This window comes from Siphateles boraxobius, unplaced genomic scaffold (genome assembly GCF_051911475.1).
Source record: "Siphateles boraxobius isolate OS27281-9 unplaced genomic scaffold, OSU_SipBor_1 87, whole genome shotgun sequence".
Taxonomy (NCBI): Eukaryota; Metazoa; Chordata; class Actinopteri; order Cypriniformes; family Leuciscidae; genus Siphateles; species Siphateles boraxobius.
In genome coordinates this window covers 78,883-150,971 of record NW_027509216.1, presented here as the reverse complement: position 1 = coordinate 150,971, position 72,089 = coordinate 78,883, and the positions used below count along the sequence as shown (strand labels likewise).

At 41.5% G+C, this 72,089-nt stretch overlaps 3 long non-coding RNA genes across 3 annotated transcripts; all 3 read left to right on the top strand.

Annotated features, from left to right (window-relative positions):
- Nucleotides 1-26,244: 26,244 nt before the first annotated feature.
- Nucleotides 26,245-50,132, top strand: LOC143731503 (uncharacterized). The gene is made up of 3 exons (XR_013200780.1): nucleotides 26,245-26,264; nucleotides 41,479-41,610; nucleotides 50,010-50,132. It is a non-coding gene; the product is annotated as an uncharacterized LOC143731503 (long non-coding RNA).
- LOC143731506 (uncharacterized) lies at nucleotides 34,200-36,423 on the top strand. The gene is made up of 3 exons (XR_013200782.1): nucleotides 34,200-34,503; nucleotides 35,203-35,277; nucleotides 35,355-36,423. It is a non-coding gene; the product is annotated as an uncharacterized LOC143731506 (long non-coding RNA).
- A 3,360-nt stretch (nucleotides 50,133-53,492) lies between the features above and the next one.
- On the top strand, nucleotides 53,493-54,206 carry LOC143731508 (uncharacterized). The gene is made up of 3 exons (XR_013200783.1): nucleotides 53,493-53,603; nucleotides 53,713-53,748; nucleotides 54,149-54,206. It is a non-coding gene; the product is annotated as an uncharacterized LOC143731508 (long non-coding RNA).
- Nucleotides 54,207-72,089: the final 17,883 nt, after the last annotated feature.

Sequence of the window (72,089 nt, the reverse complement as noted above, 5' to 3'; positions counted from 1 at the left end):
AACATTTTTAAGTTCTATAAAAGTAAAGATAACATCATCTTTGATCAATTCCTCAACCAAAATTCCCAAACCAATTGTCATTAAAAAGACAATCCTCCTTGAGGAGGAAGAAATTATTTTTGTATAAACTAAAACCTATTTATGAGTGTACAAGTGTAATTGATATGTTATTAACATTAAAATTGCATTTTAGTAAAAACTCTGGTGCCTTTTGAAATATAGCATTTGGTTTTACAGTTATAAGACTGTAACTGCTTATTTCAATGTATAACGATGATATTACAAAATCCCAAGACCAAGTTCACAATTGTTATTATATTAAAAAAACAGGATGGACATTAAATCAAACTTTTGATCGTTTAACTTTTGTATGTTTTCTCAAATAAAGGGATGTCATGAGCTAACTGTGTGCACAGAAAAAGAAAAAAAACTGTAGAAAACCTGTAAAAATGTTCCAAGGGTTAGCGAATAAATTCCAGGTGGTGTGACATCATCAGGTCACATGACCAGGAAGTTATATAGATTTGCATATTTCAAAAATTCATTAAACATAGATGAAATGACATTTTCTAAATCCAAGTCGTGTATGATGTGTTTCAGGGGTTAGTGAATAAATTCCAGGTGGTGTGACATCATCAGGTCACATGACCAGGAAGTTATTTAGATTCGCGTATTTCAAAAATTCATTAAAAATAGACGAAATGACGTTTTCTAAATCCAAGTCGTGTATGATGTGTTCCAAGGGTAAGCGAATAAATTCCAGGTGGTGTGACATCATCAGGTCACATGACCAGGAAGTTATATAGATTTGAGTATTTCAAAAATTCATTAAAAATAGACGAAATGACGTTTTCCAAATCCAAGTCGTGTATGATGTGTTTCAGGGGTTAGCGAATAAATTCCAGGTGGTGTGACATCATCAGGTCACATGACCAGGAAGTTATATAGATTTGCGTATTTAAAAAATTCATTAAAAATAGACGAAATGACATTTTCTAAATCCAAGTCGTGTATGATGTGTTCCAAGGGTTAGCGAATTAATTCCAGGTGGTGTGACATCATCAGGTCACATGACCAGGAAGCAGAGGTGGAAAGTAACGAATTACATTTACTCGCGTCACTGTAATTGAGTAGTTTTTTTTGTGTACTTCTACTTTTTTATGTAGTTTTTAAAATCTGTAATTTTACTTTTACTTAAGTATTTTTTGTTTGAAGTATTGTACTTCGCTACATTTTAAAACATATCCGTTACTGAGTAAAAAAAAGAATACAAAAAAAAATGCTTTGGGTGAAAACATCGCGCTCCGGAAACTACAGCATTGATTGATTGAAGGGCGGGAGAACAGACGCGCTAAAATCACAAAACCATATGGAGAAGGTGACGGACAACTTAGACAGACAGTGATGCAGACCAGCTGAACGCGAAATGCTGTCGAAATCTCACTCGCACAAATACCGGTATGTGAAGCCCTGGTCAGTAAAAGAATACTTTGGATATAGAAAAAAAATGGAATTTACAGTAGGCTATAGGCTAATGCAGATTTCACGTAAAACACGCAAACTGGTAGATGTATGGATGAATAAATCGAAAGTAAAGCTGTACAATAAATCCAATCGCGACATGATCTGTGAATATTAAAGCACAAAAGACTGCTATGTAAATATATAATCTGCTTGTTCTGCGTGTCTCTGTGTGAATGAGCTCTTGCTGTTTCGTCTACTTACTACTCAAGTACGCAACGCGCTCATGCTGTTTTCAGCATCTCACAAACAATACGAGGACATGAATACATGAACATTTCCAGAGCTGCACTGAGAGAACGCCTAATGAGCATTTTCATAATTTCATAATTTGAGAAAAACCATTGTCAAATTACACTCTGAAACAGGACTTAACAACCCGTCAAAATAAAAGTTCAGTTTTACTAGAAGAAATTATGACAGATATATTACTATTTTAGGCCTACAATATAATGTACTTACTTCTCATAATAATATTAACAACAACAATAATAATAATACAATTTATTTAAACATTATTTAAGGAATATATATTATTTGTCCATGGTTTGAGTAAATCTGTTTTGTAGCACTTTGCCAAAAACTAAAAGGATAAAACGTTTGCTAAACTTTTATTTGATTACCACAGTTTTTGATAAAATATTTGTATTAAATCATAAAAAGAAAAACATTCTGAATAAGAAACATTTCATAGAACTCTATTTTTAAACATTTTAATAAGTTATCAATGATAAAAAATAAGTTGTTAATCTAATTCATAATCAATTATTGAAATTAGTTGATTAGATATGTTTTATTGAACAAATGTTTTTATTTATTTAATTTTTTATCTTTATTTGATTGGGACAGTGCATCTTAATGAACATAACATAGAGTACATGCATGTAAAAATGCCGGATTTTAGCCAAAGGCTAATTTCCATCCGTAGTCCCACGGGCCAGGATCATAGAACTCACAAAACATTGCAAAGTAAAATTTTACATCTACAGTCAATTCATAAATTAGCTACATCCTATATACAATATTCACACAAGACTACATTCAATTTCACAAAAACACTCATCCATATACACGTTACAACAAAACAAATAAAAAATAACAAAATTAAAACACATAAAACCTACATACTAGTGTGTGCAGCTTTGATTTGCCCATAGCCATTTTTTCAGCTGGACTTTAAACGAGCTATATCTGGATCATTCTCTTAGTGTTCGAGGAAGACTGTTCCACAGGTTCCCACCCCGGACAGACAGGACCGTCTGACCGAAGGTGGTACGCCTGTGAGGTATTATCAAGTCTCCTCTAATAGAGGCTCGTGTGGTCCTTAGAGAATTATCTTTCGATTTAATGAAGTCCTTCAGAGATGGCGGAGCGAGGGAATGAAGGACTTTATATATCAAACAGGCCATCTTTAAATTAATCATATTTTGAAAATTTAATAATCTATGTTTTTTTAGCTCTTGACAGTGGTGGTGGGACAATGATTTTTGTCTAATGTTTTTAATGCCTTTTTATATAGACTTTCTATGGTTTTAAGTGTTGTGGGGCAAGCAAGAGACCAGGTTGTCAAACAGAAATCAAAATGAGAAACAATCATCGAATAAAAATATGTTTTAGCAGCACCCATAGATAAATTATTTCGAATGTGTCAAAAATTGGGCATGAATTTGGTAGGTTATTGATAAAAAGAGAGAATAAAACTGGCCCAAGAACAGACCCCTGCGGGACACCAACTCCAGAATCTAAACAAGGAGACTTGACACCATCTACTACTACGTACTGTTTCCTGTGGGACAGGTAGGATTTAAACCATAAAAGTGCTTGATCAGAGATGTTAAATTGAGTCAACCTGGATATTAAGATCTGATGGTTAACAGAGTCAAAGGCTTTCTTCAAATCTAAGAAGACAGACACGACACAAGGACTCTTGTCAAGCAGACCTTTTATGTTTTCTGTTAACACACACAGGGCACTATCGGTGGAGTGATGGGTCCGAAAACCAAACTGTAATGGATGTAGTGAAGGTTGGACATTTTCCAGATGAGCCGTCAACTGTCTGACTACCCACTTCTCTGCTATTTTGGATATAACTGGAAGTATGCTGATAGGTCTATAATTAGACATGTCTGTTGTAGCACCAGATTTAAGTATTGGTGTCACTGCAGCTACTTTCCAATCTGCAGGGACTATAGAATGGTTAAAGGACATATTAAGAAGATGGGTTATTGGATGTATTAAATAATCCTTAAACTCTTTTAAAAAATGTGTATTAAGGTCAAATGCATCAAGAGCTTTTGAATTTTTCATACCAACAATAATTTTTGTTACTTCATAGTCTGAAATTTCAGTGATTTTGAATACAGGCTGATGTGGATCAGAGACATTGTCAGAACACAGAGGTGGATCAAAATGCTGCGTAATCTCTTTCACAGAATTTATAAAGAAACTGTTAAAATTGGTGGCTATGGAAGATGGATCTTTAATAATAGAGTCATTAATTTGAAGCTGCATTTCCTTATTGTTTTTTATTTAGATGTCTACCAAGCAGTTTGTTTAGATTTTGCCATACAAATTTTCCATTGCCAATTGCATTCTCTATTATTTTAATGAAAAAATTCGCTTTGGCCTGTCTCAGACTCTGTGTTACCTTATTTCGCATATGGGTAAACCTTTGACGGTCTGTTGTTAGACCTGATTTTAAAAATTGCTTTAATATCAGGTCTCTAGCTGACATTACGTTTTTGCATTCTGTGTTCAGCCATGGCAAGTGGCACCTTTTTTTACGTCTATATCTCCCTCTACTCGAATGAGTTGAGATAACATCCTTCAGAGATTTAATAAATTTACTGGTACATAATTCAGGATTGTCATCATAAAAAATTGTATCCCATTCCAGAGATGTCAGGGCTATGGCCACATTTTGTCGTTGGCTGTTAGGCATAAACTCATAAGGAGACCTGCTATTTGTGGGCTAAAGGAAATCATTATTAGCCCTCGACTTTGGCAATTTCCTAGAAAAAAGTATAATATTATGGTCTGAGAGACCAGTCAGGAAATTGTATGATCTAATTATCCTTTCGGTTCTGTTGCTGAAAAGTAGATCTATTGTAGTTTTAGAGTGTTTCGTAATCCTTGTTGGTTGCTGAACGGTTGAGAAAAATTAAGATTATCCGTTGTATGCTTTAGTGTTTTCCTATCTTTCTTACAGTCCCAATTCACATTGAAATCTCCAATTACAATAACTTCATTGGACTTGTTGTGTGTTGTATGATGTTTAAGTAGTGCCTGCAGTTGTTCATTTATTTAACTGTCATTTTAACTGATGATAATAATAACCATAATTTAATAATACAGTTTATATAAACCGTGATATTTTCTGAGACGGTTATCATACTGTGAAACTCTCATACACCCCACCCCCAATGTTAAAAAAGTTACTCAGCAACTTTTACTCAGAGTAAATTTTAAACGAGCTACTTTTTACTTTTACTTGAGTAGATTTTTAGACCGGTACTTTTACTTGTAATTAAGTAAATTTTTTTTGAAGTAATAGGACTTTTACTTGAGTAGAAAATTGTTGTACTCTTTCCACCTCTGCCAGGAAGTTATATAGATTTGCGTACTTCAAATATTTATTAAAAATAGACGAAATGACGTTTTCTAAATCCAAGTCGTGTATGATGTGTTCCAGTGGTTAGCAAATAAATTCCAGGTGGTGTGACATCATCAGGTCACATGACCAGGAAGTTATATAGATTTGTATATGATTTATTTCATTTAAAACATTTATTTTAATTACATATGTATAACAGATATATAAATCATATAAAAGTTACAAATAGGCTTTATCTATTTTTAATCTATTTACTTACATCAAATACATATGTAAAAGGATCACGTTTTTAATGTTTTTGTTGAATAATGCACTTACTTATCCAACTTTGTTGTCGATTTGGCACTTTTGAGACACTCCCTAACTTGAAGTGCCCAAGTGGGGAGCGTTTTGAGGACTTTTTCACTTCCAATTCTTAAAACAATTACATCATCGAATAATATTAAAATTCACTTTTGACATTATGCTTTACAAGGTGACCTAGACGAGATACAGCATCATCCGCGACTATTAAGCCATTACATATCAATTAATGCTGCAGAAAAGATCGAATGTCTAACGAATGTCCAACATAAAACCTACTTAACCGAACCCTTTAACTGAACTGTCAAATTCATGGGTCCACTTCATAATGCTCCACAGACCATAGATATCATATAGAGACTAGATGCCCTATTGGCCGCTGTGGCGCAAGAAATGCGGCCGCCATCTTAAACCGGTCATACTCCTATTTGCATTGCATAGCAGCAGTAGATGCCAGAGCACTGTGCAGCATATTCCTGCTCAAATCGGCGGACCATCACTCGGGGATTACTTTTCACAAGTAAGATTTAACATTTAACATTACCGTACTATTGGTTGTATTTTGTGAACAAAATATTCAATGTGTCCTGTATCGTAGCTATGTGTATGACCTTTGCAGCAAAAAAACCCACGTGAAAATCAGTTCGGTATTCAGTGAGATATGATTAATTAAATGCGCTGGCAGCTCATTGCATCTGCCAAACAGATTACACTGAGCGGAGCGGGTGACCGGTTTATCAATATATATATATATGATGACCTATGCCACAGACTGCGCTGATCAAAAGCATGATGGGAAACGAGTTGCTGACGACACAGCTTAATGCTCATTGGTTTAATCAACCGTGATGTAGTGGTTTCTTTTCAAATGTTTGATTTTAAAACACTGATATCATGTTTAAATTATGTGTGGATATTCCAAACTCTTTGACAGTGCGATCTCTATATGGGTTATGTTATTGCTGTCATATTTATAATTTTTTTTTAATAAAAATATATATATATGTATATATTACATCCAGTTTCAACGCATGAAAGTGAATCCCGCGATATCTGCCTTTGATCCACCGCGAGAAGAGAGAAATGTCTACTTACCTCTTCATCCCTGCACGCCTACTCTCGACTACATACAGCAGAGGCACACCTTACACAGAACTGGTCACCAGTTCACAGTGAACCAGAACTGGTGACTTTGCCTCTCTCTCTCTCTCTCTCTCTCTCTCTCTCTCTCTCTCTCTCTCTCTCTCTCTCTCTCTCTCACTCACTCTCTCTCTCTCTCTTTTTTTTATGTAAATAATTGTAACTTTTTCAGTTTATTTTGTAATGCTTATGTTGATATAACACAGACATCTTACCGCTATTCCTGCTTAAGCTATCAAGCAAATGTCTGATCATTCACACTGAAAAGCTCAAAAGTTGATTACATTTTTATAAATATTAAAAATGATTTAAAAACAATTTATGTAAATAATTGTAACTTTTTCAGTTTATTTTGTTATGCTTATGTTTAAATAACACTTACATGTCATTATCATTAAAAAACACGTAATTAATTGAATATTTAATGGCAAGAAGTCAAATGTACATTTCAAAGCAGTGTTTTATATTGTGCATTGTTTTTGCTCTGTTTATAGGCTACTGATGATTTTAATACTGTCACGGCTTGGCAGATGAAACAGACTGACGACGTAAGTTTCAGACGATAATATTTAATGTAACAGCGTGTTAACAGAAACATCACGTTCACAAAAACAATAACCGACCCGGGAGAGAACTGAACGGGAGAATATATACACAGGTAAACGAGAGAATATATATACAGGTAAACGAGGGAACTAACTAGACACAGGTGGATGAAGGTTAACTAATCAGGGATAGAACAAGAACAGGTGCAGACAAGACAGAGCATAGTGACATGCCCGGATATAATGGATACTTTTGCTATCCATCCACATTCTACTGTAAGGTTGGAAATGTATTTTCTTGACCCTGAAATACATTTTGAAATATATTTTGGTAGATGAAGGATGAAAATAAATATATTTTAGATTTCAAAAATATATTTTTTTGAATTTCACAGTTACAACATATATTTAGCATATATTTAAAATATATTTTTTTACCGTATGGGGCTGTAAACTTGTTAACTATCTTACCAGTTATTTTGAAGTGCTTAATAAGCTTGTGTCATGTTTAGGACAAATTGTACTGTTCTTTCACTGCAGGAGCTCACACTGCGTACTCCGCTATTTTTCAGATGTGCTCGTATCAAACTACTGTATCGATATAAACGGTATTGAATCATTCCATATCGTGGGGAAATAAAATATCGATATATTGTACAAACTCGATATACCGCCCAGCCCTAGTGTGTGGTTTGGTCAGTGATGTGTGAACAGTACTTTGGGTGTCTTGTTCATTATATTTATTTTCATACAAAAGACTGATAACATCTCAATATTGTGTTTAATAGAACAATAAAAACCGGGATGGAAAGACATGAAAAGGTTGTTTTTGGGTGAACGATATCCATCCTAATAATAAAAGAATGAAAATTAAGAATACAAATGAATATATGAATAGTCTGAATAACATCTGAATAACACAAACGGCATTGTGGGAATGATACCGTGAGCAAAGCGATACACACACGAACATGTCTTATATTTGAGCTTGTTCTTTGATTCCAGCTTCACTCAATCTGGACATTCATCAACACACACTATTGAGGGAGAAACAGTTCACTGTGCGATCAGCACTTCATGATGACTTTCATTCACTATCTAGTGGAGATGAGGAGGACCTGATGGGGAACAGGGATCAGATGAACGCCTCACACACACACTTCTGTGTCCACATTTGTGAATAATAGTTCGTATGTGTGGCTGTTACACTGATTGTGTTGTATTTCCTTCTATTTCATTAGATCATGTACATTAATTCACTGACGTCATTAGTAATCATCACAGATAATCAGTGGTGTGGAGTTTTTATTATACTGATGCCCCAAACAAACAAATGGAAAGAGTTTCTCCCCGTTAAAAGAGTGACGAGTGTAAGTGTAGATATGAGACATGGACTTCACATCATAAAAGGAGACGAGACGCTTCTCATAATCCACAAACACCCCGATCCTCTGAAGCTTCTCTCTCAGAGAAAGAGAGACAAGTGTAGAATCAGGAGCCCAATAACTTCTCAGAGAAAGAGAGATATATGAAGCACAAGCCCGATACTTCTCATCTCTCCGACTCACAGTCCAGAATCCTTCATCAGGCCTCAGATCGATCCAGCTGCTGACGCTCCTGTCAGCAGATTCTCTGGCCACTCCTACATCCCAGTCAGTTTGATCCTTCACCTGAACCTCAAAGTAAAAACTCCCTGAGGAGAATCCGTCCTTCCCGAGAACACCGAGATATACTTTAAACCTGTGTTTTCCGTCATCCACTGCGTCCATGTCTCCATATCTCACTTGTTTCCCATCACGAGACACGATGAGACGTCGATGAGCTGAATCAGCATCCAGAGTCACTTTCACTGCTGAAATATTGAAAAGTCTGCTTTACAGATGAGCATATAACAAAATAAAGACAATTATTTATTTTTATATGAATCGTGGTAACTTTAGAACAAGATAATAAAATATGAAAAACTGCATTAATTGTAAACGATTAAAAAGTTTGTAAGCAAACGTTGAAGTTGTCTTGAGAAAACCAGAGCAGAAAGTCTGAAGTAGTTTAAAAGGTTTGAAGTTGCTAGGGTGTTCTGGGTCTTTGCTATGTGGTTGCTAGGGTACTCATGCTGGTTGCTGTGTGGTTGCTACGGTATTATGGGTGGTTGCTCGTCTGTTCTGTGTGGTTGCTATGTGGTAGCTAGGGTATTCTTGTTGGTTTTTAGGGCTTTGCTAGGTGGTTGCTAGGGTGATTTGAGTGGTTGCTAGGGCATTGCCAGGTGGTTACTAGGGTATTATCGGTGGTTGCTAGGGTGTTCTGGTTTGTTTCTAGTGCAATTATAGGTGGTTGTTATGGTGTTGTGGGTGGTTGCTATGGTGTTCTCAGTGGTTATTAGGGTGTTACTAGACAGTTGCTAGTTGTCACAGATGGTTACTATGAAGTTTTATAGTTTTTTTAACATATTTTAACACATAGCTAGGCGATGCTAACATGATTTAGCATGTTGTTAGCTTTATGCTAGCCCATTTTGAGTTGTTTTAATCATGTTTTAATAATTAATGTTTTAGCAATGCCAGTTGCTTGTTATTTTTACGTTTTAGTCAAATAGTTACAGCGAATCTGTTGCATTAACCGTTCAATCACCATTTTGAGTTCTTTGCTCGCACATGCTCAACGTGTGACACGATGCAGTGCATGTTTAATGATGTTAATAAGGTTTCAAACGCAGCAGTAGTTTATGTATTTCTCTTGTGTGTATCTGAGCGACACATTTGTGAGGAACCGTCAACATTTCCTACTTTTGCTCTTTCCACCTCGTTAATGGCAGATCCACGGATGATCATCGCTTTAATATTTGGCCACTTCCTTACAATAGAAAATGTTACACCCACTGTAATTTAACATGTGGACATCTAAACACGCAAACTCATGAGGGTTTAAACTTTTATTTTGAAGTCGCCATGAATGAACAGCTTGCAAGTTTAGAAACATTGATGTATTCCTGTGTTGGCGTAGGTTTATAGATGATTTACGTTACAAATCTGCTGAAATGGCGTTCATGAACATCATAAGTAACCCAAACTCAGAGCATATTATGCAGAGATGGCATTTGTTAAACGAGCTGCTAAAACGCACATATATAACACTAAATAATTTAAAATGTTCTCATAAGATGTCGGGTCACTTCTTCATTTCACCGTCACTGTATTATACACCGCAGGAGTGATAAATATGAACCGTCATGTTTAATAGTGTTTTATACGTGCTCCCACAACATGGCTTCTTACCTACGGCTAGCGAAACACAGTCGAACACATTAGAAGGAAGTGCGTCATCGTTTTTACTTCTGCGTTGCACAATAAGGTGAATAGGGTGTTCTCATGCAGAGATACAGGTCTTGTTAAATCAGGGGCGTCCTCGGACCAGCAGATTCTGTTCAGCTGTAACTTTCCTCGACACGCTGGCCTGAACGTTTGTGTCTATAAGACCTTGATTATCTGGTTCAGTGTGTTTAATTATAGCTGGAGTTGAACTCTGCAGGACTGGACACCCCTGTGCTAAACGGTTGCTAGGGTACTCTGTTTGGTTGCTAGGTAGTGTATGAAGGTAAAATGATGACATCAAGAATCGCATGCGCAGGGTAAGATTTGTGAAAGAGCACATAAGATTGCAAGCGTAAAATAGATGTGCATGCGCAAGAGAAGATTTGTAAAGGTGTAAATCGCCCCTCAGGTGTAAGAAAACAAACATTTGCAGGATTTAACTGTTATTCGTGAGTGTAGTTCATGTATTTTGAAGCTGCAGCTTCATGCTAACGCAAAATAAACAGGATCTGTATTCTTCAGACCTTCATTTTTCCTCGCTTACACTTTTGGAACGGTTTTTGCGTGATAAACTGTTGCAAATGTCTAAATGACTTCTTCTGTGCATGGGGCAAAAAAGTTCCAGAAATATCCAAAATGGTACTTTTAATGCACACATACATGTTAAATATATACATAACTAAATTAATAAATCATGATTGCTAAATAGTCTGTGCACCATTAGGCTGACTATATGAGCCAAAACTGAATTTCGAGCTGGTGTGTTGAGAAAGAAAATGTCTGTGTATTCAGTGCATGTATTCTGCTCATCATCAGGCCGTATCAGTCTGTAATCTTGATGCTGAATGTAGGCCTAGTATCTGCACTTCTGCATGCAGAATTTCACCCGTCTACTGATCAGGGGGGTTTCAAAATTATTATTTCACTAAAATGAGTTATAATAATATTTTTCCCCTTGAACATGTATTTTAAGAGCATCTCTAAATGATGCACCATTTATCAGCTGCAATGCCATCGTGTAACCACTAGATGGCTGTATAGCCCTATATATACTAGAGGATGACACGGGAGTGGATTTTCACTCCTGTCCCGTCCCACTCCCATAGAAAGAAATCTTGTCCCGTCCCACTCCCAGACCAAAGTTTAAAAAATAATCCCATCCCATCCCGCTCCTGGTAAATTGACTCCCAATCCCATCCCGCTCCTGTTTAAACTGACTCCCGCTCCTGTACCGCTCCCATATACGGCAATTTTCGCTTGATGAACGAAGCGATGCTTGCCTGATTCTTTCCCGAATTTGCCTTGCAAGTGTGCTTCTTCAGACCGCTCGTCCCTGAATCACTTGCGTACTTGACTAAGACTAAGCATGTCTTACAAGCAGCGTACATTGTGCTATCACCGTCACATTCTACTCTCATAAACTTAATTAATATTTCAGACTTTCCGACCAGTTCTGTGAACTTAATAGACATGTCATTACTTCTGACTTTGCGCTGTAAATCATTTTTTGCCACATCGACTTCTCCGCGGCTGTTAGCTCCCTCCATCACTGCTCTTTGAATTTCGGCGGTAAGCCGTGACAAAAAGCACTGATGGCTTCTGGGACGGCTGGGTCGTGTAGTTATTTTTTAATTGCGTTACATTGTAGGCGTATTAAAAGGAAACTACAAAATGATGCATTTACTTTTTTCTTTTTTTGTCGTCTTTGCTATTGGTTGATTCCCGCTCCCGTCTGCTCCCGTTAACCATTTATCCTGTACCGTCCAAATCCCGTGATTGATAGCAAAGATGACTCCCATCCTGCAGGAATCCCACGGGAATCCCGTGACCCGTGGGATTCCCGAAAAAATGTCAGCCTCTAATATATACACACATCTATGCTGTGTATTCCCTGCTTGCTGGGTTTTATTCAGACATAATTAGTCACTTTTTGTCAAAGTTGAGTTCATGTTGATTTAGTATCAGTTTTTCATTACAGTCAAATCTGGACACAGAACACATTTTGTTAGTCATACTAGCTACATATAATAGCTTGTCACACGGAAGTAATCAGAATATTAACAGTGCAACACAATATTTCAAAAAATATAATTGAGTGTTAAATGCCATGAACAGAGACATGATGTGAAAAACACTGCATCAGAATGGCATTATTACATAAAGAATGGGTAGTAAATGTTTTGATTGTAAAGTTTAACATCAGCTCAGTGGTGTAACAGATTATAAAATTAATAAAATTTCAATCCAATAACATTAACACCAGCTCGAAATTCAGTATGAATGTCAGTCAGCCTGGACACAGCTTATTATACATGTTATATATGTGTATGTGTGCATTAACAGGGAACCCCCAGGATCCTCCCACTTAAATTCAAGGCTTTTAAGACCTTTTTAATACCATTTCAAATGAAATTCAATGCCAACTTTGTACCCATTCCAACAGAAGTATGAGGGGAAAATGTCAAATCTGTAGACATTAGAAACAAAGAGTATAGAAGAACAAGAGACGAAACTCTGATGCTTTTTTGGAAACAGCCACTAGGTGTGTTGTAACTTTTCACGCGCTCTCACGTCACACAACCATTTTCTCACGCACAGAAAAATGGCGCACCAAAGAGAGGACACGGAAACAGACAAGACAGAGCACGTTACTTATGATATTAAAAAAATCTCAGATTCTGTTAATTTTATTACGAAAATCAAACAATACCGTTTTGGTGCTTGTAAATGTGACATGACAGATCCCTATAGCGGCACGTGAACCGATCATCTCTAGCTAATAGTAAATAAACACGAATGACTGTTGAAAGATACAGTAGGGCAGCCTAAAACTTACCGAAATGTATATTCCTCGATCAATCAGTGTTTTTCAACCGCGAAAAGAGGTCAATAAAACAGCTGGAGAACAATTATGTCTCATAACATTTAGCCCTAAGTTACCTCAGGAAAGCCATTTCATGACCATATAGCATGTTATAGTTGGCTATAAAAAAAGAGCTATAGAGAGTATTTTTCAAAATTTATGTAGCCTACTAGTATATTACGTATGGATTATATTTTACTTATATCAAAGTTGTTATTTGTAATAAACACACATTATATTTAATTTGAGCTATTTTTAACCTTAAATACTACCAGCTGATATGGCTCTCTTTATTTTTACAGCATTGGGTGAGATTTTTTTTTCTTGAGAAAAATGAATGCCTATCTTGTGTACCTAAGTCAATATTGCATCAAATCACAATAATTAAATTAAATTGAAATTGTGAAATTTGTGTCAAGCAATAATAATAAAAACGTAGCTTACCAGAAATTGTACCATGTAAACATTGTAATTAATTAATCTAAATTAATCGCATACACAATCTTACAGAGTATGTAATTAATTAGATTAAAAATTTTAATCGATTGACAGCCCTAATACAACAATGTTCATTAAAGATGCAATGTTAAAAACATTAAAATGGCCAGTAGGTGGCGCTAACTCGCTATCTTTATGAGTGAGTCTTTGAGTCATTCATTCATTGAATCTCACGATTCGTTCAAAGCCACAGATTTCGTTGCAAAATAGAGCAATAAGTCTGACAATGCTGTTTTAAATGTAGTGCATCACTTAATGTTACCCTTTTTTTACTGTTGTATAAAATCAATGTGACATTTGAAATCGTGTGGATATTCGGGAAACATTGCATTCTTGCTCGTATAATATGATCAATATTAAAAACACTGCTGGATATCAGCCTGCATTTTGATCGCAGATTTACTCGCACAAACAGCGCAAGCGGCTCGTGACAGAACCAAGCTTATTATAGTTTTGCATTTTACATTAGTTTTTATTTTTATTTCGTTTTGACTTTTTGTTTTCAAATTCAGTTTAGTTTTAATTAGTTTTTAAAGTGGGTTTGCTAGTTTAGTTTATTTTTTATTTTTTGAAAATGCTTAGTTTTAGTTTAGTTTTTATTAGTTTTAATGTTAGTTTTAGTCTTTTTTTGTAATTTGGGTTATTTGTCAAGATTCAAAAAGGTCTGAAAAAAGTATTGTGTAATAATAACTCAACAAAAACATCACACAATTTTAGAAATATGTATTCAACAATAACACCAGTAGCTACATAAATGTACATATGAGCACAAATATGTAACAGTCTACACAAGACTCGCAATAAGTGCAAAATGTGTAAGTGACGTGTGTCAGGAAAAACCTGAATAGCCAACAGACTAAAGAAGACACACATGAACGGCATGTATCAACACATTTATGAGCCACACAAGACATTGCTAGGAGCTCAATCTCTTTACCTCTACAAAATCCACACGCCGTACCAAATATCTACATTACACATCTTCTTCTATACAAAATACACACCCTATACAAATCCCACAGCTGTACAATTTTCACACCCATAAATTTACCCTATACAAAACTCATCTAGATTGAAGAAGCAAACATTCAGTTTAAGAGTAAAAAAATGACATAACATTATTTAGCTTTAGCTAATATTTCAATCACAGCTCATATCGTGTTTTGACATCGACAACCCAACTGCATTTTACCTCAAACTTTCGCAATCGCTTCTCGGGTCGACATTAACACACTGACAAAATTGTATTCAGAATTTAAAATATTTGTTATACCACTTTTTAATGTGTGATTGTGTAAAGGTGTTCACGAGATACCAACCTTTCGCGAACTTGCTTTCAACGAACACTCGTTTCACGGAGACGGAGGGGAGGGGCTGTGTGTGTGTGTGTGTGTGTGTGTGTCAGTGACGTCCGGTGATGTCTTAAAGAGGCTAGGCACTGAGTTATGAAAGCCAGATTACCTGATTTATTGTTTAGGCTAACAATACGTAATAACAGTAAACGTTACGCACAAACGCAGCATAACAAGAAATGTACAAATCAGAATGTATACCGTGTACTCTCTCTCTCTCTCTCTCTCTCTCTCTCTCTCTCTCTCTCTCTCTCTCTCTCTCTCTCTCTCTCTCTCTCGCACACACACACACACACACACACGCAAGCGCGGCACAGGCACACACCGGTAGTTAATGTCCACTCCAGCATCAATACAACCATTCTTAATCCTTAATTTTTGCACAGCGGCCAATTATGTCTGTCAGCAAAAGTAAAATCACACACTGCTCAATTGAATATGAAGGCAAATTGCTTGCATTAATTCAACCACATTTATCAATTCAATATTAAGCCCAAAATAGTTTTTGACTCACCAATCGGTAGATTATTTGTAGCCTACATAAAATCCATCCGCCGCTCTTTCCTCGTAAAGACGTCGATCACAACTTTGTAAAACTCGTCTTTACGGCCTTCAGTTGCTGCACTAGTCTATCTAAGGCTGGCGTAGACCTCCCTGTTGCTATTAACTCAGATTTTGAATTAAAATCGAGCTTGAAAAAATTTCTTAACTCTGTGATCACGGCCGGTGCTGTCATTTTGACTTTGAATTTGATTAGGCATAGGCTAGCTGTGGTGTAATGACGTTAGCTACGCAAATGTGTCCAGTAATATCTCGATTTTAATTGGTCCATGTCTGATATCATATAGAGACTAGATGCCCTATTGGCCGCTGAGCACCGAGAAATGCGGCCGCCATCTTGAACCGGTCATACTCCTAGTTTCGTTGCGTGGCAGCAGATAAGATGCCAGAGCATTGTGGAGCATTTTCCTGTTCTAATCGCCGGACCATCGAAAATAGGGCTTTTCACAAGTAAGTCTTAACATTACTGTACTATTGGTTGTATTTTGTGAATAGAATATTACCAGATAATCGAGAAGGAGCAAGGATATTTGCTATTACTGTACTGAAATCGTTGTGAAATGCTGTTTAACTTACTGCATCAGCCGGTGTTCACCCGGCATGGAGAGGTGGGGTAACGTTAACTGTTAAAGTAATAATTACAAGAGCTTCTAGGTTATCAGATAAGAATTCAACTGCCCTGTTGTATAGGTTATTTGTGTTTGCGCACATGATATCAGGAAGCAATGTAATACACACATGACAGCGATGCGCAAATTGAGTTACCCCTCCAACTTCTAGTGTTATTGATAACCTATATCTTATCACATGCGATTTGGCTATTGATATTACAGAAGTCCTGTAGTAAAATTACATTATTAACTTACTCCATCTACCCTTGTAAAGTTAATCCGAATAGGGCTTTAGTCTCGACATTTTCCCCTCCCACATCCACATACAATAAAAAAGGTATAGGCTTAATGTTGTCCGAATTTAATTTTTAAAAATTTCTGATGCAAACACGTTGAAAATCTTCTTCTCAATTTTTATTACAGGTGGCTGCGTTCGGTGGATTCGGTGGCTGCGTTCTGTGTGTGAAAGTGTGTGTGTGTGTGTGTGTGTGTGTGTGAGAGAGAGAAAGATAGATAGAGATAGAGAGAGAAAGAGAGAGAGAGAGAGAGTGTGTGTGTGTCTGTTCGTGTGTATGTGCGTGTCACAAATCATAAATTGTTTCTTCAACTTATTAAAATATCTTACTTTACTGCAACTATCTGTTTCTGCTTCTTTATTATATTTATAGTGTGTGATTTATAAAATACATTATATCCTTCATCACACATAATGTGTCTGGTCACTTTATATCTTATATCAGAATATTATATTACTGTTAAGCCTACTATGGATATTAAAATACGCCGAACCATGTGTCCTGTATGATAGCTAGATGAATGACCTTTGCAGCAAAAAAAACCGCGTGAAAATCAGTTCAGTATTCAGTGAAATATGATTAATTTAATGCGCTGACAGCTCATTTCACCTGCCACTGAGTGGTGCGGGTGACCGGTTTAAGATGGCGGCTCCAATTCTCGTCCGTGCCAATAGGCAGTAGCGGTCGATAGGGCGTCTACCTATATGATGTCTATGGGTCCATGTCTGATATGTAACGTAGATGGGTACGGGCATAGCATATTTACGTCCAAAGGCACAGCAGAGTTGTGCTTTTTGCCGTACATGTTAAAGAATACAGGATCGAAGTCCGCATGCGCAACATGGGTTTTTCGCTTGTCGTCTGCAATGAATGGACCGTAAAAGCACTGCTTATTCTACCATTTTGTTATTTGATTATGCGTAACTGCTACATTTGTCATCGTAACGTCTAGACAATTTGAATAACACCCATATTGCATATATAAATCACAAGAATAAACAGTCAAAATACAAATACAAGTTTATTATTTAATAAACATTTTTATTTTTGAATTTTGGCAGGGTAGGCTGTGCCTAGTTTGCCTACCCAGACCGCACGTCACTGGTGTGTGTGTGTGTGTGTGTGTGTGTGTGTGTGTGTGTGTGTGTGTGTGCGCGTGTATGTGAGAGAGAGAGCAGGGAAAGGAAATGCAGCTGAACGAATACGCTGCGTTTTTTAAAAATGAATAACGAAACGCAATATGTGGCGGCCGGTGCGGCGGCCCAAGACGAAAACTAAGGACATTTACTCTATAATTTTATTTTATTTTAGTTAGTTTTGCCAAACACACATTACAGTTTTAGTTAGTTATCGTTTTTTTGTAATGCCTCGTTTTTATTTTTATTTCAGTTAACGATAATGTTTTTTCCCACCTAGTTTTCGTTTTTTCGTTCGTTTTCGTTAACGATTACAACCTTGAACAGAACATAGACCGACTGAATGACACTTTAATTTAAGTAGAAAATCTCAGATGAAGATCGCTGAACTCCAGCTTGTCTGTGTCTTCAGATCATCCGCGCTTCTTCAGCAGTGTAGAGAGAACGCGCGCATGGTTGCCAAATACTGTTGAAAAGACCGGGTAGAAAATATGTTCTTTTAACAGAAAACCTCTGATTTGGGGTTTAAATTATTGAATTATGTCATTTGTGGCCACAGCGGGTTAAACCGACCCTTTCCCATTTCAGACGACAAACTAGGCTAGATTACTATCTTGTTCTGTATCATTCTCACAGTAACCATAGTAACGAGTGCGCATGCTATCGCTTTTTCTGACGTGGAGCGCGAGGTGCACTCAACGCTGCATGAGGGACTATGATGAATTTTGAATTTTCCTACATCAGAGCATTAGAGAGAAAGAGTTGCGACACTCTCTGATGTCGCCGCTATGGCTGTCACGTGGTTCATGTAAGCCCCAATAGATCCAAAACATACGCTGGCTGTCATGTGCTTCTATGGGATAGACAGCAGCGATTGCATTATTGAACGGTAAATATAAAATAAAACACACCCAAGTACTTTTTAAGCTGTTATTGCATTTTGTTAATGTCAGTTTTGCATTTGGAGAGGCAGGGTGACAACGAAATACTGTATATTACTTAGATAAGTTTTAGGCTATATTTTTGTAGGGAAAAGCTTGTGTTGATGTTCGCATGAGTAGTAGCACTGACTTTAGCAGCTCTACTTAACTTTTCCATATCATTCATCTGATGATGGACGTCTCATGATATTTATTTTAGCACAACTGGGCAGTATTAGGCTATTGATTCCCGTGATTTTGCTTAAAAATTCCGATTCAGCCATTAGCCTACCTTCGTGATCACGCAAAGAGGTCTGTATACAAACCACTATTGCTATTCAAATTGTTATTCTTACACAACAACATTATGGAAGAAGCTGGATGATTAATTAACTTAATCCTAGGAAAGGCAAAATAATATTTAAGACCTTTGTAATGAAATCCAAGACTTTGTATACCAAATTCAAGGCTTTTAAGGCCTTAACTTGAGATGATCAAATTTAAGACTTTTTCAATGCTTTTAAGACCCGCGGGTACCCTGATTAAAACTAACATTTCGGCAACGATTTTACGCAAATCATCTGTTTTGCAGTTCCCGACTTCGCTTGTAAATTGATGTTCACAGGCCTGCAATGGCCTGTTCAAAAACCGTGCGGAAAAATTTAAGTCTGAAAAATACAGATTCTATTTATTTTGCGTTAGCATGAAGCTGCAGCTTGAATTACACTTACGAATAACAGTTAAATGCAGCAAATATTTTTTCTTACACTTGAAGGACGAATTTACACCTTTACAAATCTTCTCTTTCGCATGCAAATGTATTTTACGCTTGCAATCTTATCTTGGGTTGCTAAGGTGTTTGACCATGGTTGCTATGGCGGGGCTATGAAGTGCTGAAGGTGATTTGTGATTGGCTGTTTGCTGCCCACCCTCATGTTTCTATGACACTTCTATCCCATGATATCCCATTTGGTCTCTTTTAATGGAAGTCTATGGAACTTGTTGCTAGGGTGCTCTGAATGGTTGCTATGGCTTGATTGCTTCACAATGATCCTGAGAGACTGATTGGTTGCCTGAGTGAAATAAACCCCGCCCCCTTGTCTCTATGACACTGTGATCCAGTTATGTGCAATACAAAATCCTTATGCAAAAATAGTAGAAAAACATCCTTGATCATTTAGTATTTGGATCACTTGATTGCATTTATGCAGTACATTATACCAAACTCTCAAAAACATATATAAATTAATTAATAAATGTTTGACAATTAAAAAAATTAAACAATTAAAATAAATAATTATGTCATTAAAAATTAATGGTTTTTACTCACCCATGAGTTTTTTTAAACGTTGTACAACTAAAAACAGAAAGTGTAAAGTTATAAAGGGTTCATAACAGAATTCATATTTAGATCAATCATTTTAATGATTATAATAAAATATAATTAATTATATACATATATGAATGCACAGCATATTCATTCATTGTTTTGCAAAATAATTCAAAAGTAATTCATATTTTAATAAACAAATTCATCTTGTGTTATAATAATCTCATGACTTTTTTTCTGACTTTTCTTTAGAACGTGCTCAACTTTTACAGAAAAATATGTGAAAATAACATTTAGAATAAAGACAAGAGAAAACAGCATTAAATATATAGCTTACACACATATATTTCCTTCAATAGTGTTTGGGACAAAGACATTTTCCTCAGTACTTCACATCATAAGTGAAGATGAAGCCAATATCTGTCTTACATGCCTATATTACAGTCAACAACACATGCCTATATTACAGTCAACAACACATGCCTATATTACAGTCAACAACACATGCCTATATTACGCGCCGCCGTGTCGTAAAGACACTGTGTTTTTAAAACTATAAAGTGGGCAATTCCAGATTCACATGTACATTCTGGCGCTTCTGACTCTCAGCCTGTGAGTATGTGTTCATATTGACTATTTTTTAACCTAAAACCGCCTAAACACATTGCATTAAACCAAATACACAATAATGTTATTTTTAGAACCATCATATGACCCCTTTAATAAATAAAATAAGACACATTCACCATCTTGTATTCTGCTCTTCTCATCCTGAATGCTTCTGTTCTCATCCTGTAGTCGATCGTGTGCTGAAGAAAATTTACAACAAAGACAAGAGAAAACAGCATTAAATATATAGCTTACACACATATATTTCCTTCAATAGTGTTTGAATGTTTCAATTTGATAAGGTAGACCCATGGCAAGCCATTTTAGCTTAAATTGTACCCAGCGTTACTCGTCGTAATTGCATTTTTACTAGTAAGAATTACAATTAGAGAGCTCTACAATTCAATTCTTACTAGTAGCAATTACAATTAGAGAGCTCTACAATTCAATTCTTACTAGTAGCAATTACAATTAGAGAGCTCTACAATTAAATTTTTACTAGTCATAAGTCTCCATTGACTTCCATTCATTTTTAATTACGGAGCTCTACAATTGAATTTCTACTAGTAAGAATGCAATTGCAGAGCTCTTTAATTCAATTACAGAGCTCTGCAATTATACATCTTTAATAGTTTTTTTACTATTAAAAATTCAATTGTAGAATTACTTACTAGTAAAAATGCAATTGCGACGAGTAACTCTGGGTACAATTTAATCTAATGTGACAGATTGAAATATGTGTTTGATAAATCTGTGAAACATTTACAGCACTATAGTCACTATTTTGAATGTCTGTAAAAGGGTTTATAAAATGTAAATAATTAATTTGTATGTAATTTTGTGTTCATCTGCGATCTATTAGTTTGACACAATGCGACGTGCGATCGATTAGCCTTGTCTTGTTGAACACTAGTAGGGGGAGAAACATCAGCGAGTTTTGTGTTTAATCTTCTCCCTCTATTCAGGTATTAATTCCAATCATTTGTTAATTTAATGTTGTATAATGTTTAAGAGTGTGCAGATGTGAGTTTTCTACTGATTGTGTGTTGAGCTAAATGTTTTAAAGCTCATTAGTTCAGAGGTGCGTGAGCTCAGAGCTCCATTTTGAGCATTAATGGCGCGAGGCCTACATAACAGCGTGAGACCACATGTATACCATGGTCTGGGTGAATACTCGATTCTGATTGTCTGCAGGGTGTCCATTAAAAAGTGATAGAGGACACCTAAGCTGTGTCCGAAACCGCTCACTCGTTCACTCATTCACTAATCCCTATATAGTGTATGGCAGTTGAGTGCACTATATCTGCAAGGAGTGAACGAAATGAAGTGAGTGAATTCGGACGCTGACGTTTACACTGTGCGTCAGAGACCTGGAGCTGTCGCAGAAAAGGCTTCGTCACACGTAGTGATAAAACGGATATTTTTCAAATCATCCACCAAATTATCATCTCTCCCTTTACAGTATAACGAGTTAACAACAATGGCACAAATGATCAAAACACCTGGCTGTTAGTAAAACACATTAAATTGTGTTAATGCCTAAATAATGTATTTTAATAAAAAAATTATATACAGATCTATATAATTTACCTTATAAATATAATTTCATTTAATTTTAAAATTAATCTATATAATATTGTAATAATGTCAAGTAATGATTAATAAAATTAAAAATAAATAAAACTAGCATGAAATAAATGTTAAAGCAGGAATAAGAAAGCTGTAATGTAATCTCTGGTTTATACTGCACTTTCATGCACGCTCAGTTGTCTCCGCATTGGATTGTGGGAAATAGTGCTTCAGCAAGTGTACATCGAATGTACACTCGAATTCAGAGAGGATTGTGGGTAAAAGTAGTGAACGAATGTAGGGAATGATGTCGTTCACTCAGAATTCGGACACCACTACAAAATGGCCGACACCCGATATAGTGCACTATTTAGTGGATAGGGAGCGGTTTCAGACACAGCTCTAGGAAAGGAGTTCTGGTGAAACTGTTTACCGTTCGAAATTAATAAATAAATGCGCTGGCTACATCAGCTGTGAGTAACCATAGCAACAGGCAGTCAAAGTCTCCGTTTGAATTTTTATGTGTAATAAAAAAAAAGAGTGTATTTATTACATGTTTAGAATATGTTGGTACCAGTTTATGCATCTATCTAAGGAGTTGATGTCCAGATAATTATAAAATGCCTTAAAAATACTTAATTGTGTTTTTTGTACACTTTAAATAGTGTTGTGGATTAGAAGTGCACATTAATAACAGCACATGTGACCAACTGTTAAATGTGTTTATGTTTTCAGATAGAAGGGGAATGATGCTGTTTTGAAAAGTTGTTTATTGTCAATTGCTACAAGATTCCACATAAAGTTCGCAGTGAAGGGAAACATCAGCGAGTTTTGTGTTTAATCTTCTCTATTCAGGGGTACAACACTAAAACGGCTTGCCATAGAGAGCCTAAGCCCCTCCCCCTTCCGGTGGACCATGGGACCTTATTTCTGAAAAATATTGTATGGTGGTCAATGGCGAGAGACAACAAATATTTGGATCCCGTTTGAATTGTGCACTGAATTACACATATGATGTTTGTCAATTTAAAAGATTACATTTTAAAGTCAATAAAGTCTCAGTTTGATGTAAAACTGTTGAGGTATAAGACTGTGAAAATACGTAATTACAAAGACTACAAGGCCAAAAGACGCGCATGTGACGTCATACCTCAATGAATGAAGCTAACTTTAATGAAGCTAACTTTACTGAAGCTAACTTTACTGACGCTAACTTTACTGAAGCTAACTTTACTGACGCTAACTTTACTGAAGCTAACTTTACTGACGCTAACTTGACTGAAGCTAACTTTACTGAAGCTAACTTTACTGATGCTAACTTTACTGACGCTAACTTTACTGAAGCTAACATCTGTCATGTTTTCTATAGTCTAACGTTATAATCGTAATCATGCCTGTGTGTTTTGTGCCAGACTGCACACACACGAGCTTGGTGACGTACATAGTGCGAGACGAGAGATGTAGTTCATTGAGCGATTTTCACATAAAACTAAATGTTACTCTTCAGTTTTATGACAAACGGCGACTTTCTTGACTTTCATAATTATCTTTTCAATTGACAATCATCCAGTGGCGGTTCTAGACCATTTCAAATGGGGGGCCAAGCTGGGGCCAGTTGTACTGTTACAGGGGCCAGTTACATTTAGACCTTATTGTTGTCATATCATTTTCTGCACTGCACTGCAGGCATTAACAGGCAAAATACCATGTTTATAATCATTCAACAATGTATTTGCATTTCCATTATATTTTTACATGTGCATTACTTATTCAGTATTAGTCACAGTAACTGTAATTGACATGATGTCCTTCTTTCTCTTCATTTTGGTGAGAACTATAGAGCAAAAGCAATGGGGACCAAGAAGCTTATTAATTCATTTACTGAAATTAACTGACTTGCTAGGTAACTGTGTCTAACCGTTTACAGGGTTCCTGCACACTTTTTAAAGTCAAATTTAAGGCTTTTTAAGACCTGAAGAAATCAAAATTAACACCGTACATTAGGGGTGTGCAATATTGACAAAAATATATCTCAATATTTTCAACGTTTTGTTGATAATAATTAAATGATATTTGTATAATTACTGATTGTGTTTGTGTGCTGGTGCAATGGCTGGTTTAGGCCTGTTGTTGACAGCAGACTCACGAAGATATTCATATTTTTCATATTCTATGCAGTGGTCAGTTCACAGCAGTGACAGAAATTAATTTTTTAATTAATGTGCAATATTTGACACCTTAAATTGATTTCCAGGGGCATTTTCACCAACATATGGACATTCTTTCTAAACTTATTTAGAGTTATGCATTACCTTTTATGTCAAATACTAACATTCAAATTATACAGTAATTATACTTATTTACACAATAATACTTAATTATACAATAATTATACAGAACCACTGTTACCAGTCAAATTCATTCATTCAATCAAAATCCATCTTTACAGTGCAGAGGTGAAACAGAAGCGGCATTAATATATTTACACTCCATTTACAATTGCATAAATAAAGCTATGAGATTTTTTTTTAAAAATATTTAAATATGAAATGTTTTCTAATTTTAACGTTTCAATTAAAGGGTACTTTAAATATGAAACTAAAACCGCCAGTAGGCGGCGGCAAGTCACTGTCTTAATAAGTGAGTTGAGGGAGTCATTCATTCAACCGATTCGTTTAAACGGCTGATTCATTCGGGAAAGGAGCAAGTGATTCCTTCAAAACGCGGATTTCAGTCAAGAAATCATCGATGTCTGTTGCATTGAGACTCTGCTACGGTTTCATTTTGAAATTTAGTCGGCCAAATAAAGGGAAAACAAACAATATTGACAATATTGTGTCTAAAAAGTAACTCCCAATGTTAACTTATTGTTAATTTAACTGTTGTATAACATAAATATCACAGTTGCAATTGTGCACGGGAAAACGGCACACTTGCTGATGTGATATTCTAATATAAGAACATAATATGATATAAATATAAGACAAAAAATAATTTGGGGACATACCTATGAACTGCACACAGCAGTGGAAGGACGAGAGACAAATGCGATGTCAGCTCACAGTGCCTCATAATAGACAATACACACTGCACACCCCTACGCACAAGAATGAACTTGCAACTGAACTGACATTTACATTTACCAGCTTTCTTCTTCTCTCCTCTCTCGCGTCGTGCAGGAGACGGACGTTATTCTGCCGCGATTCCCGCGAATATGATGCGAATTGTCAGGTGAACAAGCAAATCCACAAAGATATAATAATAATATAAATAATACGCTAATAAGATAGACATATTTAAATGCTTTCCAAATTAAAAACTAAGTCAAAGTGTCATCTAAAATTGAAGACCTTTTATAGGTAAAAATAAGACTTTATAAGAATTTTATGGCCTTATATTTTAAAAATCTAATTTAAGATAATCTGCGGGAACCCTGTTTAACGTTACAACTCGTTTACTGAGTGTGCTTTAAAGTCCCTGTAAAGTCAAAATGAAGTATGTGTTCTGAGTTTGTCATATCACAGAAAAATGTGTTATTAGACACCCAGCCAAATTTGAATGATAAAAAAAGCCGGCAAGTACATAAAATAAGCTATCAAAATCTTGAAAAAATGAGCAGTAGCCTCTGCTCTCAAACGCTGGGGGCGTGTCCGCTGGCTGCGCTGAAACCACGTCCACTCGTGGTAAAGGTGCCGTCGCCACAATCAACTGTCACCCGCTACAGCCGGAATGGATGCTCCTAGCAGCTTATTAGGTTAATTATAACATAAGCGCACAAGACAACTTACACTCATTGGTGGGCACGCACTGCCGATGATGTCACCAGTTGTCGGCGCGACGGGAGGATGAAGGCCGAGCTGTCTATCTTTATAAGAAACCAACGGCTCTTTTAAGAGCCACTCTTCTCTCTCTCTCTCTCTCTCTCTCACTCTCTCTCTCTCTCTCTCTCTCACTCTCTCACTCTCTCTCTCTCTCTCTCTCACTCTCTCTCTCTCTCTCTCTCTCTCTCTCTCTCTCTCTCTCTCTCTCTCTCTGTTTGCTTCTCTGCGTATGTGCGACTGTTTGCGGAGTGAGTGAGAAGAGCGTGTGGTGAGTCTGAGTCTGATTTCTAACTTTTCTTTAGTTTGTTTGTTTATGTTTTTGTCATGGTTGTCAAAAACAGGACGGAAGCAATCGCAGGTCAAACTCAGTTCTTTATTGAACAGTGAAAAGCTAGACAGGAACACGGGTGTGGACTGATGACGCAGGGACCTCGATGGTCGAAGACGAACCCGTGAAGTGCAGTGGAAACCCAAACGACAATCCAACGAAGAGACGACGACGAATCCAACAGGAACACCACACGGAGAGACAAACATCCAACGAATCCAACAGGAACACCACACGGAGAGACAACATCCAAGAGACAACATCCAACGATCTGACAAAGGAGATGAGAGAACTGTGAGAATATATGGTGAGATGAGATCGGCTGCAGCTGGTGATGTGATGACGATCAGCTGGAGCGGATCAAGGAATGACACTCATTCACGCCCACTACACACGTGCTTTCATACAACAACATAAACACGAGACGAGAAGGAAGCAATGAACTTGTATACCGTGACAGTACCCCCTCTCCTAGGAACGCCTCCTGGCGTTCCCAGACTCCCTTACCTGTCGATTGAAATCATCGATCAGAGAGTGATCCAGGATGTCTCTAGCCGGAACCCAACTTCTCTCCTCCGGACCGTAACCTTCCCAGTCCACCAAGTACTGAAATCCACGTCCCCTCCGTCTAGAATCCAGAATGCGATTTACCGAATAGGTGGTCTCCCCATCTACGAGACGCGGCGGGGGGGGAACCGGGACTGGCGGATTAATGCGAGCATGAAACACGGGCTTGATTTTTGAAACATGGAAAACGGGGTGAACCCTCCTGTACGCTGGAGGTAAACTAAGGCGGACTGTCACCGGACTAATGATCTTAGTGACAGTGAACGGGCCAATGAATTTGGGGGCAAGCTTATTAGAGACGGATCGGAGAGGAATGTTCTTAGTTGAAAGCCACACTTTTTGACCAACGACGTATACGGGAGGCTTTGACCGGTGGCGATCGGCCTTAGCCTTGGTGCGCGCCCCCACTTGGAGTAGAGCCTCACGGGCTCTAGTCCAAGTGCGGTGACACTAGGGCTGCAACAACTAATCGATAAAATCGATTATAATCGATTATGAAAATCGTTGTCAACGAATGTCATTATCGATTAGTTGGTCTGCTTACGTCACGGGGAGCGTTTACTGGTACGCACACACACGCAAGGTCTCTCTCCCTCAGGCGCTCTGCCGAGCGCGCGCTACACGGTACTTTGGAGCAGTCTCTTCTGTCTCGCACGCGCGTTCTTGCTTGCGCGCTCTAGATTTCGGGAGTTTGAACTAATTCGCGGGCATCAGGGAGCCGCAATCAATATGCGGGAGACTCCCGGGACTTCCGGGATGTCTGTATTTTGTCTCGAGCATCAGGTTGTGCAATCAGTTCGCTCGCAACGTAAGTGATGGATTAAAATAGCGCTACCGCAGAAATAGGTTAAATTAAAACGGTGTTTACAAAGTGAAGCATTAAATACAAAGGCAGTTAATAACAGCAGCAGTAAAATATTGTTTTTTAGTCACTGTACTCAGTGGTTTTCAGCGAATGCTTGTGCACTAATGCATAATTTCTCCTGTCCTTTACTCAAGCCTGTTAGCTGGCTGGGTAACGTTACCTCCATTCCGTTCTCTTTTTATAGCATTTGTCTACTAAGTTTTAATTGTTTTTCAAACGCGATCTACTGCGGCTCTACGTTCACACAATTGTTTTCAGTCTTTCTATATTTATTTAATCAATTTATCCTTATATTATATTCTTTTATATATTATATATATAATATATATTATATTCTTTATCCTTATATTCCTTATATATAATTAATTTTAAATAAAAATTAAATGAATTATATATTTTAGATGTTTTTAGTTTGTTTTTAGTTCAGATAATCACATCTGAACAACATGTCTGTGTAAATTTGTTTTAACAAAAGTTGTGTTAAAACATAATATGTTGGATATCATTTTTTTAACAATAATCATGTTTGCCAACTTGCCAACAGCAATTATCATTAAAAAAAATGCAAATATTGATATTAGTAAAACTCAATGTGTGGCTTTTGCACTTTTTAAAGTACACTTTTACACATAAATACCCTGATTTACGGTTTTATTTAGTTATAATAATAAAAAAAAATCTAATTTAATTTCTATCCGATTAATCGATTAATCGAAAAAATAATCGTCCGATTAATCGATTATCAAAATAATCGTTAGTTGCAGCCCTAGGTGACACCTCTGGATTAAGGCGTGAGCGGAGGGGACCGCGACCTCGGATTCCAGACTAGGAAAAATAGGTGGCTGGTAACCTAAACTACACTCAAACGGAGATAGGCCCGTAGCCGACACTGGTAACGTATTGTGGGCGTACTCCACCATGGAAATCTGTTGACTCCAAGAGGAAGGATTCTTAGAAACCAAACATCGCAACACCCTTTCCAGATCTTGGTTGGCTCTCTCGGTCTGACCATTGCTCTGGGGGTGGAACCCTGAGGACAGACTAACCGTCGCCCCCAGTAACTTACAAAATTCTTGCCAAAATTTGGACACAAACTGGGGTCCTCTGTCAGAGACCACGTCCATCGGGAGGCCATGTAAGCGAAAGACGTGGTCAATGACTGTCAACGCTGTCTCCTTAGCTGAGGGTAATTTGGGTAAGGGAATGAAATGAGCCGCCTTCGAGAACCGGTCCACCACAGTCAAAACGACTGTGTTGCCCTGGGAGGGCGGGAGGGCGGTGACAAAATCTAGAGCGATATGGGACCAGGGTCTCGAAGGGACAGGCAGCGGTTGAAGGAGCCCATCAGGCGGACGATTGGAAGTCTTACCAGTGGCACAGACCGAGCAAGCCAAAACAAAACTGTGGATGTCACGAGCCATAAGTGGCCACCAAAATCGTTGCTTGACTAAAAACTTAGTACGATTAACTCCTGGATTAACTCCAAGCCACGTTGGAGCAATGACCCCACTGTATAACGTCGGACCGTAATCCCTCCGGCACAAATAAGCGATTCGGTGGGCAAGCGGGCGGAGGCATTACCCCTTCTAAGGCCGTCTTGACCTTCGATTCGATCTCCCATACGAGTGTGGAAACAAATAGGGTTTCCGGTAAAATGCACTCGGGAGTAGACGGGCGTTCGGAACGATCAAAAATGCGAGATAAAGAGTCGGGTTTGATGTTCTTAGAACCCGGGCGGTACGAGAGAGAAAAATCAAAACGACCGAAAAAAAGTGCCCACCGGTCCAGACGATAAAAGGAACCCCCGCACCTTCTAACCAATGACGCCATTCCTCCAACGCTAACTTGACTGCCAACAACTCCCTGTTACCAATGTCGTAATTGCGTTCGGCTGGGGATAAACGATGGGAAAAAAACGCGCAAGGATGCATCTTATCGTCTGCGGGCGAACGCTGGGACAGGACTGCTCCTACCCCCACCTCTGATGCGTCGACCTCCACCACGAACTGACGTGAAGAATCAGGGGCAACGAGGATGGGAGCTGAAACAAAGCGGCTCTTGAGTTTGGCAAACACAGCCTCGGCTGTATCTGACCACCTGAACGGAGTTCTGGGGGAGGTCAAGGCAGTCAGAGGTGCGGCTAGTTGGCTGAAGTTGCGAATGAAACGCCGATAGAAGTTGGCGAACCCCAGAAACCTCTGCAGGGCCTTACGGGAATCTGGACTTGGCCACTCTACCACAGCCTTAACCTTCTCAGGGTCCACACGCATCCCCTCAGACGAAATGATGTATCCTAGAAAAGGAACAGACTGTGCATGAAAATCGCATTTCTCCGCCTTGACAAAAAGCCCATTCTCTAGCAACCTCTGAAGCACTCGTCGAACGTGTTGCACATGTTCCTGGAGAGACGAGGAAAATATCAATATGTCATCCAGGTAAACATATATGAACTGATCTATCATGTCTCGCAACACGTCATTGACTAGTGCCTGGAAGACTGCTGGGGAGTTGGACAGCCCGAAAGGCATGACCAAGTATTCAAAGTGCCCCCTGGGGGTGTTAAAGGCAGTCTTCCATTCATCCCCCTCCCTAATGCGAACCAGATGATAAGCGTTACGCAAGTCCAATTTCGTGAAAACGGACGCTCCCTGCAACCTCTCGAAGGCTGAAGACATTAACGGCAAAGGATAAGTATTCTTTACCGTGATGTTATTCAGCCCCCGGTAGTCAATACAAGGTCGCAGAGACCCGTCCTTCTTTCCCACAAAAAAGAACCCCGCCCCCGCCGGAGAAGAGGAAGGACGGATGAAACTGGTTGCCAGAGAATCAGAAATATATTTCTCCATAGCCTCCCTCTCCGGATTGGAAAGCGAATATAACTTGCCCTTAGGCGGAGACTTACCTGGCAGTAAATCTATGGCACAGTCATAGGGACGATGCGGAGGAAGAGAAGCAGCCCGAGACTTACTGAACACTTCCTTCAGATCGTGGTACTCCTCGGGCACATTAGACAAGTCCCCTGCCTCCTCCTGTAACACAAAAACAGGCACAGACGGACAAGCAGACATCAGACAAGACTTATGACATTCCTTGCTCCACTCCAGAATAGCTCTTTGCTGCCAGTCCACACGAGGGTTGTGATGAATGAGCCAGGGGTGTCCAAGAACTACAGGTGCCAGGGGGGAATCCAGTATATAAAAAAAAATAGTTTCTGAGTGATTGCCTGAGGTGATGAGTGTGATGTTTTCGGTGATGAGCGAGATGATGGGAAGTTCTTGACCATTTAATGCGTGTACTGCAATTCTCTGTGTGAGTGGTTTAAGGGGAATCTGAAGTCTATGTGCAAAAGTACTGTCCATAAAATTACCCTCAGCCCCGGAGTCCAGAAGTGCTTGACAGTCGTGCTGGTGAATTGACCATCTCAGTCTTACCGGAAGAAGGGGAGATGTGGATGAGGTCTTCTCGGCGGAGATCCCACCCGATAGTAGCCTCATACTTACTATCAGGCTTGGCCTTTTACCGGGCAGTTGTAGGCAAAGTGTCCCGAACCTCCACAGTATAGGCAGAGGCCCTGGGACCTCCGCCTTTCCCTCTCCTCCCGGGAAAGCCGAGCTCGACCCACCTTCATGGGTTCGTGATCGAAGACTGGGCTGACCACGTCCCTGCCACTGGACCGTTGACCCTCTGCTCCAGCTGGAGACCAAATGGACGGTGTTCTTCCCCCGACTCTGGTGATGCGAGCGTCCACCCTCAGAGCGAGCTCGACGAGTCCATTCAGCGTCGTGGGGAGGTCCAGGGCGTAGATCTCCCTCTGGACGCGGTCAGCCAACCCATGCAGGAACATGTCCCACTGCGCCGCCTCGTTCCACTGGCTTTCGGCCGCCAGGGTGCGGAACTCGATCGAATAGTCCGAGACCGACCTGTCACCCTGACGGAGGTCGGCCAACACCCTGGCAGCCTCTCTCCCCGCGACGGCCCGATCGAACACCCGTCTCATCTCTGAGGAGAGTGCCTGGAACGAGGCACAGCAAGGGTCTTGATTTTCCCACACCGCTGTCCCCCATAACGCCGCCTTTCCGGTCAACAAAGTAATGACAAATGCCACCTTGGCTGGCTCATTATTGAAAGTTCTCGGTTGCAGTGCAAAATGCATGGCACAACGTGTCAGAAATGCTCTGCAGTAAGCAGACTCACCAGCGTATGATTCCGGAACAGGTAGCCGTGGCTCTGATGTCGTAGCGATCTCTGGTGGTGTGGGGGGAACAGCTGGTGTGGGTGGCGCAGCGGGAGCACGAAGTAGTTGGATCTGCTGGGTGAGCTCGGACACCTGCGTCACCAAAGCTTGTACCGCACGACCCGTGTCCCCTAGATTCCTCTCCTGAGAATCCATTCTTCTCGCGCTGTGCTGAAGGAATTCCTCCAACGAGGTCGGCGAACCTGCTGCTTCCATAGCACGGTCAGATCGTTCTGTCATGGTTGTCAAAAACAGGACGGAAGCAATCGCAGGTCAAACTCAGTTCTTTATTGAACAGTGAAAAGCTAGACAGGAACACGGGTGTGGACTGATGACGCAGGGACCTCGATGGTCGAAGACGAACCCGTGAAGTGCAGTGGAAACCCAAACGACAATCCAACGAAGAGACGACGACGAATCCAACAGGAACACCACACGGAGAGACAAACATCCAACGAATCCAACAGGAACACCACACGGAGAGACAACATCCAAGAGACAACATCCAACGATCTGACAAAGGAGATGAGAGAACTGTGAGAATATATGGTGAGATGAGATCGGCTGCAGCTGGTGATGTGATGACGATCAGCTGGAGCGGATCAAGGAATGACACTCATTCACGCCCACTACACACGTGCTTTCATACAACAACATAAACACGAGACGAGAAGGAAGCAATGAACTTGTATACCGTGACAGTTTTTTGTGTGTTATTTTGTGTAGAGGAGTAGTTTTCTTTAGGGAAAGTTGTGGGCTTGTTTTTTGCCGGGAGGCATGGCTGCTTCAGGAGTAGTGAGGGTCTAACTCGCGTCATGGAAATAAGATTCTGTGTAAATTCAGTGTAGAGGAATGATGTGCTTTAGCGGTTGGTAATATAGTAACGTTAGTTGGTTACACAACGCTATTGTTCCTGCATCTAAAATGAACAACGCGATTGTTTTATTTTTAAACGAAAAAGCTAATGAGGTTGCTCAATCGGGAGTCGTGATTATTAATGATGCGCTTACACATGTACCTTTTCCAGAAATATTAATTGTCAAATGTCCCTCCTTTTGTTTCCGATGCAAGCATTGCTGAAGAATACCGGTAGCAGTTCCGCATCACAATCCGTACACGAAAACTCGCTTCCGGGCACGTAAAAACGTCAGAGCAACCCTTAACGGATTAGACCAATGAACTTTTGATATGTCATTTACTGGGGGAGGGTCTTATCTTCGTTTCTTAGCTTTGATTGGTTCATTTTTGGCCTATGAAATGCTCATAAATGGCGATTTGCTGAGGCGGCGCTGGGTGGGGAACTATGTTACGCGTCACAAGATTCCGTACAGTCATTGTTGGGAGCGTAACATGAAACCGTACAACGGGCCATCATGATTTCGACGACGTGAAGGTATCGTTTATATATAAATTTATGTGAATTACCTTAACTTTTGCTGTTTGTTACTTTATATGCTATGTATATTATCTGTTGTCAGGCCGAAATAACCGATTTGGATGTATATTTAGTTTCAGTATAAACTTCACGTGTTTTCAACGGTGTGTAGGTAGCAGCTAGCTGCTAATGTTTTATTTGATAAGCTTCTTAGCTTCTGCTGTTCATTATTTGATAGGCTGTGTGTATTATGAAAGCTTGTATCCTCCACCAAAAGTCCTTCATTTAGATCATCATTTAGTTTCAGTATGCTACTTTTTTTTTAATCACTGAGGTCAATAACGGTCACTGTATCAAACATGGCTTTAGGTTTTAGGAAACTGTGTGCTACAAGAAAACACTGATGCACTTTTGATAAATGTTTTAGGAACATAGACATATTTATTAAAACAAATAAACAAAGAATGCAGTAAATATAGCAATATAAAATAGAACATGTAATTGATATATACAATAATATATCAATAATAATATATACAATAATAATACCAAAACTATTTATAAGCATATTTGTGGATTGCGACTCATGTCACACTCCCTGCACAGCCATGCCTCCTCTGGTACCACATTAGTGACACACTCAGTGTGGTACCAGAGGGTGCAATTTTCACATTGCACCCACTCCACTGTCTCTGTTGCCGTTCCTGGGGGGCTTGGCTGCTTGCAAGCTGCACAGATGTCATTTTGGAGCCACTCCTGCTCCCTCTCTCTCCGTATTCTTTCTCTCTCTTGTTGCCTCTCCCTCTGCTTCTGTCTCTCTCTCTGCTCCTTCACCCTCTCTCTCTGCGCCTTCTCCCTCTCTCTCTGCTTCCTCTTCTTCTCTTCCTCCATCAATGCTTTCCTTTCCTTGACTTCCTCCATCCTCCTTCTCTTCGCCTCCTGCTTCTCCCTCTCTTCCCTCTCCTTCTCAGCTTGGTGAGATGCAAACTCGTCACTGGTAATGCAGCGTGCTCCAGCAGGAACCTGCTGCCGCCGCCTCCTCCGGGCCGATTGGTCAAAGCGTGGCGGGACCAGGATGTGGGCGAGCCCCGCCGGGATAATTCCAGCCGCGATCAAAGGATTTGGTGGCCGATGGCAGGTGGGGCACTCTACACAGCCAGCAACAACTGGCACTGATATGCTGTCGGGAGGAGCCGTGGCGATGGTGGTGGCAGGAGGGGCTGGGTGGATCTGGGCCGTGGTGATGGTGGTGGCAGGAGGGGCTGGGTGGATCTGGGCCGTAGTGATGGTGGTGGCAGGAGGGGCTGGGTGGATCTGGGCCCTGGCGATGCTGGTGGCAGGAGGGGCTGTGTGGATCTGGGCCGTGGCGATGGTGGTGGCAGGAGGGGTTGGGTGGATCTGGGCCGTGGTGATGGTGGTGGCAGGAGGGGCTGGGTGGATCTGGGCCGTAGTGATGGTGGTGGCAGGAGGGGCTGGGTGGATCTGGGCCGTGGCGATGGTGGTGGCAGGAGGGGCTGTGTGGATCTGGGCCGTGGCGATGGTGGTGGCAGGAGGGGCTGGGTGGATCTGGGCCGTGGTGATGGTGGTGGCAGGAGGGGCTGCGTGGATCTGGGCCGTGGTGATGGTGGTGGCAGGAGGGGCTGGGTGGACTGCCACTGGAGGGATGATCATCATCTGAAATGTAAATTAGAGGAGATAAAGATATTAGTATATCTGGGCCTATTTTTATAATATAAAGATATATTATCTTATTATTGTTTGCATTGTTTCTATTGTATTTAGCCTATGCAGTGTCTATTTTTTGTTATTTTGTTTGTACCTGATCACTGTCCTCCAGTGCGTGCCTGTTCAGGGGGAACAAACCTGTCAGCCGGAACCCCTTCTTTATGTTCTCCACGGTGGCCGCCTTTGGGTAAGCAAATTTTAATATTGAAGAAAAATGCTTTTTCCCCAGGACAAGGTCTCCTCTAACCAGTCCCATATTTGTAGCCAGCTTGGTGAAGGCCTCTTTCAGTGGCCCGAAGAGGGACACATCGAGGGGCTGAAGGGCATGGGTAGTGTGGCTTGGCAGGCACACCACCTCCACACCATTGCCCCGACAGAGGTCCACCACGTCCTTGGACATATGGGTCTCGTGTTGGTCGCAAGTTAGCAGTAGTGGACGCTCTGCCGGAGCATGCTTCAGAAAATGTTCGATCCACCTCACGAACAGGGGCCCATCCATGTAGCCCTTCTCACTGATGGCATACAGGGCGTTGGGGGGGCCATCTAGCGCATAACTGTTACTGGGCAAGCATTGGCCATATATAATCATGGGGGGGATGCTCACACCTGCCGCGCTAGCACAGCAGTGGACGCTGATGTGCTCCCTTGTGACCACAGTTTGGCGATACACATGTTTTTGTCCCCTCTGTGCATACACCTTCTCCTTCCTGCTTTTTTGTTTATCCCCAAAGCCTGTTTCATCACAATTGAACACCAGGTGAGGACGATCATGCCAGCTCTTCCCGGCAAACATGGGCTCCAATATGTTGAAGAGTGCCTCCACACGAGGCACCGTCACACCGAAGACCCTCTGCCGGTCCAGGGGGTCGGGTGTCCTGGCCGACAGCTCCGGGTGGCGTTCCCGGAAACGGCACCACCACATACGGCTCAGCCCATGTTCAAAGTTCACCATTGTCTGGCGTCCTGAGGCCTTGACAATAGCAGTGGCCATCAACGTCGCTACGGCCCTTGTCACGGGGAAGCCGTGCCTGCCCATCCAAATGATATAAGCAACTAAAGATGCCTCTTCCACCGGGAGGAGGGCACGGCTGGGGTGGGGCTGGTAGGCGTAGCGGCCTCGCCGATGGTCCTGAAGAGTGTTGTGGGGGATGCCGTAGCGGACCCCCACCGTTCTCAGGCTCTGCCCTGCCTCCAGTTCCTCCAGGGCCGCCTTCATGTCCTCTTCGGACCATTTTTTATACGTTTTGTTTTGTTTTGGCATTTTCTGAAAACGCACACAAAAGACTTGAGTTTTCTGTTTTGTTTGATTTTAAAAAATAAAGAATATATGGTTCATTCATTCGCCTGTTCATTAGTTCTTTGAGATCACTATAACTATGTATATAAACTTAATAAAATGGGTATAACACTGTTCATTCATTTATTCATTATCTAGTTATTTGAGATCACTGGGTTGAAGCAAAATGTGTAATTTTTCCTGGGTGGTTTACATTATAACTATGTATATAAACTTAATAAAATGGGTATAACACTGTTCATTCATTTATTCATTAGCTAGTTATTTATTTATTAATTAATTATGTATTTATTCATTAGCTAGTTATTTGAGATCACTGGGTTGAAGCAAAGTGTTTAAATTTTTCCTGGGGTGGTTTACATTATAACTATGTATATAAACTTAATAAAATGGGTATAACACTGTTCATTCATGTATTCATTAGCTAGATATTTGAGATCACTGGGTTGAAAAAACAAGATGTTTACATTTGTCCTGGGGGACTTACATTAATTACTGCTATGGGCGGTAAAAAAGCGTTTAGCAAAAGCTGTTTCTAGCGCCCGTCAAAGTGCAGTTTCTTCTGCTTAAGCTGCTAGCTTTAACTTTGTTTATGGACACCCTACCTCATCGTGCAGGGTGTCTTATAGTAGTTAGATTTCATTATGACACAATTTACTTCAGATTTGACTCTTTGGTTGACTTTAACGTCCTTATATCGCTGATCTGCAAAATATTGTTCATTACGAAAAATGGCGCGTTCAGTCACCTCAGGTCGTTTCCAAGACCTCGTGAACATAGTTTTTAAACCGCTGTTTAAAATGGGGTTTTATTAACCTTATAACACACATTTTAGGTTAAAAATGTTCAACACCAATAACCATTACGTTTAACTTCAATACTATAGACCACATGACCAAAACTTCATTCATTTCATTCGCTGACTCTCTTCCCTCCTTCACCGGAGTCTACGCGAGATCCCCGCCCACCGCCATTTTTAAACGTCACTCGGGTGTCCTTGTACTTACCGCTGAAATGTCGTCTTCAAAGGGCGTGGACTTCGACAATGAGTGAAGAAGATCAAATATGAAAAAACACAGTTTCCAAAGGTATATATAACTTTATTTGACCTGGAAGTGATTCATTGTACATTTGATTCAAAAGGTCACTGTACGGATTCATGTTACGGAAGCGCCGCTGTACGGATTGTGATGCGGAACTGCTAATTGTCTTCCTTTGGTAAGATAGTCTCTCTCTTAGCTGTAAATAAAAATGTAAATGTGTCTTTTCGGAAACTGCTCTAGATGAGTAAAGTTGAATTTAAAATTGAATATTTTTCATAATAAAAAATCATCAAAATGATAAATTTACAATTGTATATACAATTAATTTTTCTTTTTCCAAAATAAGTGTTGTAGTATAACTATCTGGACAGCAGTGATGTGTAAACTGAATTTGGCAGCAATACAGTGAATTACAGTGAAGTTATTTATTATTTTTCATAATAAAAATCATCAAAATTATGCATTTACAATTGTACATACAATTAAAAATATATTTTTCCCAAAATAAGTGTTGTAGTCTAACCATCAGGACAGCAGTGATGTGTAAACTGAATTTGGCAACAATACAGTGAATTACAGTGAAGTTATTGAATATGTTTATTGTTTAATAAATAAAAATCATAAAAAATATGCTAACCCATAAGAACCCGGACCAATTTCCCCTTATAGGAAAATTATGGTGCATATAAAACAGACTAAATGGACCACTAAAAACATGTTTCTGCAGTTGTTTTTTAAATACAACCAAAAGATTGTCAAATCTTGTCAAAGATCTGTAATGTTACATATATGTGACATTGGGCGTTTATGATACATTTTTAATGTTACATACAGGTGCTGGTCATATAATTAGAATATCATCAAAAAGTGGATTTATTTCAGTAAATTTCATTCAAAAAGTGAAATTTGGATACTATATTCATTCATTACACACAGACTGATATATTTCAAATGTTTATTTCATTTAATTGTGATGATTAAAACTGACAACTAATGAAAATACCAAATTCAGTATCTTCTAAAATTACAATATTACTTAAGACCAATACAAAAAAAGGATTTTTAGAAATGTTGGCCACCTGAAAAGTATGGACATGTAAAGTATGAGTATGTACAGCACTCAATACTTAGTTGGGTCTCCTTTTGCCTGAATTACTGCAGCAATGCGGCGTGGCATGGAGTCGATCAGTCTGTGGCACTGCTCAGGTGTTATGAGCCCAGCTTGCTCTGATAGTGGCCTTCAGCTCAATAGTTTTCATTAGTGGTCAGTTATAATCATCAAAATTAAAAGGAATGAACACTTGAAATATATCAGTCTGTGTGTAATGAATGAATATAATATCCAAATTTCACTTTTTGAATGGAATTACTGAAATAAATAAAGTTTTTGATGATATTCTAATTATATGACCAGCACCTGTATATGTCACATTGGGCTTTTATTTCTCATTTGAAAAATAAATTAAAAAAATTTCAGTTTTCTTGCTAAATAACAGTTTTTTATGTTTATTTTCTTTTCCACAACATTTTCAAAATTACAGCTTTAATGGGAAGATAAATAAAATAAACTTTTTCAGAAGTAATGCAGTTTTTGCATTTTATTTTCTTTGCCACATATTTCAAAACCACACAACTGTGACCATTCAATTTTACAACAACTCTTTTGTAACACATCAAACTTCGACCTTTTCAGGTATACGGTTTAACCAGAAATACATTTTTACATTATTTTTTCACAACTCGAAAATGTCTAAACTGAATAAAAATAAATAACTACCTCACACTGGAGGTCAACATGTTGAACATGCATGTAGTGCAATAACATTGCAAAAAATTTTAATTTTGTGCAATAAAACTGTAAACAAACAAACAAACAATACAATGCTCAGTGAAAATAAAAACTTGTTAAAATAGTACCAACATATGAAATCAACATATATTATATCTGTTTTATACGATATGTTGCACACCTGTTTTAGTTACATTTAAATTTACAATTGTGTATACAATTAAAAATATATTTTCCCCAAAATAAGTGTTGTAGTATAACCATCAGGACAGCAGTGATGTGTAAACTGAATTTGGCAGCAATACAGTGAAGTTACAGTGCATTACATTGAAGTAATTGAATATTTTTCATAATAAAAATCATCAAAATTAGACATTAACAATTGTATATACAATTAAAAATATACATGAGAGTGAATTGCGGGAAAAACAATCAGGTAAACTTCTCTCCTCTCCAAGTTTGATGTCAGCAAAGTAAAGTTAAGTTTATGTGCATTTCTACTGTGTTTTTTCGGTCTTGCTAACCTAGCTGGGCAGGCAGGCAGTGCATCTCTTGCATCACTTTGTGCCTGACAAAAGTGAGAGTAAAATACACTTATTTATTACGTTTGTTTTTGATAAACGACAAAGTGCAACAGTGTGTGTTTACTGCAGCTCGGAAAAGATAACCGCGTCGCATGTTATCATGCGTTTATATGCGCGCGCACGAAATGAAACGCGCATTTTTCAAGCAGAAATATATGTGGAGACCAGACATACTGTACAATATATGGGCGTGAATGATGGCACTCCTCATCAAAGTACACATTATACAGTACATACTTTTAAAACAAGACACTGATTATCTAGTCTCAGTCAATGTGTAGTTAAAAACTCTAAACAACTGCACTAATTATACAAGATGGAAAGCAATGTATTAACAATTTGACTATAGATTTATAGACTATATTGAATTTTAAATGTTGATTAGCTAGCTGGACATACTGGTCAATATGGATGCACATCCCTCAGTAAATATTAATCATAAATCAAGAATTGCTTCAACATGCATAATAAAAAAAAACCTTTAACATGCTATGGCAAGCCATTTTACCTTTTATTAATTTACAGTTTATGCATTTTTGATATCAAATATTTGCAATGCAAATATTTGAATTCTTGATTATTTTTACTAGTAGGGCCCCTTAGTTACATTTTTATCTACCAATGTCTATTTTTGATATCAGGAATTACATGTTCACTTGTACAAAAGTTAATTTTTGATATCAATGATGTCATCATTCACAGGGATATTTATATCTGTATCACTAGTTCATTAGTTAAATATTACAAGAGCCAAGCCATAGTATAAATAGTATTTTATATTTGAAAATGTATAAAAGGAAATTGGGTCTGATGCAGCCAGTTTGTATGGGTCTGATGCAGGTTATAAAATGAGTAATCTATAATTTGCAGGTGCTATGCCTAAGTTTGTCAGTAGAGGAGATGCTGGATCATCAGCCAATATTCTATAGAAATACTCTATTCAATAAATATTGTTTGTTTGAACCTCATTCTGTACTATATCGTTGTACTTATTCTTTGACTGTTTTGTTTAAAGGAGGGAGGATTGTATTGGGAGCACTGAAGTGTCAGGTGTGACTGTGTGGCAATGGCAAATGGTTTACATAGCTCACGGCGTCACGGGTTAAGTAGAGGGCCCAGAATTTTGCTTAGGGCCCCATGGAGGTCAGGATCGACACTGATTTTTCATAATAAAAATCATAAATTTACAATTGTAGGCTAGCTCACAAGTTATTAATCCGGGCAGTTTGAATCTGTTAATTTATTGTCAACGTTACTCAACTGAAGTAGTTATGTACAAGTTACAGTTTGAAAGTAGTGTCGAAAAGAGACAAATAATTGAGTTTGTGCATTCCAGTTAAAATCTAGATTTTTATTTTAATATCCTCTCACTCTGCTCTGTAAATCTGTATTTGTCATCAATACTGCTGTAATAATGTAACATGATGATCTGATATTTGTGATTCCTAATAATCCATGTGATTTGTGTGCCATATTTTGAGTTTATCTGAAATATATCAGCTTTTTTTTGTTTTTAGGATCAGACTCACATTTAAGTATTCTTTGCTGAAACCCTAAACATGTTTTTTTTTTCTGAAAGATAGAAGATGAGACTTGCTTTAAAGAGACATCATTACATGCTTGATAAATATTTAAGGTTTGATGTTTGTTCTACGAAAACACTGTTTTTTTTCAGTTTTGAATCATGGACATCATCAATGTGACATGTGGAGAGATTGAGAGCGCTGGGGGGTTTGTGTACGTTATTCTGCCTGTTATACTGAATCACACACTCAATGGAGACTGTGAACAGAACTGGTATACAGAGGTAACTAACCACACACACACACACACGCGCGCGCACACACACACACACACACACACACACACACACACACACTAGTGTTTCTGTCATTTTAAAGAAACAAAAATGACATACAGTGTGTGTGTGTGTCTTTTAATATTAACACTAGTTCCCTTTCAGTCGATAACGTCAGACGTAGTCGACGTCGACTGAAATGAAATGGGTTCTCGCTAGAGAGCCTGTCTTCTTCGAGTACTATTGAACGAGCCAATGTAATTGGCGTGCGTGATTCGCATCACACACTCCGCCCCCGCGGCGCGGATATAAATACGGAAGTGGATGCACGCACTAGTTGCCTTTCGCTTCGGAGCCGATCGTTTGATGTCTCTGAGAGTGCTGTTGTCTACAACGAGCGAGTGTGTCGGTGTTCTTCAGGAAGACTCTCCCAGTGCTGGTGTTCTACAGCGCGAGTGCAGCGGTGATCGCGAGCTTTGAGCTCTCAACTGCTGTTTTAACAGCAACAAATTTCTAAATGTTTGTGTGTGTTGATGGCTGGTTAGAGGGCGGAAAAGTGAGTGCTTCACTGTTTCAGTTCTCAGTTCAGTGTTTCCGCGGTCATTCCCCTGTGTGCTCCGGCACTGATGACTGTCCTATTTTCTGAAAGAGCAACACGGGTGCGTTTGCGTCTTTTTCAAGATGTCATTCCGCCAGTGCGTTTCTGGGTGCGGTCGTTCCCTGTCTCTCTCTGATGGTCACAACTGTTGTGTCACGTGTTTGGGCTTACAGCACGCTGAGACAGCTTTTGTGGACAGCTCATGTTTTCACTGTGGGAACATGACTGTCGCAGTGTTGAGGGCGAGACTCGCCTTCGTTCGCGGAGAGCGAGTCCCCGTTACCATGCCCCACCCTCGGGTGCTGTGTGGGATGGGTGACCGGAGGATAGTGTTGGATGTCCCGCCCGGTAACCATTCCCTGTGGGCTCCTCACTCCTCCCTTCCACTGCAACCACTGGAGCCTCCTGTGTTGTCTGCTGGTCCATCTGTAATGGGTGGGCCAGCGGTTTCACTCGGGGCTCCCCTGGAGGACAGGACGCCGATTGCAGCATCGGAGGGTGAGCCTCCACCCAGGCCTCAGCATGGAGCCGGCCGCAGTAGAGACGCCCAGCCCGCTCCAGGCGCTGCCAAGCCAGGCGGCAAGCGACAGCGAAAGCATTCCGGAGCGGGCCGCCCAGGTATGGATGAGATGCTCTTGGAGTGGCACGATCACTCCCTCCCCTCGGGTGAGGGCCGGGTGGAGCCTCTGTTTGTGTGTGTGTCTGTTCCGCCGCTGGCTCCCTAAAAAAAAAAAAAAAAAAGCGGAGCAAGCTGTACCCACACTTCAAAGAGAGAGCAATTTCATCTGTTCCTGGGTCCCAAGAGGGCCAGTCTGGCGGGTGTGACCCTGTATAGCCTTACACCCCTCAGCTCCCCCTTGGTCGCCAGCAGGCAGCTTGGTGCGTTCGAGGACCCGGTCATCCGCCTTCTCACGCGCCCCCTGCCGCTAGTGGAGACAGGTAAGTGTTGCACAGCACACTAACACCACTCTCTCTACTTTGCTGCCCTACCTCAGGCTCGGCTACCCCGCTCAAGTCAGTGATAATCATCACATTAGGTGTTGAGCAGACGTGCTCCTGAAAATTCAGTGATATTCATCACACCGAGTGTTGAGCAGTGCTCCTGACTTATCCTGCTGGCGAATTTGATATAGCCGCTCCTCCAGCCGGTACGAAGGCCAGTTGTAAACTCTTTCTTCGTGCTACTAGGTGGTGGGTCGTGACCATCTTGGCCCAAGATTGGTCTGCAGCTCCGACCTGAAAGACATGTGCGTCAGATCTCTACCTTCTGCACCGCAGGCCATCCTCTGTGTTGCGTGTTAGGGTGGAGTATCAGTACAGTGTCCTTCCCTTTGAGTGCTCCAGAGCCCGTTGGGTCCTCAGGTCAACTGGAAGAGAGTAATCTCGCCCACGGGCTGAGTATCTCTTTTTCAGTTTTGGAGATGGACTCGGTCTAACACGTCTCTCCAATGAGAATGTGTTCAGCTGGTGTTTGAAGTGAGAAAGGGTCCCACTGAAAGAACTTTCAGAGGCTCCTGGGGTATATGGTAGTTGCAGCCATTGCGACCGTTGCGCAAGCTTCCCTTGCATGTCACAACTCACCTGTCACCTCCTCCTTGGAGTCAGAAGCTTCTGAGGACGCTTTGTTCCACTCTTCCCGCTTTACTCAATTGTGCCGCCATCGAGCCTCACGACAGTTATAGCCAGGGCAAGTGGAGACTCCATCCCCTGGGTCCAGCTGGGTCATGACCATTCCGGGGCCGCTCAGTTGCCCCCCCCCCCGGTTTCATCTTTCCGCCAGTGTTTGTGTAAACCGAGGGGACTACCCTTGGACAAACACTGGGTCTCAGCTGCCCCAGGGGCCCGCAGAAATGCGTTTAACCCCAGTGAGCCTTCTAAAAGTGACTGCGACTCATGGTCGCCTTGCGCCTGCTCAAGTCAGTGAAATCATCACACTTCATGTTGAGCAGAATTGCTCCTGAAACTCAGTGAAGTTCATCGCACTCAGGTGTTGAGCAGCAATGCTCCTGTAGCTCAGTGAGTTCATCACACTCAGGTGTTGAGCAGAAATGCTCCTGAAGCTCAGTGAATTCGTCACACGCAGTGCTGAGCAGAAGTGCTCCTGGTGCTCAGTGAAGTTCTTCGCACTCAAGTGTTGAGCAGAAATGCTCCTGAAGCTCAGTGAACTTGTCACACTCAAGTGCTGAGCAGAAAATGCTCCTGAAGCCCAGTGATCTTCACATGTTGTGTTGAGCAACGCTCCTGTCTTTTTGCGCCCGTCGCTTGCACCTACGTGTTAAGTCAGGAGAGGAACAGGTCTTCATAGTTGCCCCTTATTGGCCCAACTAGACCTCGTTCCCATCGACAGCCTTCCTGACTTCCCCTGAAAACTCTTTCAGGGACGGGGCACGATGGCACCCGCGTTCTTCCCCCGGAGATTCCGGGCGGTCTTACATTTGAACGCGGAGGTTCAGGTGGCTATCACAGGGACATGTGATAGTTACCATCACTTCTGCGAGCACCCCCTAGAAATGGGTAGCGTGCTTACGCCTTTAGAAGTGGAACCTAGTCGTTGAGTGCGTCTTCTCTCCAGAGGAGATCCTGAAAGCTTTCGATCACTTCAGTGCTCTCTTTCCTGCAAAATGGGTTGGAGTAGGCTGTTTTCCTTCACCTTCAAAATGATGTTGCCTTGGTGTTTAAACGACGCTCATCGTGTTGCAGAAGTGTGCAGAAGCACGTTCTGATCGTCAGGTTCCTGAGGAGCAAGGTCTTGTAAATCCTTGCGTCCCTCTTTATCCTCTTGGGCCTTGTCCCTGGTGCGACTGCACTGCAGAGACCGCCCCTGAGCCACTGCAGGCAGTGAGTTAAAAATTCTGTTATATCAGTTCTCCTGCTCGCGTGGTCTCTACTAGAGGGTAGGGACTTGCTCGCTTTCGGTCAACGTATTGTGCCTGGAGTCTGGGCCGGCTAGCTCTCACAAGCTGAGACCCCGGCTCGGATTGTGCCCAAGGTTCCTACCTCTCCCATAATAGGAGCAGGTGGTGAGCCTGCAAGCAGATCCAGCCCTGGCTTCTCTGTCCGTTCGCTTGGACGTGTACAGAATGCAAGCCATAGACCTCAGACCAGCTCTTCAAATATCTGTTGGAACTCAGCAGAGAGGGAAGGCTGTTTCCATGCAAAGTTGCACTTAGTGCTTGCCTTCATTTCGGTAAAAATCCGAGATGCAACATGTCCACTTATGGCGCTTTTCCACTACACAGTACCAGCTCGCCTTGGCTCGGCTCGGCTCGACTCGACTCGCCTTTGTTTGGTTTTCCACTGTGTAAAAGTTGTACCTGTACCTGCTTTCGGGTACTTTTTTTCGTACCACCTCCGGCGAGGTTCTAAGCGAGCTAAGGCGATACTAAAATGTGACGTAATACAATGCCGACTGCTGATTGGTCAGAGAGAATCGTCACTATTCACTGCGTCATCATTGCACGCGGCAGACGGAGTATCCAGAATAACCAGAGAATAACCCCGCCATTTTTAAATAGTTTGCCCAGATATACTAAACTTACTATTATGGCAACTCGGAAGAATACGCCGTGGTCAAACGAGGAGGTGCAGACTTTCCTATGTTTGGTTGCCGAAGAAAGGATCCAGCGAGAGCTTGATGGGGCAACGAGGAACGAAAAGGTTTATCAAGAAATCTCCGAACTGCTGTCCACACATGGCTACAACAGGACTTTCCAGCAATGTAGGGAAAAGTTAAAAAAACTGAAAAGTGACTACAGAGCTGTAAAGGACCACAACGGCCGCAGTGGTTCAAACCGAAAAAGCTGGAAGTGGTACGAACAGATGGACGGTATCTACGGCCATAGACCGGCGAGCAACGGGAGGGAGGGTGGACTTGACTCGGCCACCAGTTTGTTGGAGTCACTGATGGAGGATGGTAAGTGTTTAAAATTTACATTACATTAATCATGTAGGCGCACTCTGCTTGAGAGTTTTGTTTTCTGTAGGCTGGCTTTTGAAAAGCTGAAGCTCACTTATAACATCGAAGACTGTTAACTTGTGTCGCAGATAACTATTGCTGCTACCGCTAACTATCTGCCATTGCTATTTTCGTATTGTGTTGACTTTTGTATGATCTTTCTATCTAGATTCCTTTTCGACGAGCGCGAATGGTTCAGTGACTCCCACTGATGCCACGTCGGCACCGGAACCAGCGGCACCATCGACACCAACAAGATCAGCAGCGTCGACACCGAGACCCGCAGCAGCGTCGACACCGGCAACCGGTTAGTATAATTGGAGAAAAAGTAAACTCTTCTAGCCTGTTGTCTGTGAATCTATACACACTTTTTAATATATCATTAATCGTATCAATAACTCATTAATATAACGTAAACGTACATATAACAACAGGAAGCATTCCCAGTTATGGGAATGCAGGATTCATTAATAAACCTGTTCAGTATTTTTATAACTTTCCAGACGTACACCTATACTGTACACATGGTATTTTAAAGTTGCCATTTACTAAAATAGTTGGGCTCAGATGTTAAGTCGTTATATACTATATAAGTAATAGTAAGTTGTGGGCTTGTCTTTTTTTATGTAGAAGCTGTAATGATAATACATGTGAACAATTTACAACACACACAACCTTTGAATGAAACGTGACTTGTCCGTTTTTCTTTATAACTCATTCATTGTAATTATTTTTTTGGCCAGGACGGAGGAAACGAAAGAGGGAACAGGAGCATCTGACTGTCCTGAGGGAGATGCAGACATCGGATGTCGAGCAGCTGGAATTGAACCGGGCACAGCGGGAGCGCCATTTACAGATGGCACTCGATGATGCAGCACATGCCCGAGAACTAGAAGCGGCTTTAAGGAGAGAGGAGATGGCTGCAATGTCGTCCTTCAACCAGGCCTTTCTGGGAACCCTGAGCCAGCTTGTCCAGGCACTGAACCGGCGGGATGCTGTTCCACCGCCCCTGGACTGAAACCCCTTTGTTTATTTTAATTTAATGTTTGCACTACATGTAACATATGTATATAGTTGGATGTGTGAATTTATATTAATATTATATTTTTTTCTATTTGTATGCGTGTTTAAATAAAACCTTTTTGAAACTTATTACAAACAGTGTCTTTTTTTGATGGTTTGCTTTTTTACAAGGGTTTAAACAAGTATTTTCAGATTTTATACTGTGATAACCTTTAATGAAAAACAGCAGAGACAACATATTTAATGATAATGTATTTATTTAGCAATTAAAATAACGCATCAGACCCTCCCGTACATCTCTGCCCTCCTCCTCAACACCCTGTGCCACTGGCACCACAGGCTCTGCTGCTGTAGGTGCATCCCAGTCATCGTCATAGTCCTCTCCATGACTCTCACAAAGGTTATGCAAAAAAAAAAAAAATGCGAAGCTTGTGTCTTGTCTCTCCATCACTGGACGCAGTTTGTTGTACAAATATATGAATGTTTCTTCCGACATTCTGAAGTTCTGAACCCACTGCGCGTTTGTGAAACCAGGAACAATAACATCCCACCACTCGGTAGCTCGGTTGAAAGCCCAAACAGACGGTTTGCCGCGGCGACTTTGCAAAGCTAAACAGATCTGAAACACATAAACCATGCACATTTTAGTACGTAATACTGGTAGCTATAAAGTTGATTAAATACTTTGCATATAGTATAGTATTTACACATATGCAAACGTTAGCTATGTTAGCATAACTTACCCTCTTGCGTCGGCTTTGAACAACCGGATTCGTCTCGTAGTCTGAACTCTGTAGTAATTCCCAAACTCTCCTGTTTTTTTCAGCAGTGTTTCGTTTTGCTGCCCTCAGCCTCTCATGAAACAACGTTTGTCTTCTTGCTGTGAGAAACAGCCACATCCCGAGGATCAAAAACAGCATACACTCGATTTCCTCCATTGTCCTGTGTGTGTGGGTAGCGGATGTGTGTCGCGTATAAGATTACGTCACGGCAGTTTCCTGCGGCGTCGCTATGACTACCGGGTACTATTTGTGGCGGTACTATCTGCAATGGAAAACGGAGCGAAAAGCGAGCCGAGTCGAGGCGAGCCGAGGCGAGTCGAGCCGAGTCGAGCTGGTACTGGTAATGGAAAAGCGCCATTAGGTGTTGAGCTCCTCTATGATGAGTGTAAAGTGCTCCGCCTGGGCGTTGAAGATATGCTTTGCTAAACAGATTCTAGAGTTGGGGGCTGGACGACACCTAGTTGAACCGCTGCTTCCCGTGGGCTCCCTTCTCATGAAGCCAGTTTCACCGTGAGCCCGGTTCAAGTGTCGGCTTGCTGCGCCATTCCCCTCCTATGGACTGGATACGTGCGCCTTTCTACTCCAGTTGAGTTCCCTTAAAATTGAACCCTGTTGAGTTCCTCCACACCCCTCCGACGTCGGACGTGCGTAACGTCTGGTGTTAGGCCTACCACTCGTAAGCAGTGTGGAACCTGTGTTAGGCTGGGTCCATATGTTGCAGTCCCTAAGGCAATCCCATATGTGTATTCTTCCTTGATACAGCTCCCTGCGGCGAGCTCGTGTCTTCCCTCGGCAGAGTCTCTCTGCCGTCACTGTCTGGTGTGTCTCCCCCGTCTTAGGCTGGAGCCACCCCAGTGACATTCCATATGTTCGACTGCCCGGTTTCCGCCCAGTTCATATGTGTATTCTCCACGTTACCTCCCTCTAGGTTGGATGTGGCTTCCGCAGCGTCCCTTCCTTCCAATGTACGGGGAACGCTTTCCCAGTGGTCCTGTAGGAACAGCAGTGACTTCCCTGGCCTAACGCGGACTGACAACAGAACCGGAAGAGAATACAATGCTGAATAAAGTCGTTGTTTTTGTTATTTTTGGATCAAAATGTATTTTTGATGCTTCAAAAAATTCTAACTAACCCACTGAGGTCACATGGACTACTTTGATGATGTCTTTAATGCCTTTCTGGACAAGGACTATATAGCATACATAGATTTTCAATGGAGGGACAAAAAGCTCTCGGACTGAATCTAAAATATCTTAAACTGTGTTCCGAAGATGAACGGAGGTCTTAGGTGCTTGGAACGACATGAGGGTGAGTCATTAATGACATAATTTTCATTTTTGGGTGAACTAACCCTTTAAGGTTGATTATGAATACTGAGTGAACAGTTTTGAAAAAATTACCAAAGTTTTGAGAGATGTGTCCTAGCAACTGTAAAAAAAAAGAAAAAAAAAGAAACTGTAATAGCAGCTGTAAATGGACAATCCACAAGGTCATAATGAGGGACAGAAGACACAGAATGATCATATGTTCCCCACATCACACTTAACTTTTCAAGCTACAAGGATATTTTACCCAAAATTGAAAATTCACTCATTAAATGGTCACCTGATGTTAAAAACAAAAACAATGTATGGTAACCTCTGCACACTCAGTGTTGTTGCAGTGCTGCAAAAATGTTTCTTTATGAAATAGCAGACACAATACCACTGATATTTTTTTGAAAAAATATCTAAATCAACGTCAAGGTTACCCCAAAATGTGATCAATTTGACACCTCTACACTGAACGGGGCTGTAAGATCCACAGAATAAGATGTTTATTCCTCTGTATTCAGGGAACAATCAGGCGTCAAAACCAATTGGTAAAAAATATACCAAAATATGGTGACCATATTTTATGTGTTACTCTTTTGGCCACATTTTGTCCACACAGCGTTAGGGAACACCTGAAAAACACACACACACACACACACACACACACACACACACACACACACACACACACACACACACACACACACACATTATTTGATTGTCTTTCATATGTTCAGGATCAGTGTGTAGCAGATCCAGATAATCCACACAGACTGATCTATCCTGCATCATCAGTCTCATGTGATCGTCTCGTCACGTCTCGCTGTGTGAATCTCCGTCATGAGATTGTCTGTGACACTCCAGGAGTAAATCAACTCTCAACACATCATTCTTCTGTTTTCATATTTAATCTTTCATTAACATGATTCTCTAATGTTTCTATCCTTCATTTCAGTCTCATCACAAGCATACGACCATGTACAGGGCTGACACACACACACACACACACACACACACACACACACACACACACACACACACACACACACACACACACACACACACACACACACACACATCAGTGTGTCCTGATCAAGTGGCAACATTATAATCTGAAAAATAAAGCCTACCCGAAAGTGCGAAAAACTGCAATGCATCGAAAATCCACTAGGGGCAGGTCCCAAAAGGGAGCAAATGTCCATAGACCACATGTTAAAATGTCCGTTTTCACAGCATAAATTCATGTTTTTACAGGTTGGTCCCATGGACTTTTATTGTATTTTTCGATAGGTTCCGAGTGCCTGACAACTGTGAGGGGGGTGAATTTTTTTCTAACTCATCAGTTTAGATCGTATTTAGATATAAAATGTATGACAAATAAGGGTGTGGTTAACTTTGACTGACAGCTTGATTGACAGCTGATAACGGGCTGTGGAATTCCTGAAATTTGACATCTGGCACAACACATCATACCACCTCTGTATCCTTTCTGAACATTTGTATTGAAATATCGTGCATAAAATGGGTTGCTCTGCTATAATCTGCACTAACTGACACTGTAGGAGTACTACGCTCCATTTTTCCAGTAAGTGACATTCCACTACTATTTCAGGTAGTTAGCACACTAAAAACTAATTAGTTCAGTTTAATTAATTAAATTGTGCAAACTCGTTGCCTTAATTTAAGTAAGCAAGCATAACTTAACTACATCAAGTTCTTCTTAATCTATTTAAGTTTTGTCAACTTAATTCTATCTGTGATCTGAGGAAGTGTACTCCCAGAGTGCATTGCGGCATTAATAAATTAATTGCTTTGTTCTACCATTTCTGGCTTTATTTTACCATTAAAATTGTATTTGTATTATACTGACAAGAGACAGCAAATACAATTGCAATGGTCTAATTAATTTAAAAAAAACTTGTGACCATTGTTGTGGTTTGCATGCTGAATGTTGAAGTGAGTGTTTGACTCAAGCAAAATTGCAAGATATTGTAACAAATATAGAGGGGTTATAACAACCCAATTAAAAGTGTATGCCATAAGTGTTTGCAATTAAAATGTAAAAAGATCATTATTAAACATGATAGTTATGTTATACATCATAAATACATTCATTAAGAACATGAAAATAATTTAAATATAAATATATATAATATTTATTACTTCACTTCCTTTGAAATCAAATAACTGTGATTTCATGTTGCATCACTGCATCAATTGGAAGAGCATCAGAATAATATAAATGAAGTTCCAAGTGCGCAAAGGGAACACTAATCACAATAATGGTGAGAAATTTTAGGTTGATTTTAGGAAATCAACATGAATTTATGAAGTCAACTTATGTGACGTTCTCCCAAAATGTTTAGTTGTATTGACAATAACATTCAAGATGACTGGAAAATGAGCGTATGCAACTAAGAAGAACGATGACTGCAGAAGTGGAAGAAATTAGTGAAAAGTCTATCAAGAATTGCCCCGAATCAAAAACCATTTGCCCCGCCGTTTTTTTTGAAAAAATTTTTTGCTTTGGCAAAATGGTACTCAAACCAGTCAAGTAATGTTTAATAGGGTTTTCTGAGTAATGAAGGCATAGCATGCAAACAGTACAGATTACTAATTTTTTTAAAGTAAGTTCAACACATTATCGGAGATTAAGTAAAGTTAACTAAACAATAGTTAGTAAGGACAATGTTAGATTTTACAGTGCACTATTTACTATTTAGCATCAATGTTTGTGGGCAGTGACACTGCAACAGTTAGCATTAAATCGCCTCAGATAAGTTAGCGTCCGAGGTACTTTACCTATGGTTATTAGGGGTGTCGAAATTAATCGTTTCTACGATGCACCGCGATGCAGACGAGGACGATTCGGTTTCGGTTTAGTAATAGACCAGTTATAATGTACTGACGCTTTTCTGACGTCATTTCATCGCGCGTGTGCTTTGTCGCGGTAGCCGGTAGTATACACTGGCAGAGGGAGGCGAGACGCGAGTGCGAATTAAACATTCTTTCTTACATACATTTACATACATACATTACATGCGCATCCAAGTTACATGCGCTTCTTGAGGCACACACACGCAAGGTCTCGCTCTCTCCCTCTCTGCTGTGCACGCGCTACACGGTTTGAACATACATTCACGTAGCCTTTCGGGAGAGTGGATACATTTCCCGGGACAGATTATTAAAAGATAAATCGGGACAAACCGAGACAGATGGCAACCCTTCCGCACCCGATGGTCAAATTACAATTGTGTTGTTACGCATGATTATAAATGGATGATCGTCTTCAACAGCGGACTCGGTGACGGTTGATGCGCGCGTCTCCAGGGTAACATTATACACTGATGAATGAGCGCTGCTTTTAAATGAACATTTCTTTAAAACAAAATTGATTTGACAGAATTTCATTTTCTTAATGGCATAAACAGGCTTTAGTCCCATGAAACTTAAACTGGAATGTCTCTGTTTTTGTCACTGCGACTTCCCGAACAGGCGAACACACACGCGCGCACGCACACATCACTTTTGACGTAAAATTGAGGATGCGGTGCATCGCAATATCGAATTGAACGAATCGATGGCATGATAATCGTAACCGAACCGAACCGTGAGACCAGTGAAGGTTCACAGCTCTAATGGTTATAACTGACGTTTGAAACACTGTTTCTGTAAAACAGTTCTGTGAAACACGAACATCCAACCACGGGCTTCTTCCGTCGAGTCTCAACGAGGGAAGAAATGTGGGAGCGCGAGAGGCGGTTCGCCGTCCGAAAGGAGAGCTAGTCGTGAGCGCATGATATACTTTTAGGGCGGTGTAACTTTAGCTCTCTTGTGTTGTAAAGAGAGCTGGCCGCGCGAACATCTGCCCGCGCGCTTCTTCATTCAGATGGGTTGTACTCTTCAGCAGCTTTGCAGTGAATGTAGTAGCCATAGACTGTAAAAAGTAGCCTAGTCTGCCAGTCGATCTTATAACGTTACAGATAGCTGATGCTGCCACTCCTTGGCTTAAGAGGCGTGTCCACCGGCCGGCCAGTCTCACACAAAGCCCGCCCCTTTACCCATATATGGATTGGCCAGAAGGTGGGCGGGGTTAGGATTTCCCAAGATTTTCAAAAATGGCGCTGCCCATACCCCCCATAAATGGCCTCAAAACCGTTATTCAGAAAGTCTATGGGTGACGTCAGAGACGCTTTGTCCATTTTTTTTTACAGTCTATGGTCCTGATTCAGATCAAATTCTGTGTTGAACTGAATCTTCTGTAAGTGAATCATGATGATTGTGAATGTGTTTTTCAGTGAGGAATGAAACTACAGCGACTCCAAACTCAGGTGATAAATGTGTGTCTAATTCACTAATAAAACACTGATTCAGACTCAATCCAGTGTGAGTGTTTACTGTCATATTGGCTGATATTTGTGATCATTGTGTGTTTTACAGATGTGAAAGAAGTGACTCCTCCTCTCCAGCTCTCAGGTAAAACATCAAGAGCTTTAAACCTCAACTCTGATATTGATTTATCATTCTTACAGATCAGCTGATATCATTGCTTCATTAATTAATTTATTGATTTGATCAGCTGATTTTATTTGTATATCACTTGAATAGATCAGTTGTGGTGGCTTTTGGCTGTTTTCCTTGTTCTTCTTATCATCTTCTTGATGATTCAGCGTAAAAGGATCTTCAGGTGAGTCGTAATCAATCTAAAGAATCATTTCAGTCAGTAAATCTCAAGAGCTCATGTCATCATGAATCACATTTCCCTTCATCTTCAGATTACTGAATCCAAAACAGTGGAATCATGACAGTCTGAATAAATAAACTCAAACTCTGTGATGGATGTGATAAGTAATAATCATATTCAATCTGTTGTCAGATTTTTTCCGAAGGAAGTGCGGTTCATCTGTCAGTGTGAGAATGATTCAGAAAACAGGTGAGTGATTCTGTAGATGAACAACACTGAGATAATGGGTTTGATTCACACAGAATGAAAGGGTTCCCGCGGATCCTTAAAAAGTCTTAAAAAGTCTTAAATTAGATTTTTAAAATTTAAGGCCATAACAAGTCTTATAAAGTCTTATTTTTACTAATGAAAGGTCTTAAATTTTAGATGACACTTTGACTTAGACATATCTAAATGTTTTCCAAATTAAAACTATCTAATTAGCGTAGTATTTTTTATTATTCTATCTTTGTGGATTTGCTTGTTCACGTGACAATTCGCATCACATTCGCGGCCGGCAGAATAACGTCTGTCTCCTGCACGCGAGAGAGGAGAGAAGAAGAAAGTTGGCAAATGTCAGTTCATTTGTAAGTTCATTCTTTGTGCGTAGGGGTGTGCGATGTGTATTGTCTACTATGATATTGTAATCATTGTTTTAACGATGTACGAGGCACTGTGAGCTGACATCGCATTTGTCTCTCGTGCTTTCACTGTGTGATGTGTCAGTGCAGTTATAGCCTATGTCCCCAAATTAGTTTTTGTCTTAGGCCATGTCCACACGGACACGGGTATTTTTATAACCGGAGTTTTTCCTACAGCGTTTTTTAAAAAAAAACGTCCACACATGCTCGGTCTCCGTCTACATGAAAACGTAAAAACACGCAATAAAGCGCGGTCAAGAGCATGCCACGCCAGCAGGCGGTGTTATAAACCTTAACCGTAAAGCCACGTTGGCCAATCAGAAGCGCAAATCTGATGTCAAACACAGATGATAACGGCGCACACTCTGACGTCGCAAGGCAAAAACCCCGGTTTCACTGTCTACACGACAACACTGTAACCGGCGTTTCTGAAAATCCTCACCCTGGCAGGGGTTTTCAAAAATGTTCGGTTTCAGTGCGTTTTCGTGTGGACGAACGGCCGAACCGCGTAAAAAAAGTCACGGTTATAAAAATACCCGTGTCAGTGTGGACAGGGCCTTATATTTATATTATGTTCTTATATTAGAATATCACATCAGTAAGAGTGCCGTTTTCCCGTGCACAAGTGTGATATTTTGTTATACAATAGTTAAATTAAAAATAAATTAACATTGTGAGTTACTTTTTAGACACCATATTGACAATATTATTTGTTTTCCCTTTATTTCGCTGACGAGAATTTCAAAATGAACCGTAGCAGAGTCTAATGCAACAGACAGCGATGAATTCTTGACTGAAATCCACGTTTTAAACGAGTCATTTTAACGATTCAATGAACAATCACTTGTTTCTTTCCCGAATGAATCAGCCGTTTGAACAAATCGGTTGAATGAATGAATGACTCCCTCAACTCGCTTACGGTATTAAGACAGTGACTTGCTGCCGCCTACTGGCGGTTTTAGGTTCATATTTAAAGTACCCTTTAATTAAAACGTTAAAATTAGAAATCATTTCATATTTAAATATTGAATATGGATTTTTTTTTAAACTATCTCATAGCTTTATTTATGCAATTGTAAATGGAGTGTAAATATTAATGCCTCTTCTGATGCCGCTTCTGTGTCACCTCTGCACTGTAAAGATGGATTTTGATTGAATGATTTAATTTGACTGGTAACGGTGGTACTGTATAATTATTGTGTAATTAAGTATTATTGTATAAATAAGTATAATTACTGTATAATTTAATTTGAATGTTAGTATTTGACATAAAAGGTGATGCAGAACTCTAAATAAGTTTAGAAAAAATGTCCATATATAGGTGAAAATGCCCCTGGAAATCAATTTAAGGTTGCAAATATTGCACGTTAATTAATAATTTCTGTCACTGCTGTGAACTGACCACTGCATAGAATATGAAAAATATGAATATCTTCGTGAGTCTGCTGTCAACAACAGGCCTAAACCAGCCATTGCACCAGCACAAAAACACAATCAGTAAAATATCATCTAATTATTATCAACAAAACGTTTAAAATATCGAGATATATTTTTGTCAATATTGCACACCCCTAATTTACGGTCTTAATTTTGATTTCTTCAAGTCTTAAAAAGGTCTTAAAAAGCCTTAAATTTGACTTTAAAAAGTGTGCAGGAACCCTGGAATGAATGAACGAATCAAATTAGCTCTTTGAATGCAGTGATAGTCACTTAGACAAACAAATAAACAAAATGGAGTGAATCTCAAAGACTTAATAAATAAATAAATAACATTTAAGATTTGAAACAAGCGTTTGATGTTTTAACTTTCACACAGATCTGATGTGAATGAATCTTCATCTGCTGTAAGTGAATCTTTAGCACTATGAATCTTCATTTGCTAAAACTGAATGTGTTTCTCTCAGGGATCCCGAATCTGCTGTCCAAATGAAGATCAGATCTGATGCTCGTGATTCACTGAATCACTCTGAATCTGAACAGTTAAACGACTCCTTGTCCAGACGATGATCAGTTTAAATCAACTCAGGTCATGATTTACTCAAACTCAGGGCTCAACATCCCTTTAATCTTGTACACCATTTAAGGAATTTCTGTTCTTAAAGACTCGATCTGAAACCTTGTTGTGTTTCTGCTAAACAAACAATGCTTCTTGAAATCAAATCTTTGTTTTTATATTGATACACAGAGCATAACCACAACGTACCAAACCTTCTAACAACGTTTTGACAGCTTGACCAAAAGGTTGCTATAACTAACGTTGTGTGGTGAAGGTTGTTTACGCCGTTGTCACAATGTTGACATTGAACCACCATTCAGGGCCATTGCTTAAGGTTGTGCCTCGGGTGTCTGTACAAGTCACCGTTATGTATATAGCGCGTTTTACAATACAGATTGTTTCAAAGCAGCTTTACAGAGATAACAGGAAAATAACGTTGTAATAATATTGTTAAATATAAAATTAAATGTCCCCAACTAAGCAAGCCAAAAGCCAATGGCGACAAGGAAGAAGAAAGGCGAAAAAGGCGACAGTGGCGAGGAACCACTGTCACGCCGGTGTGGAGACGAGTTTTCAAAACTTCCTTTTGATATGAAACAATGTCTCAATTTTTTAAGAAATTTAAACAATAAATACCGTTTTGTGGCTCTTCAATGTGTCGTGTCAGATCGCTGTAGAGCAGTGGTTTTCAAACCCTGGGTCACGACCCTCAGGTGGGTCGCGAGAATTAAAAAATGGGTCGCCAGTGATTTTATTTTAAAAAATAATAATACATTTAAAATTTAATTACGTTTTCTAATAATATTAATATTAATAATAATAGCCTTGATTAGAAGTATGCTAAAAAAACATTCAAATTCATGCAAAAATAAATAATCCACGTCACCTGACCGGCTGACCGACCTACTCGTAGCCCTAGGCAACACAAAACAAAAAACCTTGTGCGCATTGTTGATATGCAGACATTTTATTTTTTTCCCATGATATGATAAAAATATTCGGTACCGTGACATTATTAGCCCGTAATGATTTTATTTTATGCTGAACATGAGCAAACCAAAGTCAAAAAGCATTTATGATTTTTTCACAAGAAAAAGAGGATCAGAGACCGAGACCTCTGAAGCAGCAGAAAACGCGGTCAGCCATCAAACCCTGCCGCAAACAGCGGAGATCAGCAGGGAAGACAATGAAGGCGATGCATGTCAACAGAGTAGCAATACTTAGGCTGCGTCTCATTTCTCTGTCTTACCCCTTCCCCTTCCCCTACCCCTTCGTCTGCGTCTTCCCCTTGCCCCTCGATACCGAGTGAAAGGGGGTAGGGGTGAGAACGTTCCTCTAAGAAATGAGACACCACTCGATAACTGGTTGCGTCATCATCCCTTGCCGCTAGCTCCGACAAATTTCCTGCATCACAACCGACAGCTCAAACTTTCAGCATTTTAAGCACAACACAGAAATAAAAATTCAGAAAAACAGAACGCAAGACTATGATTGAACGATTAATTACTCACTCCCATTGTTGTTTGGCCATTGTTTTGGACTTCATGAAGTCTTTTTCATTCTCTGCCCTGAAGCGGATGAGCCGCCGAGTCTCCTCAGGTGTCCCTGAGGGAAAAGGAAAATATACGTTACCGTTACCTTGCTAGGTGAATCTCGTAGTAAGCTAGCTCTACCAATATTAAAGTCCAATATTAAAATCAGTCAAGGAATAGTAATGTCAAGCAAATTCACTTCACACTGATTTCACCTAAAAACTACAATATGAATTGTCATAGCTCAGCTCGACAAATAGCGCATAGCTGCTAGCTAGCGGTTTACTACCGATTCAAAACAAAAACATTACAATTAAAACCACTTGAACATTTTATTAAAAGGATCATAAAACACGAGTGTCATAATTATAATATCAATTAAACTGCTGAAAATACTTACATTTGTGCGACTCCTTCACAGTTCGACGTTCAGCCATAAAATAAACTTGATGCCGGCACTTTTGAGAAATTCCTACGTTGTTAACTGTTACCCCTCTGTTTCAAGTGTGGTCCTCCGCAAACTTCTTTTCAAGGGCTATGTAGCCCTACGCCTTGGCCCTAGCCCTTAATCAAAATGAGAATTGAGACACCACTTCCCCTCACATGAACGCGCAAAACCGAGGGGGAGGGGTAAGGGGAAGGGGTAAGACAGAGAAATGAGACGCAGCCTTACACTGCAAAGAAAAAGCAGAAACCCGGAGTACGGCCATATAAAGATGATTTTTTGAAGTTTGGGTTTGTCAACTGTTCGGACACAGTCCATGCAGCAATACCAATGTGTGTAATATGCGGTGAAAAGTTGGCAAATGAAAGTTTGAAACCAGCGAAGTTGGAAAGACATTTAAGTACACGCCATGCAGATCTTGCAGACAAACCGCTATCTTTTTTTCAGAGGAAGTCTCAAGAAATTCAGTCATCAGCTCAGTTACTCAGCAGAAGTGTGACACACAATCACAAATTGCACTTGGCATCTTATAAAGTCTCATATCGTGTTGCCAAAGAAAAAGCGCCACATACAATTGCAGAGAGATTAATATTGCCTGCTGCACTGGACATAGTTAATACAGTTCTTGATGAAAAGGCATCTGAAAAGCTAAAATTAATTCCTCTTAGTGACAATACGGTGTCACGTCGAATTGTGGATATTGCCCAGAATTTAGAAGAACAGCTCATAGCGAGACTGAAGTCAGCGAGGGATTTTGCTATTCAGCTAGACGAGAGCACTGACGTTGCATCAAGCGCTACATTACTGGTTTATGTTCGGTACATTTGGCAAGGTGAATTTCTTGAAGATCTTCTGTGCTGCCCAACTATTGCCTTCTAGCACTTCAGGAGCACATATATTTGAACAATTAAATGCTTTTGTAACAAAATGCGGTCTTGATTGGGCCAATTGCAAAGGCATCACCAGCGACTGCGCGGCCAACCTCACTGGCAAAAATAGCGGAGTTGTCAGAAGGATTAAGGATGCAGCAGGACGGAAGATTGTTTGGTATCATTGTTTTATTCATCGTGAAGCTTTGGCATCAAAAGGAATCCCACCTGAGCTTGAAGTAGTGATGATAGACACTGTCAAAGTTGTGAACTACATTAAAGGCAGTGCTCTTAATAGCCGTCTTTTCGAAGCCCTGTGTATTGAAATGGGAGCCGAGCACAAACATTTACTCTTCCATACAGACGTGAGATGGCTGTCGAAGGGCAGGGTGCTCAGCCGAGTGTACGAATTGAGGGATGAAATACAAGCTTTTCTTACTGAAAAACTGTCACCTCTCGCAAGCTCATACAGTGATGAGAAATGGCTTTTAACCCTGTCATATCTTGCTGACATATTTTCTGTTCCAAACGAACTGAATCTAAAACTACAAGGACGGGATGACAAAATTTTCAGACATTGCGAACAAATTCAGGCCTTCCAGAAATCACTCGAACTCTGGCAGCTGCGACTCAAAACCTCAAGCTACTATATGTTCCCGACAATGATGAAACGCATTGAAGAAAACGACGTGCCCAAGGAATCGGTCGCTGGCCTGACTCGTCTCATTCAATCACATCTTGATGCACTGATGGGGAAATTTGCTCGCTACTTTCCCCAGGAGAAGTTCGATGAATTAAAAGACAAGCGATGGGTGAAAAATCCCTTTGACTTTGAAACTCCAGATTCAATTGCTGAACTGAATTTAACTCCTTGTGAAGAATCAGAAATGCTCCAACTAACCAGTGACAGCACTTTGAAAACCCGTCACAAAACAGAAAAATTGTCTTCGTTCTGGATTGGCCTCTTCACCGAGTACCCCATGCTGAGCAAAGCAAACATTTCTTTGCTACTACCCTTCACCACTACATATATGTGTGAAACTGTATTCTCAGTTCTAACCAAAATGAAGACGAAACAACGAAACAAACTGAATGCTTCTCCTGACATGCGTGTTGCCCTCTCGTCCTGCGAACCGGCTTGGGACCAGATTATGCAGAATAAGCAGGCCCACCCTTCTCATTAATATATATACACAAAACACGCACGTTCGCTCCATCCGCAATACACACACGTTCGCTCCATCGGCAGCAACACACAAACACTCGTCGTTCCTTCCGCAACACACTCTCGTTGGCTCCATTGGCAGCAACACACACATTTCAGATATATTTGTTTTCCTTAAAATTGTAATTAACACTGACTTTATTCTCATTTGAATTATAAATATGTTTGCTTTTAAACTGTGTGTGATTTTGGTTGGGTGACAGTTGTATGTTAAGTTTGACAAGAGTTTGCGCATGTGAGAAGGATGATTTTTTTCCTGTCGATATTGCAATGTGAGTGAAGTTGCTACAAAGCTTATAATAAAGAATAGTTTACCATCAAATACATCGTGAATGTTGAAACATTTTGATTCTAATGAGAGAGTTACGTGAGCATAATGGCCCTTACTTTTACTTTCGCTTTAGATTATTTCGTTTTGGCTTGTTTATAGTTATAATTTTTTTTTTTTTTATTCTTGTTCTGTTCTGAATATTACATTTAAAGAGTTTGTTGTGGAATGTTTTGTGTATTTTTTAAGCATGCAGCAAACAATATTAATTGGTTAAAATTCTTGTATGTAGGCCTAGCTTGATCAAATTATTTCAGAATCGACTTTGCGTCAAGGATCAGCAAGTGCAAGTGCATCATCAAAAGTGGTAAAAAAAAAGTGCTATACAAAATGGCTATACAAGCCTATAGGTCGCGTCAAAAAAAAAAAAAGGGTCCCTCTTGAAAAAGTTTGACACCCCTGCTGTAGAGCCTCTTAAAGCTGCTCGTGAACCGATCATCTATTCCTTCTAGTTAATTTCTAGCATCAAATAAACATGAATGAACAAGAAGGAATGTTGTTTTAACCGCGGAAAGACGTTTTTCAAGTTCAAATCCTTCAACGTTAATCTACTAACTCTCCTGACTGCTTTGTCAAACAAAAATGGCGGATTCTGCGGATGGCGGATTATGATTGGTCAGATCGCCTGTCAATCAAACTCCCTGCACAGGGTCAATTATTATACCTTGTTGTTATCTATTATTTCGCAATAACCAAGTGACATAACGTCTGGTAAGATTCACCCCTCATGCTTTCTCACCATTAAGTTCTTCATCTTTTGCCTTGCTCTCTAATTGTGGCTTACTGCCACTTGATGGTCAACTCTCTCTCATAGGCAAAATGTAACATTTTCCAAGGCCAATCAGCTCTTCCCAGAGGCAAGACACCTCCACGTGACACCTCTTAACAATGGTCTTATTCTTTCACATCTTCTGGTGTTTACCAGAAAATCCCTGACTATGCAAAAACTGTTCAGCGGCTGCACAAACTTTTCATCTTGTCCTTTGTAGTCACATTCACATCAGCCATAAGGCCTTAGAAACACATCTGGCTTTTATTGTATTCAAATTAATTCCACAATTGTTTTCTATAGAATAGATAAAATATTTCGACAATACCCCTCCACCACAATCCACTTTCATGGAAATGGATCCTCCAGACATTGCAACACCCAACTAAAACCCTGTGCAAAAACCCACAACAACCCCGACCCCGGCCTCCTGCTCCCACCGTCTACTCCACACACGCACAGTTTCACAGTCCTCCTCCAAGAACACAGGTGCGCTTTGCTACTCCACCACCAGGGGGAACATCTGATCAAATAGTAGCATTTTTTCCCATTTATTTCATTTTGTTTTGCCATTTCTTTTACTTGCCCCAAAAATGCTGACTGTTTCTTACTTTTTTGCTCTTGTCTATGGGAGAATGGAACTCGCAAATCTGTGGATCTCGAATTAAAAATTAGTGCAGTATTTACTGTACTTGAAAGATTTCTTTTTTATTATTATTTATTTTTCTTTTGATGTGTTTATTAACCAGAATTGAGAGTTTGATGTGGTTGTTCATTTGTCCTTTCTTGTATGAAATACAAAACAAACATTTCTAAACTGAATCCTATGTCCTTCGTGTTTTATCTTGGATTTGAGTTGATGCATGTAATGGGTGGTATGCTATCTGGGTTATTTTCTTAAAATACTGACAGGGTTACCCCTGTCTGGGGCACGATTTCATTTAATTAATCATTTGTTGGTTTTGAATTTATTTATCGGGCCGCCTCCATTACAACTGTGATATTCATTGGGATATTCTGGGTCCAGTATGCTTGCACCACGAAAGATGTTTGTTTTTAGGTGTTGCTTGCACCATCCCTTCTTTATGTTCTTTTCAGCATGGCCTCGTAAGCCTGATTCCCTGTGAATGAATTCCTTAACATTAGTTCAGCTGCCTTTGTGAAGGGGAAGGGTTTGTGAGATGTCATCAATTGGATTTCGTCAGTTTGCAATATTCTTTTGAAGAGTTGGTTTGAGTTCATTAGTATAGACTAATGAACTCAAACCAACTCTGGAGAGACAAGGAAAGAGTGTTTAATGCTTTTGTTTGTTTTATTTGGATCCCCATTAGCTTCAGCATAAGCTAAAAGCTATTCTTCCTGGAGTCCTGCAATCTTCCATGTGACAATACAGTTTATTACATCACATTACACACCATACGCACAGGACGTTACACAACATTTAAAATACATATTGTAATATTAGCGCCATTAATAACCAGAAAATAATAAAACATAATAAAAAATAAAAAAATAAAAAAAATAACATTAAAAAAAATGTCGCTACTCCGAATAGATCTATATCAAGAATAAGCTAACTAAGAGTCCTACAACAGTATCTCCTTAAAGTAATTGAATATTAACTATCTAATTATCTTCAAAGGTAATATTTCTAAAAGTGAAGTTTTGAAATCATACAGAGTGTTTTGCTGTTTAATAGTATTTGGGAGAGAATCACACACTCCTCTGTACCTAGCTGAACATTGAATTGATTTGGTTTTCACTCTTGTAAAATAAAACTACCTCCTACTGCATGCCTCGTTGGATAATGATGTGTATTAATACTAAAGAATAGTTTTGTATATAAAGTAAAAAGTGTTTTAGTTGTTATAACATTATATAAAAATACCATTAGTGAATACACCAATCTATTTTTAACTTTAAACCATGAAAGGCTTTCATGCATTTTGTCAACATTTGATCTAAACCCACATGAGAGAGCCACACGTGCAGCTTTATTCTGAATCACTTGTAGTTTTTTTATATTAATTGATGAAGTATTAGACCACACCACAGAGCAATAATCAAGGTGTGAAAAAAACAAAGCATGAAGTACTTGTTTAATGATCTGTGGTGTAAAATGTTTTGCACACCTTTTAATAACAGACAAGGTATTACCCATTTTAGTTAACAGTTTCTGTACATGTCTGTCCCAACATAATCTATTATCAATCACCACTCCCAAAAGTTTAACCTCTTCTCTTTGCTCAACAGAATTTTGGACAGCCTTAAACAGTCTTTGGAAACTCACATTTTTGTGGTTTTATGCCGCTTCAGATTTGGTTTCTGTGCCGCCTTTGCCATCAGAGAGCTGCATTAGATCAGGTTTCTAATTAGCACAAAACAGACAAAACAAAACCAATAAAAATGTCTTCTTTAAACATTTCTTAATTAGGGATTAATTACTTCCAAGACTAGGGGCCTCATTTATAAACGTTGCGTACGCACAAAAGAAGGCGTACGCCGCTCTCTACGCAATAATTGGTATTTATAAAAAGCAAACTTGACGGTAAAATGTGCGGTCCTTCACGCAAGCTCTGACCCAGGCGTACGCACAAAAACGGGTGAAATGAGAAATGGCGACACCGTCGGCAGATGGAAGAAACACGTGAAAGTGTGTGAAACTGTAGACCGTTGTGTAAAATAAATGGCAAAACTGCCTCTCATAAATAAAACGAAGACTTCACAAAGCAAGTCTTACAATTAACAGCCTACACGAACACCCGTTTAATCGATCTGCAACAGAAATGCAAATTAACACATAGGGCCTATTTGCAAAAAGAAAAGTGAAATATGTTCTGCAATAATATTGGCATGTTATACAATTCATCCTCATAAATAAGATGGTAAACAGAACGAAATAATGTACAAAACGTCTACGGTTACGTATGTAACCCTCGTTCCCTGAGTAGGGAACGGAGACGTTACGTCGGATGACGACGAATGGGGTTTCGCTTAGAAAGCCTATCAACTTCGAGTATTACAAAACGAGCCAATGGCAAAGAAATGCCATGGGTCTGCGGAATTTGCATGGCGTAACTTCGCCCCACCTCGTGGGTATAAAAGGAGGAAGCCGGCAGCAAGCAGATATGTTTCTTCGCTGAGGAGCCAAGACTGAGCTCAGGCGATCCCCGCGGTACAGCGGAAAGTGGCAGGCAGACGTAACGTCTCCGTTCCCTACTCAGGGAACGAGGGTTACATACGTAACCGTAGACGTTCCCTTTCGTTGTCACTCCGAGTTACGTCGGATGACGACGAATGGGGTTACCAGTCTAATCACGCCACCTTCTCAGCTGTCTTCCAGTGCCCTGCGTAAATCGAGATCCCTGTCAGCCTGGACAAAGGACTCCATATAACACAGGAATACCAAGGTACACTGGGAAGCATATCCCAAGCTTAGGGGAATATGCAATTAATGCCAGCCCGGAGGGGGGGGACTTAGAGAATACACATATGACCCGAAGGAAGCATATGGAAAACACTGGGGTGTCCAGCCGCAGGTGGAATATTTCAACCCCAGGGGTGGCAAGGTGGCTTGCCAAGGGAAAGACACACGCTCAGAGAGGCTTACAGTGGAAATACACATGTGGGGGTCGCTCAGAGGAGGGACCATGCACACGGGAGGCACCTAGCCGACGCACAGGCAATAGACACTGGCGCCGACGTCAGGAGTGCTGGAGGAGCTCAGGGCTTTCGGAGAAGCTCACCTGAGGAAAATATCGCACGTATCCAGTCCGTGGAGTGGAATGGCGAGCAAGCGAAGACACCTGAGCGGGTCCGGAACTAGCTGGTTGAAGCGAGTACACGAGAGGACACAGGCTCCACTCGGAGATTATAGAATCTGGCGAATGTGTTAGGTGTCGCCCAGCCTGCAGCTCTGCAGATGTCTGTTAGCGAGGCGCCATGCGCTAGAGCCCAAGAGGACGCCACACTCCGGGTGGAGTGGGCAGTCACACCAAGGGGGCACGGTCGACCTTGCTGCTGGTAAGCCAAAGCAATGGTGTCCACTATCCAGTGAGACAACCTTTGCTTGGAGAGAGCCTTTCCCTTCAGCTTCCCACCATAACAGACAAAGAGCTGGTCTGAGGTCCTGAAACACTGCGTTCTGTCTACATAGGCGCGGAGAGCGCGTACAGGACAGAGCAGTGCCAAGGCTGGGTCTGCCTCCTCCGAGGGCAGCGCTTGCAGGTTCACCACCTGGTCCCGAAAGGGAGTGGTAGGAACCTTGGGCACATATCCAGGCCGGGGTCTCAGGATCACGTGAGAGTAAGCCGGCCCAAATTCCAGGCACGCTTCGTCAACGGAGAATGCGTGCAGGTCCCCAACCCTCTTGATGGAGGCCAGTGCAACCAGGAGCGCTGTCTTCATAGACAGGAACTTAAGCTCGACTGATTGCAGGGGCTCAAAGGGAGCACTCTTCAGGGCAGTTAGAACCACTGAGAGGTCCCAAGAGGGAACGAGAGGAGGACGAGGAGGATTCAGTCTCCTCGCTCCTCTCAGGAACCTGATGATCAGGTCGTGCTTCCCCACCGACTTACCTTCGATGAGGTCATGATGTGCGGCAATGGCGGCAACATAGACCTTCAGGGTGGAGGGAGACAGCCTTCGCTCCAGCCCCTGTTGAAGGAAGGAAAGCAAAACACTGATCGAGCATCTCCGGGGGTCTTCTCGGTGAGAAGAGCACCAGTTGACGAAGAGGTTCCACTTCAACGCATAGACGTGTCTCGTGGACGACGCTCTAGCGGAAGTGATGGTAGCCACCACCGCTGGTGGTAGGGTACTCAAACCTGCCTCGTCCCATCCAGGAGCCACACGTGGAGGTTCCAAAGATCGGGACGAGGGTGCCATAGGGTGCCCCGTCCCTGAGAAAGAAGGTTCTTCCTCAGAGGGATCGGCCAGGGAGGTGCTGTCGCGAGGAGTACTAGTTCGGGGAACCAGGTCCGGTTGGGCCAGTAAGGGGCAACCAGAATGACCTGCTCCTCGTCCTCCCTGACCTTGCGCAAAGTGTGCGCAAGAAGGCTCACTGGGGGAAACGCATACTTGCGGCCCTGCGGCCAGCTGTGCGCCAGAGCATCCGTGGCGAGCGTGCCCTCGGTCAGGGAATAGAACTGGGCGCAATGGGTCGAGTCGTGAGAGGCAAACAGATCTATCTGCGCGTCCCCGAACTGGTCCCAAATCAGCTGAACCGACTGGGGATGGAGTCGCCATTCTCCAGGGAGGGGCTGAAGCCGTGAGAGCTCGTCGGCTGCACAGTTCAGCGCTCCGGGAATGAAGATGGCTCGAAGCGACCTCAGATGCTTCTGACTCCATAGGAGGAGGTGGCGAGCGAGTTGTGACATACGGCGGGAGCGTAGACCACCTTGATTGTTGATGTACGCTACAGTGGCGGTATTGTCTGAGCGGACTAGTACGTGTTGACCCCTGAGCAACGCTCGGAAGGGGTGCAGGGCAAGGCGTACTGCCAACAACTCGAGGCAATTGACATGCCATAGCCGCTGGGGTCCTGTCCAGGAGCCCGCAGCAGCATGTCCATTGCACATGGCGCCCCAGCCCGTGGTGGAGGCATCTGTTGAGACAACAACATGCCGGGAAGCTCGAGCCAGGGGGACACCGGCCCTGAGAAAATCGAGGTTCGTCCACGGGGTGAGGAACTGACGGCAGGTCGGAGTAACTGGTACTCGGAACGTGCCGTGTTGCCATGCCCACCTCGGGACTCGGTCGCGAAGCCAAAGCTGAAGCGGTCTCATATGAAGCAATCCGAGCGGCGTGACCGCGGCTGCAGATGCCATATGCCCCAGGAGCCTCTGAAAAAGTTTCAGTGGAACCGCACTCTTGCCCTCGAATTGTCTTAGGCAAGTCAGCAGTGACTGCGCGCGCTCGCTCGTAAGCTGCGCGGACATGGCGACCGAGTCGATGTCCATACCGAGAAAAGAGATCCTCTGCACGGGGCAAAGTTTGCTCTTCTCCCAGTTGACCCGAAGGCCCAGACGGGCTAGGTGCCGAAGCACTAGGTCCCTGTGTTCGCAAACCTGATCTCGAGAGTGAGCTAGGATCAGCCAGTCGTCGATATAACTCAGGATGCGAACCCCTTGCTCTCGAAGGGGAACAAGGGCCGCCTCGACGACCTTCGTGAAGATGCGAGGAGACAGGGCTAGCCCGAAAGGGAGAACCGCGTACTGGTATGCCTGCCCCTCGAAAGCAAACCGGAGGAACGGTCTGTGTCGAGGAAGAATGGAGACATGAAAGTAGGCGTCCTTCAGGTCGATCGCTGCAAACCAATCCTGAGGCCGTATGCATTCGAAAACGCGTTTGGCGGTGAGCATCTTGAACGGCATCCGGTGAAGGGAGCGGTTCAGCACGCGCAAGTCCAGGATTGGCCGTAACCCACCGGTTTTCTTGGGGACACTGAAGTAGGGGCTGTAGAAGCCGGACCTCATCTCGGCTGGAGGGACAGTCTCGATTGCACCCTTCGCCAGCAGGGTGGCAATCTCTGCTCTCATGATAGGGGCATTGCCACCGACCAAAGTGGAGCGGACTCCCCTGAAGCGGGGAGGAGACCGTGCGAACTGAATCGCATAGCCGAGCCTGACGGTACGCGCGATCCAGTGGGACAGACGGGGAAGCTCTAGCCAGGCTCCCAGGAACTGAACCAACGGGATCATGCGAGCCACAGGCGTCCCCCCGGAGGGGCAGCGAAGCGGAGTAACTGGCCCAGATGTGGACGGCATAGCGGCCCGGAGAGGGGGCACAGTTAGCAACCGCGCCCTGGCAGAGGGGGCCAGGGGAGGACCAGGCTGGTCGTCCCGCGGGGGCCTGCTCTGCCAGGGGTCTGGCGACAGAGGGGGACAGGGGCGAAGCGGTCCGTGGACGGCACGCCGTGTCAACCGCCTCTGGGACAGAGGGGGGCGAGGAGAGCACGGCTTGTGGGCGGCGCTCTGTGTCGCCCGAGAACTCTGTGAGCTCAGGGAAGAGGGGATTGTTTCTGACTTTAACCACATTAGGGTGCTGCCCACCCGTGGGTGAGCAGCGGGGAGTGGAGAACAAAAGATTCTCCCCCGGCCCTCCACCGGGGGAAGGAGTGGTCCTGCTACCACCTCCTGAGAAACAATCATCATCCCTGAGCAGCCCGTCTCAGGAGCGCCGCTTGGCCCGGCGTTTAGCGGGGGGCGGGGCAGGAGAGGGCTGTGTCGCCTTCTTACGGCTTCCTCCGCGATCGGCCCTGGGTGGAGGCTGCTGCGTGGTCCGGGCGGGAGGGGCGGGAGCCGCAGGAGGGCGCCCTCGGCGGGAAACAGGTCGAGGCGTCTGCCCGGCCGGCAAGGTGGAGGCAGCAGCGGGCCGGCGGGGCAGAATGTGTCTGATGGCCTCGGTCTGTTTCTGGGCAGTTGAAAACTGTTGGGCAAAGTCTTCAACTGCACCGCCGAAGAGGCCGGCCTGGGACAAGGGGGCGTTAAGCAGACGGGTCCGCTCAGCGTCCCGCATGTCAGCCAGGTTCAGCCACAGATGTCGCTCCTGGACCACAGCTGTGGACATCACCAAACCCAGGGAGCGCGCGGTAACCTTCGTCGCCCGGAGAGCAAGGTCGGTCGCGGCGCGCAGCTCATCAAAGAGCCCTGGGTTTGTCCTACCCTCGTGCATGTCTCTGAGCATCTGGGCCTGGTAGACCTGCAGAGTGGCCATAGCATGCAGTGAAGCAGCCGCCTGTCCCGCCGCTCTGTAAGACTTCGCCACCAGGGTCGACGAAAATCTACAGGCTTTGGATGGGTGCTTAGGCTCGCCCCGAGAAGAAGCACTCTGAGGACATAGTTGCATGGCAACAGAGCGTTCAACCGGGGGAAGCCCAGTGTACCCACGGGCAGCTGCCTCATCGAGGGGAGGAAAGGCGGATGAGACCAGCGAGCGGTCCCGAGAAGACAGGGGGGTCTTCCAGGACTTCGAGATCTTATCATGCACATCCGGGAAGAAAGGTATTGGGGTTTGCCGAGGACGAGGGTCAGCGGCCTTACCCAAAAACCAATCGTCCAGCCGCGAGCGCTCAGGACTGGGTGGAGGCCTCCACTCAAGTCCGATGCTCGCGGCTGCCCGGGAAAGCATGGCCGTCATCTCCGGATCAGACTCGAGCACAGCCGTATGCACACCGGAAGGTGGCAGCTGTGACGAGCCCTCACTTCCAGAAGAGTCAAACCCGCCTAGTGATGCTGCAACAGACATGGCATCTTCCTCTGTAGCTTCAACTGAAGCACGCGGGCCACCAGAGGGTAGACCCGCGGGAATCAGCAGTTCACTAGCGGGCACCGTCATTGAAGAGGGGGGCTTGAGTTGTTATTTTGAGTTGTAGTTCAGTAATGGCAGCGGAGAAAGATGCGAGGGAAGACATTCGTTCCGTTGTGGCAACGCTGCCGAATATCAGTAATTTAAAGCCGGAGCAAGAACAGTCTTTGCTTAGTTTTGTTGGTGGCCATGATGTTGTGGCCCTCCTCCCCACGGGGTTCGGGAAAAGTTTGATTTTCCAGCTCGCTGCGTTAGTGGTGAATGAGTTGGCTAAGGCGAACGCTAGGGATGCAAAGCCGATAGTTGTTGTCGTCTCGCTCTTGTTGCACTAATGGAGGACCAAGTGAAGGAGGCAGAAAAGTTGGGAGTTCGTGCTGGGCAGCTCGGCGTGGACGATGACCGGGACATTTTGGATAGACGCTTGAGCCTGGTGTTTCGGAAGCCCCGAGTCCTGGCTGCTAAACAACAAATGGTGACGAATGTTATCCTCGACCATAAACCAAGATAACCTTGTTGGCATCGTCGTGGACTAGGTCCACGTTACATACAAATGGTAAGTTAAAACTTAAAATGGTTAAACAACATAAGGCTATTTTTGCATACTCGATAGCTTAGGATAATATTGTCATTTGTCATTTGAAAATGTGATATAAGATCCATGAGGAATATTGTACTCTCCATTTGGTTTCACTCAGGGGCGAGGCTTCCAAAGGAGAGTCGGCATCCGAGACAGTTTTGCCAAGCTTGGAGAGCTGCGATCTGTCACCAAGGAGGGTGAGCTGAATGCACTGCCTCTGTGTTGCTCCTACCTAACTTGTTGTGGAATATCTCATTTGATTCTCATTTGTTATAATCATGCTATTATATCATCAATATTCAGTCTATGGATAATCTTTTGTTGCAAGGATTAGTTACTGTCCCTGTAATGAAACAGAATTGCGTGATTACCTGGATTTAGTGCATTAATGTTCATAGTGCTATTCATTAAGTTCTCCCTGCCATAGCCTATAACACAAACACTTGTCATTGTTTGTTACGTTATACAATTGGGCAAGTGTTTATCTTGTAATTTTTTCATACTCCCAGGTACACCTGTTTTGGCGCTGACTGCCGTAGCTGAGATCAAGTCCAGAAACAGAGTCATCAGATTACTCCATATGGACAATGCCGTTCAAAATCATCGCTAGTCCCAACAAGACAAACATCCGTCTTGGATTGTGCAAGCCGTCACATGAACTGCCTAGACTGGATAGTTCAACATGTAAAAAACAATGGCTCAACCATGCAACCTGTATTAATTTACTGTCAAACGCTTAAATTAGTGGGTAGAGTTTTCTCATACTAAAGGCAGAACTGCAAGGACATGCCTGGGTAGGCTGTGATCCGGACTGTAGAAGTGACAACCTCCTCATTGGCATGTCCCACAGCCAAACTCTCCCCCAAAACAAGGAGAGAGTGTTGGCTTCATTGAGGGGGGAAGGGAAGAGCCGTGTAGTTGTTGCAACTACAGATTTGGGGATGGGGTTGAATTTCCCTAATGTTTCACATGTGGTAATGTACGGGGCTCCAGGGGACCTAGAGGCAATTTTACAACAGGTTGGCAGGGCTGGAAGGCATGGTCAGCCATCACATGCCATCCTCGCCAACACCGGACAGTATTACAAGGTGATGAAGAGGTAAAACAACTGCTGGCTCTTGGAAAAAACACATGTTTTAGAAAATCTCTCTATGCACATTTGGAAGCAGAACCAAGCCATGTAGAGCCACGCCATCTCTGTTGTACATACTGTCAGACTGTTTGCTCTTGCTCATCTGGCACATGTACAGAACCCACGCCAAATTATGAACTGATTGAAGATGAACCAATTAATCTGAGATGTAGGCATGTGGATGAAAATGACAAATCTTTGATTGCAGATTTGCTGAATGACTACAGTGGTAGTTTAATCAATTCCTCTAATCGACTATACACCCCACATGCA